The 72,089-nt window shown below is 38.1% G+C and overlaps 1 protein-coding gene across 1 annotated transcript; it reads left to right on the top strand.

Annotated features, from left to right (window-relative positions):
• The first annotated feature begins 47,161 nt into the window (after positions 1-47,161).
• On the top strand, positions 47,162-47,810 carry LOC121979596 (LOB domain-containing protein 12-like). Its single transcript, XM_042531591.1, has 2 exons — positions 47,162-47,343; positions 47,454-47,810. The coding sequence occupies exons 1-2, from the start codon at positions 47,188-47,190 to the stop codon at positions 47,808-47,810; spliced, it is 513 nt and encodes a 170-aa protein (XP_042387525.1). The 5' UTR covers positions 47,162-47,187.
• The last annotated feature ends 24,279 nt before the right edge of the window (positions 47,811-72,089 follow it).

Here is a 72,089-nt window from a genome sequence, read left to right as displayed (position 1 = left end):
TCACCTGCAGTAGGAGTAGTTCCCCGATATTGATCTTCTCTTTTTGTTTGGTTTCGGAACTTGCTATTGTATTTGGATTTACTGCCGTGAACCTGAATTGATTTCCTTTGCTTTTAGTTGTAACCTGCCTAAGGATTTCGATATTTCTGTGAGGATTGATGGGTTAAAGGGTTCTGCCGTGAGGTTGAAAGGAAGAAGATGGAGAAGGAAAATTAAGGGAGAAGTGTGATGGGCATTTAGCTCCTTTTTGGTAACCTGCCGTGCCTCAAAAAAAAAAAAATTTCGGGAGGAATTGTATGCTGTGATCTTATGGATTAGGCCAATGGGCAGAAACGATTTACATGTTTAATAGCAGTAATTAGTTTTCCTTGCTGCAGGTATCACAATTCAATTTGTTGGACTGGGAAAAAAATGAAAGAATTAATTAGATTGGCATGTGGCAATTGTTTTTCTTCTTCACTGCTGTAGCACGTGATAGGAGGAATAATTGTCGTAGTAATTGGTTCTTTTTGTCTTCTTGATGTGGTATCGATCATGAAAAGATTTAGTTTCGTTTGAGCTTATAGCTTAATAAGTATGCACTGCCGGGTGATTTAGAAATTCTGTTTTTATCACTTAGCAAGCATGAACAACCTCTTAATTATGGAGTTCAGCTTTTATAATAAAGCTTACAATTTGCCCTGCCATGGAACAAAATTGTCCAGTACATTAAGCTTGCAGATTTCTAGTTCTTTATGTTATTAAATGTGCATGAGTAGCATTTCTTCAAAGCAATCAGTTTCTAGTTTCTTTTTTTTATAGCATGCAGATTTTGATAAGTATTGCATGCAGAACCTCAATCTTAGAACAGATTTTTACTAAGCTTAATATGCAGATTTTTATTAAGCATTAGTGTGCAGATTTTTATTAATCATTAGTGTGCAGATTTTTATTAAGTATTAGTGCAGATTTCTGTTGAGCATTAATATTGCAGAATTTTTATTAGTTCAGTATGTAGATTTTTGGTTTAAGCATTTCAAAGTTAGAATTTGCTTAAACATTTCAGTTTCTTTTAAAAGAAGTATTCTTTTAGAAGTATTAACAAGTATAAGAAAGCTAAAGAAAAGAAAGAAAAGGCCAAGGCCTTAAGTAGATCCTAAAGTCAAGACTTTAGGGATTTTGGCACATAAGGTGCTTAAATAAATGCCAAGGCATTTTATTATAAGAAGTATTTAAAGATAAAAAGTATTTTACTTTTAAAGGGCATGTACCGGACACAAGGTCCAAGGGATGGGCTCCAAGTTGCCCCTAGGCACAAGGCCTAGAAGTATCTTAGTAGTTTCGGGATTAGCTACCTCGATTCTTATTAAGAATGCGCGCAAAGTGGTACAATGCCGGGCCCAAAAGAAGTTTATTATTATTTTGAAGTATTAAAGTATAAGTTTTGAAATAAATGAAACAAGATTCAAATATGTTTAGAATTAGAAAGTTTAGTTCTTGATGTTTGAAGCATTCAGTAGTAGTTTTATTTGTTTCTTGCTACTAGATTATTCATCATGTTTAGTTTTATTTGCTTTCAGCATGCTGTTATAGTTTTAGTCTTATGAGCACGTTTAGTTTTACATGTTTAGAAGTTTTACATGTTTAGTAGTTTTACATGTTTAGAAGTTTTACATGTTTAGTAGTTTTACATGTTTAGTAGCTTTACATGTTTAGTAGCTTTACATGTTTAGTATGCTTCTTTTATAGTTTCATTCTTATGAGCATGATTAGCTATACATGTTTAGTATTTCAGTTAGCATGATTTCCTTTACTATATATGAGCATGAGTAGTTTTATATGTTAGCATTCAGTTTTAGCATGTTTTTATTTATATACATGCATATCGAGTTTTTGTGAGTAGATAGCGCTCACTAAGCTTTATGCTTATAGACTGCACTTCCTCCTACTGCAGATAAAGGGAAGGAAAAGATTTAGCAAGGAAGGCGACAAGGTGGTGGTGATGAAGGTGTGTGATGGCTGGACTATGGAGAGATCCAGAATGAGCTGGCAAATTGCCAAGACTTTTCTGTTTAGTTATTTTAGTTCTCTTTTAATGCTATGATGAAGTTGAGATTGTAATTGAGTCTATTCCGCACTTGTAGTTTGGTATGTCTTATCGTTGGAGTTCTATTTGTTTACTATTGCTAGAATAGTTTCCTTTTAGTTATTGTGATATTATTACTGCGTGGTTGTGAAGTATTTATACCAGCCGCATGTGGCTGATGGTTTATTATTTGTTTGTATTATGGGAAATGATCACCGGTACAGGGGAGGCTCTGCCGAAATTTTTCGGTAGGGTTTTCCTAGAGATTTTTAATAAACCGGTTAAGTAGAGTTAGTAGATAAGTAACGGTCACTCTTAGAGAGTAGTAGTAGTAGTAAGAAGGGTGGTCGTTACAGTTGGTATCAGAGCAGGTCCCATTCTCCAGCATCACACACATCAGCATCATCCTTGCCGTCTTCAAGTAAGAAAGTATTTAAATTCTTTCTTTATTCTGCTTTCCTTATTATTAACTGCAGTATAGAGTATTCGTTTTTAAGTGCATAAGTAAGATAGAAGATTTTGTTTTCCCTTTTCTCTATTCATATATATAAGTATGATTAGAAGGGTTAGAGAAGCTATCAAGACTTTTCCCCTGCATAATTGGATGTCAAGAAGAGGACATCCCCGTACCGTTTATACTGAGAACCAAGATCAGGAGAAAGAAGAGCCCAGAACCCCTGGGCCTATTTTCCCTGAAGTTGTTGCTCAACTTCAGAGACAAGTAGCGAACAGCAGCAAGTGATTGCCAATTTAATGGCCAATCAGAAGCTAGCTCCTCCCACTCCCCCAATCATTAATGTGGATACCCCAGTGGTGACTGAAGTCCCATCAGCTGCCCTGGAAGTCGCCACAGCATCTAAAAGACAAGAAGCATATCTCATCCAGTGGCTGAAACCGAAGCACGACTGAGCCCTGGGATGCCCAGGCTTGGTTCAAGACATTTGAGAGCACAATGGAGCTTCTTGACTGACCAGAAGTCGAGAAGGTTGATACCATTAAGTGTGCCTCTTTCTGCCTATCTGGAGATGCTTGTATGTAGTGGGAGCGAGTTAAGAGTAAGAGAGCAGTCAACCAGATGAACTGGGTTGACTTTGAGATAGAGTTTTACTAAGAGTTCTTTCGCCAACGGATCACCAATAAACATTATGAGGAGTTTATAAAATTTAGACCAGGTGACCTACCAGTAGAAGAAGCGGTTAAAAGATTTAACAGGCTAGTTCACCTTTGCCTAGAGTTAGTAAATACAGTGAAAGAACAGGTCAGACTGATGCTGCTAACGCTGTGACCAGAAATAACACCTAATGTGATGTAGTGAAACTCACCGACCATAGATTGGTGAAGAGCTAGTCAGCAGGGCATTAGTGAGCACTATCTGAACAGCAATAAGGCACAACAAACACAACACAAGCCAATCAAGATCGAAGGCAAGACAGTGGGGAAATAGAGACCCCAGTCAAGTAATCAGAACTGAAGGACAAAGATAACAAGAAAGACCCAAGCAGGAAGATGTTCGGGTAGTTTGTGAGTATCCAGAGGTATTCCCAGAAGAGCTACCTGGACTATCTCCCAACAGAGAAGTGGAGCCAATTTCAAAAGCTCCGTACCGAATTTCTCAAGCAGAGCTAAACGAGTTACAAGAACAATTTCAGGAGCTACTTGGCAAGGGTTACATCCGCCCTAGTCATTCACTTTGGGGAGCTCCTGTGTTGTTCGTTAAGAAGAAAGACGGATCCATACTAATGTGCATATATTTTAGAGCGCTGAGCAAAGTAGCAGTTAGGGACAAGTACCCTCATTCCAGAATAGATGATCTATATGATCAGCTAAAAAGGGCAATAGTGTTCTCAAAGATAGACCTGCGCTCTGGGTACCATCAGCTAAAAGTGAAGGAAAGAGACATAGCCAGAATGACTTTCAGGACCAGATACGGACACTACGAGTTCGTAGTCATGCCTTTTGGTGTGACTAATGCACCTGCAGTTTTCATGGACCTGATGAACAGAGTGTTTAGAGAATACCTTGATAAATTTGTCATTGTGTTCATCGATGACATTCTAATCTATTCCAGAACCCCAGAGGATAGTCCTGCAGACCCTACAGCAGAAACAGCTTTATGCTAAGTTCTCAAAGTGCGGATTCTGGTTAGATCAGGTGGCATTTCTAGGCCACATAATTTCTAAAGAAAGTATCCAAGTGGATCCAGCCAAAATAGAAGCAGTCAACAACTGGAGTAGACCCAAGAATGCCAGGGAGATCAGAAGCTTCCTTGGTTTAGCTGGGTATTACCGGAAATTCGTGGAAGACTTTTCCGAATAGCCTCTCCACTTACGACCCTCACGAAAGAACAAGAAGTTTGAATGGTCGGATAAATGTGAGCAGAGTTTCCAAGAGTTGAAGAAGAGACTGACTAGTACAAAGTGACAAGAGTTTTGACATCTAAAGTGATGCTTCCAAGATGGGTCTAGGGGCCGCATACATGTGAGAAGGAAAATTATAGCTTATGCTTCCAAGAAGCTAATAAAGTGAGATGCACTAAGCGGAAAATCCGATCGATGTCCACCACCATCATTAGCCTTGCCCGCAAAGAGGAGTTATCGATTTGAAACTTGAAATTATTTATGGGCAATTCTCTGCATTGACCTTAGAGTCAACCCTAGTCGAGGATATCCAGAGAAAGCAAAGTGAAGATCCTGATATCCAAAAGATCAAGCAAGGGATACAGGAAGAAGGAAATTCGGAGTTTCGAGTATCAGACAGTGGAATTCTTTATCAGGGGAGTCGCCTTTGTGTTCCCAATGATGAAGAGCTGAGAAAGAAAATTTTGGAAGAAGCTCATAGTACACCTTATTCCATGCCTCCCGGTTCTACCAAGATGTATCAAGACGTGAAACAAAGATTCCGGTGGTCCGGACTCAAAAGAGATGTAGCTAAATATGTCAGTACCTGCCTGACATGTCAGAGGGTCAAAGCAGAACACCAGAGACCGGGAGGAGTTCTACAACCTCTTCCAATACCAGAGTGGAAGTGGGAAGACATATCCATGGACTTTATAGTAGGTCTCCCAAGAACCACAAATGGATATGATGCGATATGGGTGATAGTGGACAGATTGACCAAGTCTGCTCATTTTCTAGCCATCAAGGTGTCCCACTCTATAGAGCAGTTGACACAGTTGCATGTTAAAGAGGTGATCAGACTTCACGGAGTTCCTAAATCTATTGTTTCTGATAGATGGGCGCTTCACCTCTCACGTTTGGGAGTGTGTTCAGAATGCACTAGACACCAAACTCAAGTTCATCCACAGACTGATGGACAGACAGAGCGAGTAAATCAGATTCTAGAAGATATGCTCAAAGCTTGTGCATTAGATTTCAAGGGAAGTTGGTGCAAGTATCCGTGCTTAGCTGAGTTTGCCTACAACAACATCTATCAGGCCACCATCAAGATGGCTCCTTATGAGGCATTGTATGGCGGAAGTGAGATCACCCATTTCTGGCAAGAAGCGGTGAAAGAAGAGATGGAAATGGGCGGGCATTGAGAGGTGATAGATGACACTACTCGTGCTATTCAAGATCGGACAGAATTGAGACTGCAGAGTAGCCAGAAGAGTTATCTTGACACACGCGAAGTGGCCTTGAATTCAAGTAGATTGGGTCTTTTTCAAGGTCGCTCTATGAGGGAGTGATGAGATTTGGCAAGAAGGGCAAATTAAGTCCTCGTTATGTAGGGGCTTACCTGATCACAGAAAGGATTTGGAAAGTAGCTTACAAGTTGGATTTACCACAAGACATGTCAGCAATACACCATGTGTTTCATGTCTCCATGTTAAATAAGTGCCTCCACGACCCTAGCCAAGTGATTGAGCCTCGATACAAGTTCAAGAGGATCTTAGTTATGAGAGTAGACCTGCGAATAGTGATGATGGACAGAGTCAAGAGACTAAGAAATAAAGAAGTGCCACTAGTGAAGGTTATCTGGTAGAACCAAGCACGAGGAAGTCACTTGGGAGGCGGGAGGACAAGATGAGAGTAAGTATCCAGAGATATTCTAAGTTCGAGGACGAACTTTTTATAAGGTATGGGGAATTGTAACGACCCAATTTTCCTTATTTCAAGTTCTAAAAGTCCATAAAAATATTTGGAAATACTTTTAAAATATTCTAGAGATTTTTAGGAATTTTTAGAGTATTTTTACGTAATTTTTGGAGGTCGTTTAGTAGGGTTACAAAAAGAAAGAAGTTTTAAAAAAAAACGTTGAAGGTGAGATTCGAACCCACGACCTCGGGTCGGACTGACCCAAGCAAAACCGACCTAACCAGCTGGGCTACACGGTTTTGTTAACCTTATATGGTGAGAATTAAGTTTATAGCATAGTCAACAAATAAAATAAAAGAGAAGAAAAATAAGTTTGTAGAAGCAAGGGTTCGAACCCAGCTCCTCGGCCCAAGCAGAAACCGGCCCAACCAGCTGAGCTACGCGGGTTTTGTTAACCAGGTATGTAGCGAAATATATTTAAGCTATAGTTGGAACGTTTAAAATAAATTGGAATTAAAAGTGCGCGGCTGAGGGTTCGAAGCCGAGACCTGTGGCTTCGAGCAAAACCCAACTGACCAGCTGCGCTAGCGGTCGGTGTTAATCAAATATGCAGCGACATATATATAATCTATAGTTATAATCGAAACCCTAGTTTTAAAAGGATCTAATTCCTTTTCTCCCGAGCCAAAAACCCTTTTCTTCTTCTCACGCGACGGCGCGACTCTTCTGCTCGGGCGAAACAGAGCCGTGTTAGGGTTTCGTCTCCGGCGCTTGAAAAAGGGCTCTCTCCAGCCGGTCTTCACCCAACTGTGATCTTCTCGTCGTGGAGAGCACGAGGACCTGAAGGAGACGCCGAGACCTTCACCTATCCGAAACCTTAGCAGCCATCTTCTCGGTTGTAAGTCCAAGGAAACAAGTGAGTTGCTTCTCACCTGCAGTAGGAGTAGTTCCCCGATATTGATCTTCTCTTTTTGTTTGGTTTCGGAACTTGCTATTGTATTCGGATTTACTGCCGTGAACCTGAATTGATTTCCTTTGCTTTTAGTTGTAACCTGCCTAAGGATTTCGATATTTCTGTGAGGATTGATGGGTTAAAGGGTTCTGCCGTGAGGTTGAAAGGAAGAAGATGGAGAAGGAAAATTAAGGGAGAAGTGTGATGGGCATTTAGCTCCTTTTTGGTAACCTGCCGTGCCTCAAAAAAAAAAAAAATTTCGGGAGGAATTGTATGCTGTGATCTTATGGATTAGGCCAATGGGCAGAAACGATTTACATGTTTAATAGCAGTAATTAGTTTTCCTTGCTGCAGGTATCACAATTCAATTTGTTGGACTGGGAAAAAAATGAAAGAATTAATTAGATTGGCATGTGGCAATTGTTTTTCTTCTTCACTGCTGTAGCACGTGATAGGAGGAATAATTGTCGTAGTAATTGGTTCTTTTTGTCTTCTTGATGTGGTATCGATCATGAAAAGATTTAGTTTCGTTTGAGCTTATAGCTTAATAAGTATGCACTGCCGGGTGATTTAGAAATTCTGTTTTTATCACTTAGCAAGCATGAACAACCTCTTAATTATGGAGTTCAGCTTTTATAATAAAGCTTACAATTTGCCCTGCCATGGAACAAAATTGTCCAGTACATTAAGCTTGCAGATTTCTAGTTCTTTATGTTATTAAATGTGCATGAGTAGCATTTCTTCAAAGCAATCAGTTTCTAGTTTCTTTTTTTATAGCATGCAGATTTTTAATAAGCAGATTTTCATAAGTACTGCTTGCAGATTTTGATAAGTATTGCATGCAGAACCTCAATCTTAGAACAGATTTTTACTAAGCTTAATATGCAGATTTTTATTAAGCATTAGTGTGCAGATTTTTATTAATCATTAGTGTGCAGATTTTTATTAAGTATTAGTGCAGATTTCTGTTGAGCATTAATATTGCAGAATTTTTATTAGTTCAGTATGCAGATTTTTGGTTTAAGCATTTCAAAGTTAGAATTTGCTTAAACATTTCAGTTTCTTTTAAAAGAAGTATTCTTTTAGAAGTATTAACAAGTATAAGAAAGCTAAAGAAAAGAAAGAAAAGGCCAAGGCCTTAAGTAGATCCTAAAGTCAAGACTTTAGGGATTTTGGCACATAAGGTGCTTAAATAAATGCCAAGGCATTTTATTATAAGAAGTATTTAAAGATAAAAAGTATTTTACTTTTAAAGGGCATGTACCGGACACAAGGTCCAAGGGATGGGCTCCAAGTTGCCCCTAGGCACAAGGCCTAGAAGTATCTTAGTAGTTTCGGGATTAGCTACCTCGATTCTTATTAAGAATGCGCGCAAAGTGGTACAATGCCGGGCCCAAAAGAAGTTTATTATTATTTTGAAGTATTAAAGTATAAGTTTTGAAATAAATGAAACAAGATTCAAATATGTTTAGAATTAGAAAGTTTAGTTCTTGATGTTTGAAGCATTCAGTAGTAGTTTTATTTGTTTCTTGCTACTAGATTATTCATCATGTTTAGTTTTATTTGCTTTCAGCATGCTGTTATAGTTTTAGTCTTATGAGCACGTTTAGTTTTACATGTTTAGAAGTTTTACATGTTTAGTAGTTTTACATGTTTAGAAGTTTTACATGTTTAGTAGTTTTACATGTTTAGTAGCTTTACATGTTTAGTAGCTTTACATGTTTAGTATGCTTCTTTTATAGTTTTATGAGCATGATTAGCTATACATGTTTAGTATTTCAGTTAGCATGATTTCCTTTACTATATATGAGCATGAGTAGTTTTATATGTTAGCATTCAGTTTTAGCATGTTTTTATTTATATACATGCATATCGAGTTTTTGTGAGTAGATAGCGCTCACTAAGCTTTATGCTTATAGACTGCACTTCCTCCTACTGCAGATAAAGGGAAGGAAAAGATTTAGCAAGGAAGGCGACAAGGTGGTGGTGATGAAGGTGTGTGATGGCTGGACTATGGAGAGATCCAGAATGAGCTGGCAAATTGCCAAGACTTTTCTGTTTAGTTATTTTAGTTCTCTTTTAATGCTATGATGAAGTTGAGATTGTAATTGAGTCTATTCCGCACTTGTAGTTTGGTATGTCTTATCGTTGGAGTTCTATTTGTTTATATTGCTAGAATAGTTTCCTTTTAGTTATTGTGATATTATTACTGCGTGGTTGTGAAGTATTTATACCAGCCGCATGTGGCTGATGGTTTATTATTTGTTTGTATTATGGGAAATGATCACCGGTACAGGGGAGACTCTGCCGAAATTTTTCGGTAGGGTTTTCCTAGAGATTTTTAATAAACCGGTTAAGTAGAGTTAGTAGATAAGTAACGGTCACTCTTAGAGAGTAGTAGTAGTAGTAAGAAGGGTGGTCGTTACAGTTGGTATCAGAGCAGGTCCCATTCTCCAGCATCACACACATCAGCATCATCCTTGCCGTCTTCAAGTAAGAAAGTATTTAAATTCTTTCTTTATTCTGCTTTCCTTATTATTAACTGCAGTATAGAGTATTCGTTTTTAAGTGCATAAGTAAGATAGAAGATTTTGTTTTCCCTTTTCTCTATTCATATATATAAGTATGATTAGAAGGGTTAGAGAAGCTATCAAGACTTTTCCCCTGCATAATTGGATGTCAAGAAGAGGACATCCCCGTACCGTTTATACTGAGAACCAAGATCAGGAGAAAGAAGAGCCCAGAACCCCTGGGCCTATTTTCCCTGAAGTTGTTGCTCAACTTCAGAGACAAGTAGCGAACAGCAGCAAGTGATTGCCAATTTAATGGCCAATCGAGCTAGCTCCTCCCTCCCATCATTAATGTGGATACCTGGTGGTAGAAGTCCCATCCACAGAGTCGCCACAAGATCTAAAGACAAGAAGCGTATCTCGTCCGGTGGTCAGAAACGAGCTTCTCAGAACGCAGTGAGCCTGGGATGCCGGGCTTGGTTGAAGACATTTGAGATGGAGCTTCTTGGAGCTGACGAGTCGAGAAGGTTGATACCATTAAGTGTGCCTCTTGCCTATCTGGAGATGCTTGTATGTAGTGGGAGCGAGTTAAGAGTAAGAGAGCGATCGCACGGATGAACTGGGTTGACTTTGAGATAGAGTTTTACTAAGAGTTCTTTCGCAACGGATCACCAATAAACATTATGAGGAGTTTATAAAATTTAGACAGGTGACCTACCCGTGAAGAAGCGGTTAAAAGATTTAACAGGCTAGTTCACCTTTGCCTAGAGTTAGTAAATACGGTGAAAGAACAGGTCAGACTGAGACCAGAAATAACACCTAATGTGATGTAGTGAAACTCACCGACCATAGATTGGTGAAGAGCTAGTCGTGAGGGCATTAGTGAGCACTTATCGAGCAATGAATAAGGCACAACAAACACAACACAGGCGATCAAGATCGGCAGGCGAGGTGGGAAATAGAGACCCCGGTAATCGTAGTCAAGGACAAAGATAACAAGAAAGACCCAGAGGAAGATGTTGTTGGTTCATGAGGATTTCCGGAAGAGCTACCGGACTATCTCCCAGAGAAGTGGAGCCAATTTCAAAAGCTCGTGCACGAATTTCTCAAGCGAGCTAAGCGAGTTACAGAACAATTTCGGGAGCTACTTGGCAAGGTTACATCCGCCTAGTCATTCACTTTGGGAGCTCTGTGTTGTTCGTTAAGAAGAAGACGGATCCATACTAATGTATTATATTTTAAAGTACCGAGCAAAGTTAGGACAAGTACCCTCGTTCCGAATAGATGATCTATATGATCGGCTAAAAAAGCAATAGTGTTCTCAAAGATGAGACTGCACGGGTACCATCGGCTAAAAGTGAAGGAAAGAGCATAGCGAGAATGACTTTCGGGACCGAGATCACGGATACTACGAGTTCGTGGTCATGCCTTTTGGTGTGACTACTACATTTATGGACACGATGAGCAGAGTGTTTAGAGAATACCTTGATAAATTTGTCATTGTGTTCATCGATGACATTCTAATCTATTCGAACCCCGGAGGAGCATGACACGCCTTGAGAATAGTCCTGCGGACCTCTACGAAAGTGACTTTATCTAAGTTCTCAAGTGCAGTCGGATTGGTTAGATCGGTCGCATTTCTAGGCCACATAATTTCTAAAGAAAGTATCCAAGTGGATCAAATAGAAGCGGTCCAGGAGTAGACCCGAGAATGCCGGGAGATCGAGCTTCCTTGGTTTAGTGGTACTACAGGAATCGTGGAAGACTTTTCGAATAGCCTCTCCACTTACTGACCCTCACGGAAAGAACAAAGTTTGAATGGTCGGGATAAATGTGAGCGAGTTTCGAGTTGAAGAAGAGCGTACTCCCGTTCGCGGTCCAGTAAAGTGACAAGAGTTTGACATCTAAGTGATGCTTCCAAGATGGGTCTAGGAGCCATGCAAGAAGGAAAAAATTATAGCTTATGCTTCCAAGCAAAGCTAATAAAGTGGCGATGCACTAAGCGGAAAATCCTGCATCGTCCACGATGTCCCTGTCATCATTAGCCTTGCCACAAAGGAGTTATCGATTCGAACTTGAAATTATTTATGGGCAATTCTCTGCATTGACCTTAGAGTCAACCCTACTCGAGGATATCCGGAGAAAGCAAAGTGAAGATCACGATATCGAAAGATCAGCGAGGATACAGGGAAGAAGGAAATGAGTTTAGGTGTCGAAGAGTAATTCTTTATCGGGATTCCCTGATGAAGAGATGAGAAAGAAAATTTTGGAAGAAGCTTAGACACCTTATTCCATGCATCCCGGTTACCAAGATGTATCAAGGCGTGAAACAAAGATTACGGTGTCGGACTCGAGATGTAGCTAAATATGTAGATCACACACGCGAGTCAGCAGAACACGAGGCCGGAGGAGTTCTGACCTCTTCAATACGAGTGGAAGTAGGAAGACATATCCATGGACTTTATAGTAGGTCTCCCAAGAACCACAAATGGATATGATGCGATATGGGTGATAGTGGACAGATTGACCAAGTCATCAGGGTGTCTCGCTCTATAGAGCGGTTGACACAGTGTATGTTAAAGAGGTGATCGTACTTCACGGAGTTCCTAAATCTATTGTTTACGATAGAGCGCTTCACCTCTCACTTTTGAGTGTGTTACACACGAAACTCGAGTTCGTAAGACTTTCCATCCCGGTGATGGACGGGAGTAAATCATTCTGAAGATATGCTCTTGCTCATTTCGAAGGAAGTTGCCACAACATCTATCGTGCCACCATCAAGATGGCTCCTTATGAGGCATTGTATGGCAAGTGCATCACCCATTTCTTGGCAAGCGGTGAAAGAAGAGATGGAAATGGGCGGGCATTCTGATAGATGACACTACTCGAACTATTGAAGATCGAGAATCAGGTGGAGCGGAGTAGCAGAGTTATCTTGACATGTAGGCAGCCAATTCAAGTAGGGATTCGGTCTTTTCAGTCGCTCTATGAGGGAGTGATGAGATTTGAGCAAATTAAGTCCTCGTTATGTGGGCTTACCGATCACGAAAGGATTTGGAAAGTAGCTTATGTTGGATTTACCACAAGACATTCGTGATACACAAATGTGTTTCATGTCTCATGTTAAATAAGTGCCTCCACCTAGCAGTGATTGAGCCTCGGCATCGGATCCAAGAGGATCTTAGTTATGAGAGTAGACCTGGATAGTATAAGAGACTAAGAAATAAAGAAGTGCCACTAGTGAAGGTTATCCGAGAAGAACGAGGAAGTCACTTGGGAGCGGGAGGAAAGTATGAGACAGATATCCAGAGATATTCTAAGTTCGAGGAAGAAATTGTAACGACACAATTTTCCTTATTTCAAGTTCTAAAAGTCCATAAAAATATTTGGAAATACTTTTAAAATATTCTAGAGATTTTTAGGAATTTTTAGAGTATTTTTACGTAATTTTTTGGAGGTCGTTTAGTAGGGTTACAAAAAGAAAGAAGTTTTAAAAAAAAACGTTGAAGGTGAGATTCGAACCCACGACCTCGGGTCGGACTGACCCAAGCAAAACCGACCTAACCAGCTGGGCTACACGGTTTTTGTTAACCTTATATGGAGAGAAATAGATTTAAGCTATAGTCGGAACAAATAAAATAAAAGAGAAGAAAAATAAGTTTGTAGAAGCAAGGGTTCGAACCCAGCTCCTCGGCCCAAGCAGAAACCGGCCCAACCAGCTGAGCTATGCGGGTTTTCGAAGCCAAGACCTGTGGCTTCGAGCAAAACCCAACTGACCAGCTGCGCTAGCGGTCGGTGTTAATCAAATATGCAGCGACATATATATAATCTATAGTTATAATCGAAACCCTAGTTTTAAAAGGATCTAATTCCTTTTCTCCCGAGCCGAAAACCCTTTTCTTCTTCTCACGCGACGGCGCGACTCTTCTGCTCGGGCGAAACAGAGCCGTGTTAGGGTTTCGTCTCCGGCGCTTGAAAAAGGGCTCTCTCCGGCCGGTCTTCACCCAACTGTGATCTTCTCGTCGTGGAGAGCACGAGGACCTGAAGGAGACGCCGAGACCTTCACCTATCCGAAACCTTAGCAGCCATCTTCTCGGTTGTAAGTCCAAGGAAACAAGTGAGTTGCTTCTCACCTGCAGTAGGAGTAGTTCCCCGATATTGATCTTCTCTTTTTGTTTGGTTTCGGAACTTGCTATTGTATTCGGATTTACTGCCGTGAACCTGAATTGATTTCCTTTGCTTTTAGTTGTAACCTGCCTAAGGATTTCGATATTTCTGTGAGGATTGATGGGTTAAAGGGTTCTGCCGTGAGGTTGAAAGGAAGAAGATGGAGAAGGAAAATTAAGGGAGAAGTGTGATGGGCATTTAGCTCCTTTTTGGTAACCTGCCGTGCCTCAAAAAAAAAAAAAATTCCGGGAGGAATTGTATGCTGTGATCTTATGGATTAGGGCAATGGGCAGAAACGATTTACATGTTTAATAGCAGTAATTAGTTTTCCTTGCTGCAGGTATCACAATTCAATTTGTTGGACTGGGAAAAAAATGAAAGAATTAATTAGATTGGCATGTGGCAATTGTTTTTCTTCTTCACTGCTGTAGCACGTGATAGGAGGAATAATTGTCGTAGTAATTGGTTCTTTTTGTCTTCTTGATGTGGTATCGATCATGAAAAGATTTAGTTTCGTTTGAGCTTATAGCTTAATAAGTATGCACTGCCGGGTGATTTAGAAATTCTGTTTTTATCACTTAGCAAGCATGAACAACCTCTTAATTATGGAGTTCAGCTTTTATAATAAAGCTTACAATTTGCCCTGCCATGGAACAAAATTGTCCAGTACATTAAGCTTGCAGATTTCTAGTTCTTTATGTTATTAAATGTGCATGAGTAGCATTTCTTCAAAGCAATCAGTTTCTAGTTTCTTTTTTTATAGCATGCAGATTTTTAATAAGCAGATTTTCATAAGTACTGCTTGCAGATTTTGATAAGTATTGCATGCAGAACCTCAATCTTAGAACAGATTTTTACTAAGCTTAATATGCAGATTTTTATTAAGCATTAGTGTGCAGATTTTTATTAATCATTAGTGTGCAGATTTTTATTAAGTATTAGTGCAGATTTCTGTTGAGCATTAATATTGCAGAATTTTTATTAGTTCAGTATGTAGATTTTTGGTTTAAGCATTTCAAAGTTAGAATTTGCTTAAACATTTCAGTTTCTTTTAAAAGAAGTATTCTTTTAGAAGTATTAACAAGTATAAGAAAGCTAAAGAAAAGAAAGAAAAGGCCAAGGCCTTAAGTAGATCCTAAAGTCAAGACTTTAGGGATTTTGGCACACAAGGTGCTTAAATAAATGCCAAGGCATTTTATTATAAGAAGTATTTAAAGATAAAAAGTATTTTACTTTTAAAGGGCATGTACCGGACACAAGGTCCAAGGGATGGGCTCCAAGTTGCCCCTAGGCACAAGGCCTAGAAGTATCTTAGTAGTTTCGGGATTAGCTACCTCGATTCTTATTAAGAATGCGCGCAAAGTGGTACAATGCCGGGCCCAAAAGAAGTTTATTATTATTTTGAAGTATTAAAGTATAAGTTTTGAAATAAATGAAACAAGCTTCAAATATGTTTAGAATTAGAAAGTTTAGTTCTTGATGTTTGAAGCATTCAGTAGTAGTTTTATTTGTTTCTTGCTATTAGATTATTCAGCATGTTTAGTTTTATTTGCTTTCAGCATGCTGTTATAGTTTTAGTCTTATGAGCATGTTTAGTTTTACATGTTTTGTTTAGTTACATGTTTAGAAGTTTTACATGTTTAGTAGTTTTACATGTTTAGAAGTTTTACATGTTTAGTAGTTTTACATGTTTAGTAGCTTTACATGTTTAGTAGCTTTACATGTTTAGTATGCTTCTTTTATAGTTTCATTCTTATGAGCATGATTAGCTATACATGTTTAGTATTTCAGTTAGCATGATTCCTTTACTATATATGAGCGTGAGTAGTTTTATATGTTAGCATTCGGTTTTAGCATGTTTTTATTTATATACATGCATATCGAGTTTTTGTGAGTAGATAGTGCTCCTACTGCAGATAAAGGGAAGGAAAAGATTTAGCAAGGAAGGCGACAAGGTGGTGGTGATGAAGGTGTGTGATGGCTGGACTATGGAGAGATCCAGAATGAGCTGGCAAATTGCCAAGACTTTTCTGTTTAGTTATTTTAGTTCTCTTTTAATGCTATGATGAAGTTGAGATTGTAATTGAGTCTATTCCGCACTTGTAGTTTGGTATGTCTTATCGTTGGAGTTCTATTTGTTTACTATTGCTAGAATAGTTTCCTTTTAGTTATTGTGATATTATTACTGCGTGGTTGTGAAGTATTTATACCAGCCGCATGTGGCTGATGGTTTATTATTTGTTTGTATTATGGGAAATGATCACCGGTACAGGGGAGGCTCTGCCGAAATTTTTCGGTAGGGTTTTCCTAGAGATTTTTAATAAACCGGTTAAGTAGAGTTAGTAGATAAGTAACGGTCACTCTTAGAGAGTAGTAGTAGTAGTAAGAAGGGTGGTCGTTACAGTTAATCTCCCTGTGTTTAAGATATCGTATGTCCATTAATTAAATGAGTTACTGATATCTCAATTAATTAACATCTAGCTCCAAGAGTAGTATCATTCAACCTTATTATCATGTCGGACTAAGTCCATCTGCAGGGTTTACATGATAATCCTTATGAGCTCCTCAAGGGGGCATCATCAACCTAAATAAATAGGACACAATTTCCTTTTATAATCAACAACACACCATATAAATGGTACTATCTCCCAACTCATTGGGCCTATTAATTTAACGAATAAATCTCACCCATTGCTTGTTATTATATCGCGATTAAGAGAACTCACATCCATAATAACAGAGGTTCTGCTCTTTTATGCAGTCAGTATAAATCGAACAACCTCAAATGACCCTGCTCAATACACACATAGTGTACTAGTGTAATTTTATAGTCAAGACAGATTAATATCAAATTACATTACAATCGTTCCAATGGTTTGCCCCTATCCATCTTGGTCGTGAGCTACTATTTATAATTTATAAGGAACTGATAACATGATCTTCTGTGTGGCACCACACACCATGTTATCTACAATATAAATTAAATGGACAACTGCATTAACATATAAATATAAATGAATACTCATTTAAAAATATAAAGTGATTCTCATTTAAAAATATAAATGTTCATACAAAATGCTAGGCTTTTAGTATACATTCTAACAATCTCCCACTTATACTAAAAGACTATGCTGTCGAAGATGTTGCCATACATCTGATTCTCATCCCCTCAAGATGCCCATCTAAAGCTCTCGTTGGAAGGACCTTAGTGAAAGGATCTGCCAGGTTATCTGCTGATGCAATCTTGGCGACAACAACTTCTCCTCGCTTTACGATGTCTCGTATCAGGTGGTATTTGTGCTGAATGTGTTTACTTACCTTATGAGCTCGTGGTTCCTTCGAGTTTTCTACTGCACCACTATTATCACAATAAATTGTGATAATTTTGGGCAAACCAGGAATCACATCTAAGTCCATCAAGAAGTTTCTGAGTCATACAGTTTCTTTGGCTGCCTCAAAGGCTGCCACATACTCAGCTTCCATGGTGGAGTCCGAAACGTTTTTCTGCTTAGTACTCCTCCATGTTATGGCTCCACCTCCCAAAGTAAATACATACCCTGATGTTGACTTGCTATTGTCCCTATCTAATTGGAAATCCAAATTCGTTTAACTCACAGGGAGCAAATCATCTGTCTGGTAAACCAGCATATAATCTCTAGTCCTTCTCAAGTACTTCAATATATGCTTTATGGAAATCCAATGTCCCTATCCTGGATTACTTTGATATCTGCTATTCATGCCCACGGTAAAACAGATATCCGGTCTCGTACATAACATACATTAGGCTTCCTACAGCCGAAGCATAAGGAATTACCTTCATGTCCTCTATTTCCTTTGATGTTTTAGGAAACATCTCTTTAGATAAAGGTACTCCATGCCGAAAAGGTAGAAAACCTTTCTTGGAGTTTTGCATGCTAAAACGAGCTAGAATAGTATCGATGTATGAAGCTTAGGATAAGCACAACATTCTTTTCTTGTGATCCCTTATTACTTTGATCCCAAGAATATGTCCACATTCTCCCAACTACTTCATATCAAATTGCTTGGACAACCATACTCTTATGTCTGACAACACTTTGACATTGTTGCTAATCAGCAAAATGTCATCTACATATAGTACAAGAAATACCACCACGTTTCCATCACTATTCTTGTGTACACAAGGCTCATCCAGATACTGAATAAATCCATAAGACTGGATCACTTCATTAAGTCGGATGTTCCAAGATCTTGAAGCTTGCTTCAGTCCATAGATAGACCGATTGAGCTTACATATAAGATGCTCTTTTCCCTTCACAATGAATCCCTCTGGTTGCATCATATGGATATTTTCTTTAAGACTTCCATTAAGGAAAGTTGTCTTGACATCCATTTTCCAAATCTCATAATCTATATGAGCGACAACAGATAGAAGAATCCGGATAAACTTAAGCATGGCTACCGGCGAAAAGGTTTCCTCATAATCGATTCCCTCTTTCTGAGTATACCCTTTTGTAACAAGCCTTGCTTTGAAGGTTTCCACCTTCCCGTATATCCCTTTTTTTCTTTTGTAGACCCATTTACATCTAATGGCTTTTACACCATTTGGTGGTTCTACAAGCTCCCAGACTTGATTAGAATATATAGATTCTATTTCAGAGTTCATTGCACTTTGTCAAGATGCTGCATCTTTATCTTGGAGTGCTTCATCATATGTCCAGGGATCAGGTTCATGTTCACCAAGGATCAAGTCCAAAGACTCTCCCAAAAACATGAATCTATCAGGTTGCCGAACAACCCTCCCACTACGACGAGGCATTACCTGTAATTGTGCATCATTTGTAACACGTGTTGTAGTTACTTGTGGTATCTCATCTTGTACCGTTGGTACTAAATTAGACGTGTCCTCTCTTATTTCCTCAAGAACAATATTACTCATGGGCTTGTGGTTCATTACATAATCCTCTTCTAAAAATCGAGCATTGGTGCTAGCAATAACCTTATGATCTTTAGGACTATAAAACAAACCACCTTTCATTCCTTTAGGATAACCCACAAACAAGCGAACTTCTGTACGTGATTCCAACTTATCAGCGTCTCCCTTCAGCACATGTGCTGGACTACCCCAAATCTGAATGTGTTTCAAACTAGGCTTATGCCTGTTCCACAATTCTGTGGGAGTAGAGGGTACTGACTTGGAAGGTACCAAGTTCAGAATGTACACCGCCGTTTCCAGAGCATATCCCCAAAATGAATTTGGTAATTCTGAATAACTCATCATTGATCTAACTATTTCCATAGGAGTCCTATTTCTTCGTTCCGCCACACCATTCTATTGGGGTGTACCAGGTGCAGACAATTGGCATTGAATCCCGACCTTTGATAAGTAATTCCTAAACTCTCCTAAGAGGTACTCTCCACCACGATCTGACCATAGTGTCTTAATACTTTTACCATGACATTTCTCCACATTAGCCTTATACTCTTTGAACTAATCAAAGCACTCAAACTTGTGGCACATCAAGTAAATGTACCTATATCTCGAATAGTCATCTATAAAAGAGACAAATATTTGAAACCACCTCTCATCTGGATAGTCATAGGTCTACACAAATCAGAATAAACCAATTCCAACACTTCTTTGGCTCTATACCCCTTTGCCTTAAAAGGTCTTTTGGTCATTTTCTCTTCCAAGTAAGATTCGCAGGTTGGAAAGTTTTCCACTACCAATGAACCCAAAGGTCCATCGGCTATTAACCTTTGAATCCTACTTAAGTTAATATGACCTAGCCTTAGATGACAAAGATATGTTTGGTTCATTTCCGAAGGATGCTTTCTCTTATTAGAATTAGAAGATGTGTTATTAATTTCCATTTGTTGCATCGTGAGAGTTATTGGATTAAGAGTGTACAAATTGTCAACCAACATACCAGAATAGATAACCACCCTATTTTTCTTGACAACTACTTTGTCATCAAAAGAAACATAATAGCCATCCATAAATAATTTAGAAACTAAAATTAAGTTCTTTCTAAAACATGGTACGTAAAGACAATTTCTCAAAATCAATATTTTATTCCTATCAAAAGATAAATAAACATCTCCCACTACAACAGCCGCCACTCTCGTAGCATTGCCCATGTAGACGGTGATTTCCCCTTCATGTAGTCGTCGAGTTTCCTGGAACCCCTGCAATGAATTACAGACATGATCAGTGGCTCCCGTATCTACACACCAGGTATTGGTAGATAACACCGCTAAATTTGTTTCAACAACTAATGAATAAGATACACCTTTATTGTTCTCCTACCTGCGAGGATAGTCCATCTTATTCAAATGAGCGATCATCTTGAGGATATGATCCCTTACAAGTGTCCCCTCAGTCATGGTGGTCATCATTAAGTGTCTCATGGCCTCCTACCTGGCAGCCCGATTCTGATGTCTAAAGAGTTCCTTGAGATTGAGCATCATGTCATAGGCAGTGGGTAAGGCCTGATGCTGATGTTGCAACACATTTGACATAGAAGCCAAAATGTAACACCGCGCCATCTCATCTGCCTTGACCCATTTCCTATGTCTCTCTATCTCCTCTTCACTAGAATCCTTATCAAGCACGCTAGGATAGACCTCAAGAAGTACGAACTTGTATCCTTCAGCAGTTAAGACAATGTCCAAGTTTCATTTCCAATCAATATAATTGAGACCAGTAAGTTTGTTTTCTTTTAAAATAACAGCAAGAGGATTGAAAGCTATTTTGAAATCCTGAGAATCACAAAATAAGATATTTGGTCAAAACTGTAGAATTTAAAATAATATTGATCCCTCAAACAATATAATTTAAATTCACCAACACCTTAAAACACCGTGAATTTAGTATGCCACGATAATGTGGACGTATACTAATTCACATTTGTAAGAGGAGGTTTTACACATTAATTTTATTATTTTGTCAACCTAACTTTATGATAAATAAAATTAATAGTTGGTTTGTCTTCGGTCACACAAATAATAGTAGTGACTCCAATGGAGAGGATACTATTAAATGCGCCTAAAGTGTATACCATTACTTGATGCTTAGTCCATTAATTAGGACTGTGCCCCTTCAGATGGAGAAGATCACACATACCTAATTAATTTCCTATAATCATTCATAAAGGAAGTTTGATTTAGTGATCCACAAACAAACTCATCCGATGTAGAGGAAGACACTTAAAGCCAAAGCGCAAGTTTGATTGCATCACTTATAAACCAGTAATGGAGACCGTGGAATTTAAATAAATAAACCCTCTCCCACTTAGTTATTTAAATGAGGAATTTTAACATGCACACATATCACCCATGCACACAAAAGCATACACATCACAACACATAAAGGCAATAAATATGAAAAAATAATTTTCCAACTATTATGGCCTCATCCATAGCTGTCCTCCGTATATCGCTAACCCTAGCCATCGCCAACCCTAGCCATCGGCCCTAGGGTTTATGTCGTTGCATCCTTCTTGCTTCCTCTTCTGCTATGCCTCCGGTCCTCAAGGTAGCACCACGCATAGCAAGGAGACGAGCCACAACAAAATAAAATTTTACATTTATCGATCCTATATTCCACGAAGGAATGCACATGTAATCTAGATCAAAATGTAAAATAAACTAATACAGGTCCTGCTGTATTTAATAATTATAATCATGCACACATAAAATACCCTCGACATGCCCGAGGGTTCAAATCACATACAAACACAATAGGCCATAATAGTTGGAACTAAAATATCTACAACCACAGAGTTAATCTATTTTCCATATCCTACTATTATCCTACCTAAATTATATATGATCAGTGCATAATTTAACTGAAAATTAAACACACAGAGGCAGAAACCTTGCTTTGATACCACTTGAAGGGCGCTGGAATTCTGTTCTGTGTAGATCCTCTGTACAAAAATTTGTACAAGGACAGAACTATTCCTAGCAAACCATTTGCTTGATCATACATGTGTTTGATCAATCAAGCAAGTTCTTGATTGATCAAAACACACCTTGATAGAAGCACAATATCGTAGCCTCTTGTGTTGGTATTTCAGGATCCATACAAAGAAAACAAAACTAGTTACGCTGTAGAATAAATAACTAGTTGTACCTTTCTTCGTAGACAAAGACCTCTCGATCTTCTGTTGTATTCCTCTCCTTTTCTTGGACGTCGTGTGGGCGACAATCTACCAAGACAAGCCACATGAACCCTTTTTTGTTTCCAAGCTGCCTACCACCAAAAGATGCAAAGAAAAGGGATGCCTCCTCCTTCTTCTTCTCATCCAAACCATCAGCCACCTAGGGTGGTTCTTTTCTTCTTCTTCTTCTTCTCCTCCAAGCTCTGACCACCAAATGAGATATGCGTCGACCCTAGAGGGAGGAAAGGGAGGAAGAGATGAGAAGGTGGAGCACCGTCCCTAGGAGGAAGAGAGGAGGTCGACGCCGGCTCTAGGGGAAAAGAAAAGAGAGAAAAGAAGAGATGAGGTGTCAGCCACAAGCAAGGGAAAACAACTCAAGAGAGATTAGGTTATAGTGGCATGGCCTCTACCCTTTTCATAACCTTTGGCACTAGATAAAAGAGGAGAAATATTAACAGAATTTTTGTGTAGAAAAAATCTCTAGGAAAGAATTAACATAATTCTTTTTAGAAAAATTTCTTAGAAAAGAATTAATATAATTCTTTTTAGAAAATTTCTAAGAAAGAATCAACATAATTCTTTTTAGAAAAATCTCTAATTCTGTTGAGAAAAAATCTCCCCCTTTTTTTCTTTCTTTCTTTTCTTTTCTCTTCCTTTTCTTTTCTTTTTCTTTTGGTTTGGTCGGCCCCTTGCTTGGGAACCAAGCAAGGCTTGGCTGGCCCCTTTCTTGGGTAGGAAACAAAATCAAACGAGTGAATGCGAGGCTATTTAGAGGCTACAACAGGGACTGAGAGGAGGAATTGGTTTTGGCCTTCTGATGGACTTGAGCTTCCTGTGTTCGACCCGAATACCCAACTCAGGTTCATCAATAATAAATGATATCACTAAAGATTTATTATTGAACTACCGTACTAATCCCATATTACAATATGGGATCCTTCTTATCATGACTGTGTTAATCTCCCTGTGTTTAAGATATCATATGTCCATTAATTAAATGAGTTACTGACAACTCAATTAATTAACATCTAGCTCCAAGAGTAGTACCACTCAACCTTATTATCATGTCGGACTAAGTCCACCTGCAGGGTTTACATGATAATCCTAATGAGCTCCTCAAGGGGGCATCATCAACCTAAATAAATAGGACACAGTTTCCTTTTATAATCAACAACACACCATATAAATGGTACTATCTCCCAACTCATTGGGCCTATTGATTTAACAAATAAATCTCACCCATTGATAAGTCAAAGAAATAAATACTAAGTATACGTGCTTGTTATTATATCGGGATTAAGAGAATGCACATCTATAATAACAGAGGTTCTGTTCTTTTATGTAGTCAGTATAAATCGAACAACCTCAAATGGTCCTGCTCAATACACACGTAGTGTACTAGTGTAATTTTATAGTCAAGACAGACTAATACCAAATTACACTACAACCATTCCTATTATTTGTCCCTATTCATCTTGGTCGTGAGCTGCTATTTATAATTTATAAGGAACAAATAACATGATCTTCTGTGTGGCACCGATGTTATCTACAATATAAATTAAATGGACAACTGCATTTACATATAAATATAAAATGTAACATTTTGACCAAAGTGATTCGCATTTCAAAATATAAATGTTCATACAAAATGCTAGGCTTTTAGTATACATTCTGACATGGGGAGTTGCATGTCGACCACTAAATGGTTGAAAAAGAAAGTGATATGGTTGTCGGGAGGAAGGTGAGGACAATCAGTCGAAGAAGAAAGATGAATGCAATAAGTATAAGGGATCTCATATCTAGAGTAGAGGTAGGCTCGATTAAAGGCATCAAAGCTTGAAGAAGTAGAGGTATACTAAGGGGAAAAAGACTCTTAGGCCAAAGCAGAACAAAACTTAAACAGAGGATGAGTAACTTACTAGGTTTCGAGGATTCAAGAAAGAAGGAATACAGAGGAACAAGGGTCGTCGAAGAAAATAAAGGAAAGGAGGAAGGTCACCAGAGACAATAAACCAGAGAAAAGGAAGCACGTAGTGTAAAGAACCCACAACATTTAGGGTTTTATAGAGAGGAATTTCATCATCACCATTAGATTGAAATGACCCACTTAAGGAGGATTGTTGATTTATAAAATTGACTGTGCTAGTGCATTATACGAGGTGGTCAACGATAGTAAGCATTGTAGATAATGAGTGGTGGAACCACATGGAATGCACCCATAAATGGGCATTTATAAGGGACGTGACAAGCGAAATATTTTATGGAAAAAAATATCTTTTTGCATGTCCTCAGTACTAGCCCTAGTAGAGTGCAAATCATTTTTGAGAAAAGAACATGAGTCTTGAAAATCACCAAGTATAGAAGGTGAGAGAATGAGACTAAAACTCGACTGCAGTCAGTCATCTACATCTCATTCGACTAGACTTGAAGGGAGACTAGTGATGTTAGGACCCTTGGTGCCCGGCTAGAGGGGGGGGGGGGTGAATATCCCCTGCACAAATTAAGCAAACACAACCTTTCTCAAAATTATAACTTAATTAAAAGAACACTTGCATAAGACTAATAAAGAAACTAAAAGGAAAGAGGCACTGAGAATTTACTTAGTTACAACTGAGGAGGTTGTTAATCCAAGGCAGATGAAAAAGCACACTAAAAATCTTCTCTAGGTGGAGAAGCCTCTTAGAGCATTCAAAGTTCATAAAACAAAGCTAAACTCAGACAAACTCAAGCACAAGTGTTGTTACTCTGTAATTCTTATTGTCCTTAGCTTTTGGGAGAAGGGTTGCTTATATAGCCCTACTTGAGGCACCTGGAATAGTTCCAGGCATCTGGAATGGGGTAGAAATCTATCCCCAATGCAACGTTTAAATGCCACATTGATCTGAATAAAAATCCGGTTCCAAGTGCCCAGAATGGTTTCGGACGCCCCGACCTGCTTCGGGCACCCCGGACTAGTCCGAGCGCCCCGAGCATCAGAAGTCAGCCTTTTATTGACTTTTGGTTTGGGCCTCATTTTTCGGTTCCGCTCGCCTCAGTCCGGGTTTACCGCTCGCTTGGGTGATTTTGGCCATCCAGAATAGGGCTCACCCAAACCCAACTTCTAGCCTTCTCGAGCAAACTTCCGCTCCGGCTTCTCATCCCTTGGAATCGCTACTTGCTTCCTTCTTGTTTGCTAGCGTACTCTTCCACAACTTTTCATCCATCGGACAGCTACATCTTTTTCTCCTTGAGCAATCTTCTGCTCCGGCTTCTCTTCCCTCAGAAACACTGCACGCTCTCTTCTCGTCTGTTGGTGTACTCTTCCATAGCACCTCATCCCTCAGAGCACCGAGCCCATCACCTCTCTCCCGTGTCGTCCTTCTCACTAGCTGCGTCTTTCGCTCAACTTCCTATGCTCCTAAGTTCCTGCACACTTAGACACAGGGTTAAACACAATAGGACCTAACCTAACTTATTTGATCATATCAAAACTACCTTGGGGTACCAACAATTTCCCCTTTTTTGATGTGAGCAACCCAAGTTAAGTTAGGGTAACTAACATAAAGTAAAAGAAATAAAGTTTACAATAAAGTACAAAAAGTAAAAAAATTAAGCTACCTCCCCCTAGACTTAATCTTCCCTTCTCCCCCTTTAATCACATTAAAAAATGGGGTACCTAAAAAAATCTAAGGGTAGCTTTTCAAAAATAAGAAAGTTTTTAGTTTTTTTAAAAAAAGTCTAATTTTCCAAAAATTTTGAAAAACTTATCAAGTTTTTGAAAACTTTGAAAAAAAATTGAAAATAATTTTGGTATCACTTAAAAAATTTGTAACGAAATAATTTTTGAAACTTTAACTTTTTCAAAAAAAAAATTCTAAGTAAAAAAGTGTTTGAGTAACTATTTAAAGCATTAATTACAATTAAATGCTTTATCAGCTAGTAAATTAAACATTTTATTTCATTAATTGGCTTCCAGGCAATGGCGAGGCACTAGGCCTTCTTGGTTATTGGAGCAACAACCACTTTCTAGACAAAGTCTTTTAAGGAAATTAAACATTTAATCTACTATCTGAAAGCCCTAATTTTAAAGTTTTAATCCAAGAATGATTTTGGAACCCAATATAGGTTCCTTCTAACTAGATTGATTAAAAATATTTTAGTAATATATTTTTGAGAAATTTTTCTAATTTGTCCCTTGTGGTAATTAAGGTACCAATTTAGACCATTAAATTTTCTAATACTTGTATTATATGAGCATGTATGATTTTTTAAGTTCTTTATTTCTTTTTCAAATGATCATTTTTCAATTTTATTTTGTCAAATTCTTCTAATGGACAAGATTTGGCTAGAATTAATTTTAACTCTTGGTTTTCTTTTTCTAGCTTACAACAATTTAACAAACTTGAATAATTTATCGGGAGGCAAAGATCGTGCCTAACTTACCTTGTGATCCCATCATCCATAGTTCCCCCATAACTGCTACTTTCTTCTGATGTAGCTCCCCCTTCATCGATGCTTTCAATGCTCATTTCGTACAAGCTGGCTTCGTATTTGTTTTCTTGATGGCTTACCAGTAACGCAAGTCCGAAGAAAGCCTTAATCTCTGATTCGGATGACATTTCATCCCACGTAGCCTTTAGCATTTTGTACTTATTAGATTGGACAAGCTTCTTGTTCTTGCCCTTATCCTTGTTCTTCAACATAGGGCAATTGTCTTTAACATACCCTTCTTCATTGCAGTGGTAGCATTTAATTTTTCTTTTCTTTCTGCCCTATAGATGGTTAGTTTTTCTAAATTTAAATAATTTTTTAAATCACCTTACCATCATTCCATTTCATCATCGTTGAGAGAGGATTCTTAATCTTGTTCATCCATTTTTGCCTTAAAGGCAATGTTTTGCTTTGACTCCTTTGAATCTACACATCTTGTTTCATGGATTTCAAAAGTTGAAAATAACTCTTCTATGGTGTCATATTCTAAATCCTTAGAGATATAGTAGGCATCTACTAATGATGCTCATTTTGTATTTCTAGGGAATGCATTAAAAGCATACCTTAGTGAATCCCGGTTGCTTACCTTTTCTCTGAGATTCGAAAGTCCGATGATGAGCTCCTTGATCCTCGAGTGAAGATGTGTTATAGTTTCATCTTCTTCTAATCAGAGGTTGTTGATCTGGTTGCAATGTAAGTCCGGTCTCACAAGTTTCACCTCCGAGGTTCCTTCGTGAAGTTCTAGGAATTTTTCCCAGAGATCCTTGGTGGACTTGTAAGCTTTGATCCGGTTGACTTCTTATGGCGGTAGGACACTCAGCAGATGAAACTCTGTCTTGTCGTTTGCCATGAAGTCGACTTGTTCCTTCTTCACCCAGTGATACTTTTCCTTGCCCTCTAGTGCTTCAAAACCAAATTCCATTATTAATAATAAATCAAATTTTATTTTGAAAAATACCTCCATTCTCTTTTTCCAGCTCACAAACTCCCCCTCAAACTTTGGTGGGTAGATGTTTGGTCCGACCATCTCGTGTGTTTCGTTTAGCGGTTAGTCCTCCTGAAGCGTCCTTGCTTTGATACTACTTGCTAGGACTCTATGATTCTTGTTGTCCTTAGCTTCTGGGAGCAAGGCTACTTATATAGCCCTACTCGGAGCGCTTGGAATGGTTCCAGGCACCTGGAATGGGATAGAAATTTATCCCCAATGCAACGTTCAAATGCCACGTTAATTTGGATAAAAATCGAATTTCGGGCGCCCGAAATGGTTCTGGGGGCCTCGGATTGGTCCGGGCGCCCCGACCTACTTTGGGCGCTCCAGACTGGTCTAGTCACCCTGGACTAATCCGACACCTCGGGCATCAGAAGTCAGCCTTTTGCTGACTTTTGGTCCGGGCCTCCTTCTTCGATTCCGCTCACCTCGGTCTGAGTCTTTTGCTCACTTGGGTGATTTCGGCCATCCGGAATAAGGGTCACCTGAATCCAATTTCTTACTTTCTTGAGCAACCTTCCACTTCAGCTTCTCATCCCTCGGAATATCTACTTGCTTCCTTCTCGTCCGTCAGTGTACTCTTCCACATCTTTTCGTCCCTCGGTCAGCTGCATCTTTTACTCCTCGAGCAATCTTCCGCTCAGGCTTCTCATCCCTCAGAAACACCGCACACTCCCTTCTCATCCGTTGGTGTATTCTTCCACAGCACCTCGTCCCTAAGACGCACCGAGCCCGTCGGCTCTCTCCCATGTCGTTCTTCTTGGTAGCTACGTCTTTTGCTCAACTTCCTATGCTTCTAAGTTTTTGCACACTTAGATATAGAGTTAAACACAACGGGACCTAACCTAACTTGTTTGATTACATCAAAACTATCTTGGGGTACCAACAAGTGATACGGGTTATATCGAGTGAATCTAGAAGATGACATGGTAGTCAAAGTCAAGGTGATGTGGCTGTCAAAGTCAGGATAGAGGGACATTCCACACTTGGTCCTGTTGATCACCCAGCCTCAAAATTCTTGGATCCTGCTTGCGTGGCTCTAAAGCATGGAGTTCGGATAAGGATAGTCGATATACATTCGGTCGAGTATAAGGACTCTAGGGTTTTACTTTGAAACTAAAGAAATAATGCGCTTAGTCAGTAAATAGTTGGTCGGGTTTAAAGGAGCCTGGTCAGATGAAAGGTTGTCCGGACTCTAGACATTTGAGCCTCACAAAAATCTTAATACATGATTAGCCGGATAAAGGCAGGTCAAACATAAGGCTTTGTGTATGACAAACCAGACAAGACAACGTCCAGCTGGGATAAAAGACACTTATCTTCACAAATATCTTAATATACAATTGGCCATATGAAGGCCGGTTGAACATAAGGCTTCCTGTGTATGCCCAACTAGGCAAAGTCTAGTCGGGCTCAAAGATACTTAGCCTTATAAAGATTTTAATATACAATCGACCGGATAAAGGCTGGTTGAACATAAGGTTCTCTATGTACCCCCGGCTGGGCAAAGTCTAACCAGGTCAAAGACACTCAGCCTCATAAATATCTTAATATACGATTGGCCAAATAAAGGTCGGTCGAACATGAGGCTCTATTTATACGCCCGACTGGGCAAAATTCAGCCTGGCTCAAAGACACATAGCCTCACAAAGATCTTAATATGCAATTGCTTGGATAAATGCTGGTCGAACATAAGGCTCTCTGTGTACGCCCAATCGAGCAAAGTTTGGCTGGGCTTAAAGACACTTAGCCTCACAAATATCTAAATATATGATCGACCGGATAAAGACCGGTCGAACATAAATCTCTCTATGTACGCCCCGCCGGGCAAAGTTGTTGGATCGAGAAGCGCTAAAGGGGGGGGTGAATAGCGCTTGTGTCCTGCCCGTTATCCGCGTGGAGGTGCCTCAATCAACCACTGAGGGTGGCTCAAACCAAGTGTCCAAGGCGCTTCAACTGTCTCTAAGGGCGCCTCTAGGCCCGCTGCGCAGCCAGCCCACCTTTGCACCCGAGGCGCCTCAAGTTCCATGATAGTGCCTCGGGTATTGTTCATCCGAGGCTAATCTTGCTCCTTTATCCCTACACAACATATTAGTCCACAACACAACCACATATCCTGCAAAACAAAGTTATCATATATAATAAACAAAATAATATGAAAGTTTTGACAGTCTCCGGACTATCCGGTTCTGAATTCAGATTTCCAACCAGAAACCCTAGGTCAAACCGACGCCTACTGTCCCCTCTTCCGAGGAAGACATCCTCACCTACTCCACTTAGGAGAGCATACCTGATGCCAGTCCGGTCCTCCAGACCAACTGGACTTTTCGCCTAGGGTTACCACCCCCTAGGGTTTTCCGCCACCTAGGGTTACCTCCCCCTAGGACCTAAGGTTACCACCTCCTTAGGATTTCTTCCACCTAGGGTTACTACCCCCTAAGACCTAAGGTTGTCGCACCTTAGGGTTTTTCACCACCTAGGGTTACCACCCCTAGGACCTAAGGTTGCCGCCCCTTAGGGTTTTCCTCCACCTAGGGTTACCACCCCCAGGACCTAAGGTTACTACCCCTTAGGGTTTTCCACCTGCCTAACCACAGTTAGGACTTTCCTATAAACTCATTCAATATATCAGATACCAAATAACCTTAACTTTGAATCCCTTTGCTATTATCAAAACTTGGGTTCGATCGTCGGATGCTTCCCGCACCAACAATCTCCCCCTTTTTGATTATGGCAACTAAAATTCAAAGTTAAGTGAAAAGACACAATAAAGATAACAGTGCAAGTATAAAAATAGCACAAGCATAAAAAGCTCCCCCTTAATAGAGGCTTACAAAAACTCCCCCTTAATAAATGCTCCCCTTGAATTTAATAATTTTGAATTTTCTTTTTCTTTGAATTTGCTTATATTCACCCCCTTTGCCATATATCAAAATAAACAATAAGGTAAAGAAAAGTTGAGTATAGGCCTTAGCTTGTTTCGAGAAATAAAAGATATTAACTTTGATAAACACTTAACTTTTTAGAATAAATTTTCTTGTAAAACATTTAGCTGAGTTAAATCAAAAGAACAATTTTTTTTTCTTTAGAAATTGCTTAAAAAACTAAGAGAAAATTGACTTGAAGGGTAACTTAGCTAGTTTTGAGAAAAATATGAAGGCTTAGTTAGATTAGAAAAGCTTTTTGAAGGATACTTAGCTAAATTTGAAAAACTTTTCAAAAAGATACTTAGTTGAATTTGAATAGCTTTTTGAAAAGTACTTAGTTAACTTTCAAAAATATGTGAAAGCAAAGAGAAATACTTAATTAAATCTTTAGTTTTTAAAGAAGGGAGTTTGATAGGAACTACCACACTTAGCTTTAAATAGGAAATTTTCTTGTAAGATTTTTTAGCCAAGTGAGATCAAAGTCTCAAAAATTAATTTTAGAAATAAATTTAGCTAACGGAAAGTCTTGAATTTGAAAGGTGACTTAGCTAAAGTTAGTAAAAATAGATGATAAAGCTTTAAGGTATTTAAAATAAGATTTTGACAAAAAAAAAAGTTTTTTTTTTATTTCTAAAATTAACTCTTTTAGGGTATCAAAAAGTTGATATAGCTTAAATTTTAAAAATAATTTATTTAAATAATTTTAGTTAAGGCCACCCTAAAAAAAAAATTCAAAAAGTCCTATAGTTCAAGCATGAGTAACACAAATACTTAGCCTCTTTATCTAAATGTCTAACCATTAGCTACTGGTTGTTTACCTAGAGGGTAATAGTTTTCACTTGGTTAGTCAAGTTAAGTTAGTGATCCAGTTATATTTGACTAATTCTAGATAACTTAACTTGATTAATGTAAGTTAGGTGTTTATAGCCCAGGCTTATGTCAATGCACAGACATAAGTATTCTTAAGTCTAGGCAGTAAGTACCCTATGCATCTCACACCATTCTAAGTGTTTTCAAACACAATCAAGTTATCCTAGTGTGCTTGTGAGATGTTCTGGCTGAAACTAGGGGTACATGATTTCTACGGGTAAAATCCTAGGCTAAACTAGTTTTTTGACAAAGCTAACAAAATTTGGAATTTTTAAAAATTATTTTTCCTAGTATTTTAAAACCAAAATAAACAACAGACTAATTTAAAAAGCATAGTAAAAAGAAGTATGCCCTATTCTACTAAGCACATCCTTATTTGTCTTCTAAGTGCACTGAACTCAAGTTTAGGTAAGGGCATTGTGAATATGTCAGCCAGGTTTGATTTTGACTCAACATAGTTAAGTACAATATCACCCTTAGGTACGTGATCCCTTACAAAATGATCTTTTACTTCTATATGTTTAGTGCTTGGGCGGTGAATTGGGTTCTTGGTTAGATTAATTGAACTTATGTTATCAATTGAAATTTTAGTATTATGATATTCTAGTTAATTTATTAAATTAATTATTAACTTGATTTAATTAACTGATAATGTTAAGTTAATTATTAAGTTGTTAATTGAGCTAATTTAATTGTATTTAGTTAAATTATTAATTAAGTTTATTTATTTAAATTGATTAAGTTAATTAAGTTTAATTATTTAAATTATTAATTAAGTTAATTAAGTTTATTTATTAAAATTGATTAAGTTAATTAAGTTTTTTTATTTAAATTATTAATTAAGTTAATTAAGTTTATTTATTAAAATTATTAATTAAGTTAATTAAATTGATTAAATTATTAATTAAATTATTTTAAGATTTAGTTAAATTGAACTAAGTCCAACCTAGATCCATCTCACCCAATTCTAAGTTATCAATCAGGGAACCTTAAGTAGTTTTGTGAGATGGTTATCTTTAATTTAGAATATTTCTAAGGATTAATTTACATTTGAGTTAGACTTAGATTTTCCAATTGGTTAGTTAAAAACACATTTCGAAGATTGGCTCCCAGGCTATGGCGAGACACTTGGCCTTCTTGGGTATGGGATCATCCACCACTTCTAGACAGAGCCTTTCAAAGAAAATATATATTTAATTTCCCTTTTGAAACCCCTAGGTTTAACTAAACAAGTGTAAATTACGCCTAGGTCCTTAATCTATCCTAATCTAAACATGCTTATTACAAGGAAAAAATAAACAAGCATCGAGCAATTTTATCTATTTATTAAGATAGTTTTTCTATTGGCTCCCCCTGAATCATAGCCTTGATATGGTCTATCAAGGTAATGTACTTGATCTTTGGGGACCAATATTGACCAAGTCTAACTTGATTGACCAAGTTGGACTTAGATACTCATGCTTGGACTATCTTTCTATTTGGTCTATTAACAAACGATAAATAAGACTGATATTTCCTTTTAGTTCTAAATCCTAGTCCGGATCGATTGTATACGGCTTTCTGATTTCCAAGAATCAAGTCAAGATTCTTGGAACCTAGTGTAAATCATTCCAATGTAGTCTTCAAATCCTTGACTTGAATTTTCAGGCTGGAATTCTCTTCCTCAAGCTTTTGAACTTGAGTTGAGGTTCCGGTCTGAATAGGGTCAGCCAGGGATTCAAATTAGTCATTTATTTAAGGAATGTTACTTCTTTTAGAAGTGACTTGATCCGAACATTGGACTTAGCTAATTTATGCATTAAGTAATTAATTAAATTATATAATCGATGTGTACTTACAGGGAGGTTAGGCCCTTCGAAAATGGATACAAATCCGTGGCTTCTCTCGGACTCAGCTTCCGATTCGTCCTAGCTTCTGGATTCGTTGAGTAGGTCCTAGGCCGTTATTCCAAGAAAACTCGTCTGCTCGAGTTCTTCATTGTCTAACTCTTCAAAAGAGGACTCATCCCAGGTCGCCTTCAGTGCATTCTTTCTTCTTGGATTCTTCGCGTCTTTCTGGTTCGGGCTGTTGACCTTGATGTGCCCCTTTTGGTTACATCCGTAGCATGCCACCTCGACTTTTAGCTTTGAGTTTGGTTGGGTCTCCTTGGACCGGATCACTTTTCTAACATCCTTCTTGTTGAAGCCCTTCTTCTTTCTATAGAGCTTCCTCGCCAGGTTGACAAGTTTGATCATGAGCTCGTCATCATCGTCGTCCGAATCTGGTTCTTCTTCTTACTCCGGTTCGGTTCTGTGCTTTGTCTTAGCTTCCCGGGTTCTGCTTGTACCTGCAACCAAAGCTATACCCTTCTTGGCCGGACATGAGTTAATCTATTCATGTCATTCTAATTCTTCAAATAATTCATCTAACTTAATTGAAGAAAGATCTTTAGAAACCTTGTAAGCATCTACCATGGATGCCCATAAGGTATTCCTCAGAAAAGCGTTTAGAGAGTACTTGATTATATCTCTATTTTCTACCTTCTGTTCGATTGCATGTAGACCGTTGAGGAGATCTTGAATGCAGGTGTGCAACTAGCTCGCTGTTTCACTTTCCTGCAATTTTATATTATATAGCTTATTAAGAATTAAATATCTCTTTCTTACCTTGGTGTCGAATGTTCCTTTATGAAGCTCGATTAGCTTCTCCCATAGTTCTTTGGCGTTCGTGAACAGGCCAATGCGGTTCAACTACTCCTTCGTCAGTCCGCATTGGAGGGTGCAGGTCACCTTGGCATTTGCTTCTATCTTTTTGATAAGATTCGCGTCCTAGTTCTCGTACGGTAGTGGCTTGCCAGCGCCGTCAGTTGGTATTTCCAGCCTGGTTTTGGCGATCATCTAGACTTCAAAATGAGTCTTGAGATACGCCTCCATCCGGCCCTTCTAATAACCGAAGTCATCTCCGGTGAAGAGCGGTGGATGAGCGGTGTTATAACCTTCTTGAAGAGCCATAAAGACTTGTGATAAAACTTGCACACAAAGTAAACAAAAAACTTATCCCAGGAATAGATCCTGGATTAGTAGTGCAGTTTAAAAAAAGAATAAAAGACAATCTCGAGTGGTGTTGCACCGACTTCGAGACAAGAATCCGATTACGAAAAAAAACTAGATCGGAAGACGGCAAGAATACTGATTTCGATCAACTCCGAAAAACTTAAAAAATACCATGAAAAATTTACTTGACTGGTGGTTGCACCAAATCGAAGCAACCCTACTTTGATACCAATTGTTGGATCGAGAAGCGCTAGAGGGGGGGGGGGGGGGGGGAAAAAGCGATCATGTCTTTCACTTGACCAATCAAAAACATAACGAGTAATACAGCAGAACAAAATAGAAAACAATCGCGAACACAAGTTATTTACTTGGTTCGGAGCCTAGGGAGACTCCTACTCCAAGCCCCACACTCATTGAGCGTTTACATTGGGCAACAACTATAATAGCCTTAAAGTGTTTATAAATGAAGTACAATCGACAGTAGTAAAATATACCAACGACAAACTAGAAATAGCAGTCTCGAAGCTCCAAGTCATCTGCGTCAGGTTGAGGCTTTCTCGGAACATTTCTTTGATCAGCAACATGAAGAAGATCACTTGGAATTTGTTGTTGTTAGCTGCTAGTCGAAGAAGCCTTAAATAGGCTATTGATGGCGCCTCCAAGTCCTCATGGAGGCACCTCAAAGGTGAAGTTTTATCCCGATTTGAGTGCTGCAATGAGTCTTCGCTGCATGCCCATTATCCACCTGGAGGCGCCTCAATCAACCACTGAGGGTGCCTCCAACCAAGCGTCCAGGGCGCCTCAGCTATCTCTGAGGGCCCGCTGCACAGCCAGCCCACCTTTGCACCCGAGGCGCCTCAAGCTCCATGAGGGCGCCTTAGGTACTATTCATCCGAAGCTAATCTTGCTCCTTTGTCCCTACACAACATGTTAGTCCACAACACAACCACATAACATGCAAAAAAAAGTTAGCACATATAATAAACATAATAATATGAAAGTTTTGACAGTCTCTAGACTGTCCGGTTATAACTTTGAATTTTTGATCGAAAACCCTAGGTCAAACCGATACCTACTGTTCCCTCTTTCAGGGAACACATCCTCACCTACTCCACTCAGGAGAAAATACCTGATGTCAGTCCTGTCCTCTAGAACAACTGGACATTTCATCTAGGGTTACCACCCCCTAGGGTTTTTCGCCACCTAGAGTTACCTCCCCCTAGGACCTAAGGTTACTCCCCCTTAGGATTTCCTCCACCTAGGGTTACCACCCCCTAGGACCTAAGGTTGCCGCCCCTTAGGGTTTTTCACCACCTAGGGTTACCACCCCCTAGGACCTAACGTTGTCACCCCCTAGGACCTAACGTTGTCACCCCTTAGGGTTTTCCTCCACCTAGGGTTACCACCCCCTAGGACCTAAGGCTACCGCCCCTTAGGGTTTTCCAGTTGCCTAACTGCAGTTAGGACTTTCCTGTAAACTCATTCAACATATCAGATAACAAATAACCTTAACATTGAATCCCTTTGTCATTATCAAAACTTGGGTTCGATCGTCGAATACTTCCCGCACCAACAAAAGTTTGGCTGGGCTCAAAGACATTTAGCTTCACAAAGATCTTAATGTACGATATGCCGGATAAAGTCCCGTCAAACATAAGGCTCTCTATATATGCCCACTCGGGCAAAGTCCAATCAAGCTCAAAGACACTTAGTCTCACAAAGATTTTAATATATGATCGGCCAAATAAAGGCTAGTTGAACAGAAGGTTCTATGTGTATACTCAGCTAGATAAAGACAGGAGGGATTAAAGACAGACACTTAGCCTTATAAATCTCTTTAAACTAGATCGACCGGATAAAGGTTGGTCAAACAAAAAGTTCTATGTGTACACCCGATTGGTCAAAGACCAAGCGGGCTTAAAGAAGCTTATCCTTAAAAAATTCTACATATATGGTCGACTGGGCAAAGGTTGGCCGAGTTTAAGTTACATGATGTTATATTGTTCCTAAAATAGAGACTCTAAGATACCTAATTTATCATATGGTTTCTTGAATAGATCTTTGGCATGCTATGGGTATCATACTAGTCTTTGAATAGATCTTTGTAGTATTTAGCACATGACAGAGTAAATTGATACCAATGCAAGTTAAAGGTGCTTCATTGTTGGAGTGTATACTGAAAGCCTAAGCTTTGTAAACATTCATTATGAATAAAGAATCACATTTGGTCTAATTATCTACATTTGTTTGTAGTTGTTCATTTAATTTATATTGTAGATAACATAGTATGTGGTGTCACATACAGAAGATGATGTTATCAGTACCTTATAAATTATAAACAGTAGCTCACGACCAGAATGGAAAGGAACAAACCATTAGAAGGTCGTAGTGTAATTAGGTATTAGTTTATCTTGACTATATAATTACACTAGTACACTCAGAGTGTATTGAGTAGGACCATTTGAGGTCGTTCCTTTTATACTGACTTTATAAAGGAACAAAGACCTCAGTTATTATGGAAGTGTGTGCTCTTAATCCTAATATAATAACAAGCACATATGTTTGATATTTATTTCTTTAATTTATCAATGGGTGAGATTTAGTTCGATGAATCAATAAACCCGATAAATTGGGAAATGGTATCACTTATAGTGTGTGTTGTTGATTATAGAAGGAAACTGTGTCCTAGAGATACTAGATTGATAATGTCCTCAAGAGGAGCTCATAAAGATTGTCATGTTAAACCCTGCAGGTGGACTTAGTCCGACATGATAATAAGGTTGAGTGGTACTACTCTTGGACTTAGATATTAATTAAATGAGTTGTCAGTAACTCACTTAATTAGTGGACATTCGATATCTTAAACACAGGGAGACTAACACACTCATAATAAGAAGGAGCCCAAAAATGTAATTTGGGATTGGTGCGGTAGTTCAATGATAGTTCTCTAGTGGAATGAATTATCATTGATAAAATTAAGTTGTGTGTTCGGGGCGAACGGGATGCTTAATTTTATCGGAGACTAAAACCAATTCCTCCTCTCGGTCCCTATCGTAGCCTCTTATTTATAGAGTTCTATACCCACCTATACCCACCTTCTATACCCACCAATAAGGGGGCCGGCCAAGCTAGCTTGGGAACCAAGCTAGGGCCGGCCTAGGTATATTATTGGGTGGCCGGCCCTAGCTTGAACCCAAGCTAGTAGGGTCGGCCAAAATAAATTTAAAAAGAAATTTAATTTTAATTTTTATTATAATGTGGAAGATATAATTTAAAGAGAATTAGAATTAAAATATCTCTCTTGTAAAAGATTTACAAAAGATTAAAGAAAGAGATTAGATCTCTTTCCTTATTTGTAGATTGGAGAGATGTTTTATTTTCTCTTTAAAATTATTCACATGTTAATAAAATTAAAATTATAGATATTTCCTTTTATTAACCATGAAGAGATTTTAAAGAGAAATTTTATTTTTTAAAATTTCCGGAAACAAATTAGGAAGTTTTAATTGTTGATTAAAACTTGTCCTCTTTTGTTTTCCAATGATATGGCCGGCCACTTGAAATTGATTTGGGAAATTTTATTTTATTTCTCTCAATTAAATCAAGTCAAGGAAATTAAGGAAAATTTATTGTAATTAAATTTCCTAATTTGCCTAGGCCAAGGAATATAAAAGAAGGGGTGAGGGTGCCTTCATGGGACACAACCTCTATTGTTTTCTCTCCCTTTTTCCTTGGTGTTGTGGCCAGCCATTACCCTCTCCCTCTCTTCCTCTTGTGGTGGCCGAATACTTCATCTCTCTTGGAGTTCTTGTGGTGGCCGGATATTACTTGGAGAAGAAGAAGAAGAAGGAGAGAAAGTTAGCATCTCTTGGAGCTTGGTTAGTATTTTGATTTTCTTCTTTGGTAAAGTTCTTCCTTTGTGGCCGAACCTTGCTTGGAGGAGAAGAAGGTGGTTGGTGGTTTCTCATCTTGGAAGATCGTTGCCCACACAACGTCCGAGGTTAGAAGAGGAATACGGTAGAAGATCAAGAGGTTTTTTCTACAAGGTATAACTAGTAATTTCTATTTCCGCATCATGCTAGTTATTTATGGAAATAATACCAAATACAAGAGGCTTACGTTCTAGTATTTCGAATATGGTTTTTCGAAGTTGTGTTCTTTTGTTTCTTTCTTTTCCTTGTGATTTGATTGTTCTCTTTGGTTAACCTAAAGTTATTTTAGGAAATTAAATATTAGCTTTCTATTAAAGGTTTTGTCTAGTCGGTGGTGGTTGCTCCCATATCCAAGAAGGCCATGTGCCTCGCCACGTCAGTACTGGGAACCTTTTATGGAAATTAATATTTAATGGAATTAATAACTTAAGGAGACTTGGGTCGAACGTGTTAAGTTCCGCAGGAGATCCAAGTCAAAACCTAAAAGAACAAATAGATTAAGTTTTGGATCAAACGTGTTAAGTTCCGCAGGCGATCCAAAATTTAATTTAAAAGAACACATGGTAGCTAGGAAAAGGTTCAGACCTTTGTACAAAATTTTTGTACAGTGGAACCTATAGGTTTTCCGAGTAGCAACCAACATTCATTTCATAAGGTTTACTATAAATGCCCTGCTAAATAAAAGATCAGCCTGAAATAGATTCAATAAAAGACATTCCAATTAAGCGACTGGTTTAAAGACCGACCGAGATATATTTAGCAGACAAGCAGCAGACAACATTCTGATAGGATGTCAAAGTTGTCAAAGAATATTCATTGGGGATTTCCTCACTAATTGATATGTTACAAGAGTATATCTCAACAACCTCATCAAAGGACTAATGCATAAGTGACAAAAGAGATACATTTGTTGATAGAACAAAAGATTCCTTGGACTATCATTGTCAATTACTCAGATTGTACTCTTTCTATCATCTAACAAACTCTGACACAAGGGGTCACCTCATGATCATGAAGGTTATGAGAGGTAGTATATAAAGGGGGGATCCTCTCCAATGGCAAGATATGCAATTTGCATCATCTAGACCTTACTCTGACGCATATCCTCTACTGTTATTCTTCTTCTTTTCCCACTCACCAGAAAGTGTACTGACTTAACCATCGAAGGGCCTTGTCATGGATCCCTTCCCTGACAACAAATCATTTGACTATGTACAGGATCGGAGGAATATTTCATTCTAAGCTAAAGAAGTCTTCTGCCTATCAACAAATCATCCACTAGAGCCAGTGCGATATCTCGCTAGCCTTCAAACAGGATCAATCACTATAAGAATGTTTATGACACTCATATAACGATCCATGAAATATTTTTATAGCGGGTCAATTCAATACATATTCTCTAATATATACTCATGTGTTAACTTTATATTTTATATTCATGACTTATGAGATTATTTATCAATTGATCTACATGTTAATCTCAATGCATTAATATTGTCCTTATATATTAATATTTGACTAGAAATAGTTTAAAGTAGTATTCTATATATATTTACAGCTTTCCACTATCAATTTAACTAATTGATATGTTGTAGACTAAAACCTACTATCCTAGGACATTATTATATTTATTCATCTAGCATAGATTTGAAGTAGATATAATAACCATAACATTATATTTTATTGATAAATATAATATGATATGTCCTAAGTCAATCAACTCTTGATTGGCTCTTAGGACTTACACTAATACTAAGTTGTTATATATTTTCTTCCCATTTATATAGATCGCTTCACTCGCATCTCTTATGAAGTTTTTCTCTCAAACCTGTAAGTACTCTAAGTGAGTTTTGATGTGATCAACCAGATTAAGTTATGTCCTATTGTGTTTGATCTTTGTGTTTAAGTGTGCAGGAACTTAAAATACAAGAAGTCGAGCGGAAGACTTAGCTAACGAGAATGATGACATAAAAAGTGAGTTAACGGGTTTGATGCATCTGAGGGATGAGGTGCTGCGGAAGAGTACACCAGCGGATGAGAAGGATGCGCGTGGCGCTTCCAAGGGATGAGAAGCTGCAAGTGGAAGACTACTTGAGGAGAAGGCTAGAGTTAGGTTTAGGGTGAGCTCAACTTTGGATGGTTGGAGGATCACCGGTGCAACTAGAGAAGAAGATAGATGAGTCAGCACGAAGCTGACTCATCAGGGCACCCAGACTACCTTGGCACCAGCCAGGCGCCCTTTCAGGACATTACAGCATATATCACTTTTGGATCCACGTCAATAATAGTTCGGTCGCCCAGAACGATCTAGACACCCAAGAAGAGATAACATTTTTGTTAGTGTAGGGTGCACCAGAATCGAACTTGAGTTTTGATATTGTCAAAGGTTCAAGTTAAGTCATGTTGTGATCTAATAAGTTGACTAAGTGTACAGGATGTTTTCTCAATTGAAAAAGACTTAACAGATTGTGGAAGCCAGGCAAAAGTCCATGTTGGTCGAGAGGACCCAACACTTGGCAGGGAAGCTTGATAAGTCTGGAGGACTATAGATCGATGGAAAGTCATGGTGAGCCGATCTGATGCTAAGACGTAAAGTCCAAACAGATTTAGAGAACCAATGTTTGATAGGTAGGGTGAGGTAAGCAACTAGAGAGAAGCGATAGTGAGGTCGTGTTTCATAAAGGAACAAACCCTAGGTCACTAATCCAACTAAAGAAACCATGAAGGTTTTCAAGTTGAGATCAAGATAGTGTTACTGTCAAATGCTACTCATGCATCATATAACTATGCTAACATTTATTTTGCAGGGATATATATACTGTTTAACTCTATTTTATAGGAGTCAATCGACTCAGACCAAAGATCAGACTAGAGCAGAATAAAATGAGGGTTGATCAAAGCCTGATTAGTCGATCGAACCAGTAGATCGGTCAACCAAACCTTGATGATATGACACTAAGCATACATCAGATCAAGCCAAAGCAAAGAAGGAAGGTAGTCTGATCGGTCGACCAAACCCGACGATTAGTTGACCAAACAATCACCTCATCAATGGTGAATTAAGTGTGAATCTTGGTGAACAGGGAAAGTTCACTATTCAGTCGACTTAACAAGGTAATCGGTCAACTGAACCATTAATGCTCATAAATGTGCGAAGATCAAATCTGAGCAAAGAAGGAAAGGCACGAGTTCGGTCGACCGATAGGAGGTTTAGTCAACCGAATGGATCAGTCGATAGAACTATTTATCTTTCGACTGATCAAGACTTATATAAGCAGAGCTCAAGGTTCGAGGTAAGGTATCGATTTTCAAGTCAACATTGTGCCAAGCTCTTGTTCATTCTACTACTATGTGCTTCACCTTCACAAAGCAAGCTACTCCATCCAAAAGTGTTGACCAAACTTCAGCTTTTATCTAGTATCGGAATAACTTTTGTTTAAGCTTGCATTATTTTAATTTCCAAAAGACAATAGTCATATTGTATCTTACCGTCTTCATATTGTATGCATTGTTTCTTCCGAAGATTTCAAAATGAAGAGTTTTAGTGGATTATCCAATGGTGCGATCAAGGATCACTGGTTTTGGAGTAGGAGTCGACCTAGGCTCCGAACCAAGTAACCGAACCGAGTTATTTATTTTTTGCTGCACTACTCTTGTTTCAACGATTCAAACAAAAAATTAACGTGCGATATTCACCCCCCTCCCCCCTTTTATCGCATCTTTCGATCTTTCAATTTTATCCCCACACCATTGTGTAGCCATTGCACAGTGGATAAACCGCCACACTGGAGGCACCCAGATCCCCATCCAGGTGCTCGGAGATGCCACATCACAAAAATAGTTATTTTGACTAGTGTACTATAAATAGAGCTCTGGTCTTCTTATTTCAGTACAGAACTTCACAATGAACACTGTACTATTAATTTATTACTCTATAGTTTCTTTTTTGAGCTTTCAATGTTTATAAGAGGCTACTCTGATTTCACCAAAGGAGTCATTTTGTGAGCTTACTTTGCCTTGGATTATCAACCTCCCTGTTTGTGAACCAAATAACTCTTCTGCCTCTTATTCTTTAATTTATATTTATTTCTCTAACTACTTAACTTGTGTTCGTCTTTGCTAAACAAGAAAGCAAAAGAAAGTTTTAAAATTATTTATAGGGTAATTCACCTCCTCTTGTCGGTCATATGGGACCTACAGTTGGTATCAGAGCAAGGACATTTCAGAAGGACTAACCGCCGGCTAAAACAATAAGAAATGACCGAATCTAGCATCTATCCACCAGTGTTCAAGGGGAAGTTCGCTTTTTGGAAGAGACACATGGAGATATTTTTCAAAAGAGACTTCGATATTTTATTAACAATTAAATTTGGTTTTAAAGTGCTCAAAAGTAAAGAGGAAAAGAACTTGAAGAACATTATTGGACTAATAAGCAAAGGGAAGAATTTTTGGCAAATGGTAAGGTTGAGTTCATCTTGTGGGTATGCTACCTACTCAAGAACTCGGAAGAATTGACCCCTACAAATATGCAAAAGAACTTTATAAAATGTTCTTGGAACTCCATGAAGAATCAAGAAAAGAAGAATCTGACTCTTCGATGGATATCGCTTCGTCATCTGACTCTTCGATGGGCATAATCTCGTCGGAGGAGGAATCTGAGATCGAAGAGATTACCGACATAGTACTAATAGTCGAATACCTACTTGAAGATGAAGCCACTTTCGAGGAGAGCATTGATGATGGGGGAGCATTTATCAACGAATGCGATATGATAAGTCAGGTATGTAAGCTTCCTCCAAGTCAATTGTTTGAGTGTATTAAAATACTAAGTAGATCTTTGTGTAAAACTAGATCCAAATATCTAAAATCAAAGGAAGAATTTGAATGCCTACAAGAAAATCTTAACAAACTTAAGAATGAAAAGGAAAAATTAAAAGATCAACAAGAAAAATTGAAAAGGAACTATGCATGATCAAATGTGAATTCAAGAAATTTTCAAGAACTAAATTGGTATTTTAGATTTTAAAAGAGCCAAATTAGAAAATTTTCTAAAAATTATATACCACAAAAACTTCTAATAAATCTTGTAGGAAGAACTTATTGTGGGTTTCAAAACATGTTTAAATTGATTAAAATTTATTTTTTATTAAACAATGATAATATATATTAGTATAAAATTTTTTGGAATTTTTAACTTTTATATATTTTTGAATGAATTTTTAATTTAAAACATAATTTAAATTTAAAATTTCTTCAGGTACTAATTTTGAAAGTTTTTTTATTTTTGAAGAATTATTGTTGTATAATGAATATTGATAAAAAAAAATAGCCAGATTTTTAGACATTGAAAACTATTTTTAAATTTCATTTTATTGAAAATGACTCAATCTAGTTTAATTTTTTTCAGTTAACCTAAAAATATTTTATACTTGAAATATTTATTATGGTTTCAAATTATGATGATTATTTTTTACAAAAGACTTTAAAATAATTTTTAAATTATTTTTGTAAATCTGATTTTTAATTCTTAGAAATTTGAATATTCAAAAAATAATTCTTAAAAAAATTTCTCATATTTGGGTATTATTTAATCACCCTTAGAATTTTTTTTAGATTTTTTTCGAGATTTACCCCCTATTTTTTATGTGGTTAGAGGGAGAGAAAAATTTAGGGGATTAAAGTGGAGTCAATTATTTGCAATATCTTAGTTATACTAAATTACGTTATTCTTGTCAATTTATTTTTCAAAAAAATTGTATGTTTATTTTACTCTAACTTTAATTTGAGTTGATTCACATCAAAAAAGAAGAGATTGTAAGTACCCTGGTTGAGTTTTGATGTGATCAATCAGGTTAAATTAGGTCATATTATATTCGATCATTGTGTCTAAGTGTACAAGAACTTAGGAATACAAGATGTTGAGTGGAAGACGCAACTAACAAGAATGATGGAACAAGAAGGAAGTTGACGGGCTCGGTGCATCCAAGAGACGAGATGCTGTGGAAGAGTATATCGAAGGACAAGAAAGATGTGTGCGGCGCTTGCAAGGGACGAGAAGATGGATGGAAGACTGCTCGAGGAGAAGGCCGAAGTTGGGTTTAGGGTGAGTTAAACTCTGGATGGCTAGAGGATCTCTAGAGCAACTAGAGACGAAGCTGGATGAGTCAACATGAAGCTGACTTGTCTGGGCGCCTGGACAAAATCCAAGAGCCTGGACGTCTATGCGCCCGAAATAGTCTGGGTGCCTAGACCGCATTGGCACTAGCTAGCCGCCCTTTCAGGCTATTGCAGCGTAGATCACTTTTGGGTCCACATCAGCAACGATCCAAGCGCCCGAACTAGTCCAGGTGCTCGAACCGGTCCAGGCACCAGGGAGGGGATAAAATTTTATCCTCGAGTCATTACGTAGTCATTGCACAATGGATAAATCGGCACATTGGAGGCGCCCAGATCCCCATCCAGGCGCCCGGAGATGCCATATCATTAAAACAACTATTTTAACCAGTAGACTATAAATAAAGCTTTGGTCCTCTTAGTTCAGTACACGACTTCACAACGAACATTGTACTATCAATTTCTTTCTTTATAGTTTCTTTTCTAAGATTTCAATATATGTAAGAGGCTATCCTTCACCGAATGAGTCATTTAGTAATCTTACTTTACCTTGGATTAGCAACTTCCATGGTTGTAAACCAAGTAACTTTTCTACTTCTTATTCTTTAATTTATTTTTATTTTTCTAATTAATTAACTTGTGTTCGTCTTTGCTAAATAAGAAAGCAAAATAAAGTTTTAAAATTCCTTATAAGGCAATTTACTCTCCTCTTATCGATCATACGAGACCTACAAAATCTTGAGGTACTCTTACATCAAGTTGCATTCCTCAAATGTTTTGAATTCTTGACTCTTTCTCATGACATCCTTCATGTCTTTGCTTACACAGTCCAATACTTCAACCGACATGCTTCAATACTCCTCATTCTTTGATCTCTCAGATATGTCATCCTTCACTAGTCTATAGGGGTAGTCTAGCCATTGAGTCATCAAACATCTTGGTCATGCTAAGTCAACTTGTATGTACTGTAAATCCTATGCAACTTATCACACAAGTTATACACAACTACAAATTTAACTTAAACTCTTTACTTAAGTTATCAAAATACTTTAACTGTCTTAAAAATCCAAAGGGATTCTTCTAAATATTCAAAAGTTTAACTATGAATATATCATGTGGCATAAAAAAAGTAATCCAGTCACCCAAGGTGATCTTGTATCACTAGTCCCACATCAAAATATAGGCATGTAAATTAAGGTATGCAACGGTCTTAGCTTCTAGGTGGATGAAAATTTTTTTCTTATGGGCAATGAATCCTACGAGAATCGATCTCTCATTCTAATGTGATAAATCATCATCCGAGTACCAATTGCATTACGCCCTTAGGAGCAACTATGAATATATGATGACTCTATTAGGAGGAGCTTAACCATATAGGTCTCATATTGAATAGAGCATAACCTCAATCCAATATAGTAGGAAATAGAGATGACAATAGGGTGAGGCGGGAGCGAGTTTGTCATCCTCATCCCCACCTCGTCCTCTTTTTTTCGGGTTCGGAGATTCCCCGAACCCGAACTCACGGGGATTAAATCCTGATCCCCGTCCCATCCCCAAATTTAATTATTATTATTATTATTATTATTATTATTAATGATAATATTAATATTAATATCAATATTATTAATAATAATATTATTAATATTTTCAAAAATTTTAATATTAATATTAACACTATTATTAATATTTTTAAAAAACTTATTAATAATAATAATAATAATAATATTCGAGGCGGGTTCAGAGATGGGGATAGTATTCCCATACCCGCCGTAAACTCGTCATATCCTCGAAAAAATTGAGGATCCCTATCCCCATTTCGAATTTTCCCCGTGGGGCCTCGAATCCGCGGGGAAAATTATCATCCCTAGTAGAAAAATCACCTCATAATCAAAATTAAAATAAATAAATAAATAAATAATATGGGTAAATGTTCATGAGATAAGTTTCTCTTACTAACTAACATGCGTTAAAAACAATAATTTTAAATATTTAAATAATTATTTTCTTAGTCTTTATTTTCGTTGTATTATTTTGTAAGATCATGCAATCGACAGATAACCAGGCTTAACGGATGTTATACGTTAGACCTCTAGATCAGAATGTAATTTACAAGTAAGACATCTCAAGAGCAATGGCAATAGACTCATTTATTACATCTGCCGTATTCTAGATTCAGTATTACATATGAGTCAATATGCTGCATATCTGAAATTTCATAACATAAACAGATAGGTAGCCATATGTATATCTCGCATGAATTTGAATCCAAAAAAGATTTGACTATTGATGACTAAAATTAAAGTTATCGTTGTTTGATGCTTAGAAATTAAATGGTCATGAACAAATTTGAATCAATGGCAAAATATTCATCTTCTTGGTCATTGTATAGTCTCGTTAATTTATGACATGCTATGGTAGCTTGAGCAGCTATAATTCATGATCTTCATAACCTAGCAATTATCAACCTGAGCTTCTGTTGCCCTTTGGGCTAAGATCGAGTGAAGAATCTAAACTTTCTGCCAAGATTCAAATGATGGTTCTAGCTGGATTATAGATATATATATATATATATATATATATATATATATATAGACACCTAAGTTTTCTTTAGGTCACTGTGGCAGTGCAGTTGCGGAGACATTCATGGGTAAATAGCAATTAAAGCATGCATATTGTTTGTAATGCCATCACATGGTCACGTGTTTTGAGGTACAGGCACAGACACTGCAACATTTGATTTAAAATGCGATTGATGAAACTCGACTCAAGGTTTGAGTTGGAGCTAAGATTCCTAATGATGAATTCCACGATGTTATCAGGCTTTGTTTCTTCTCTGAGTCAACGATAAAGCTCATTTTTCATTTCTTCCCTCTACTAAAACCACTCCCTGTTACTGCTTTAAATAGCCACGCTCTCATTCATCGGCCTTACTGCGCGCTCTTGCCACACTTAGCTGTCTTCCCCTCTTTAATTAGGAAGGTAATGGGTGGCAACTCACCTTGCGCCTCATGCAAGCTGCTGAGGAGGCGCTGCACCAAGGACTGTATCTTTGCTCCCTATTTCCCCTCCGACGATCCCCACAAGTTTGCGATCGTCCACAAAGTGTTCGGTGCTAGCAACGTTAGCAAGATGCTGCAGGTCCCCGACTAACTCACTCCTGTACTTGGGGTTCAATTCTCAGGGAACTTTAATTGCACCTCGCATATGATAATTTCGCTTAGCTTCTTCCTTGTTTCTGAATCAAACAGGAGCTTCCGGCTCATCAAAGGGCAGACGCAGTGAGCAGCCTTGTGTATGAGGCCACTGCGAGGATGAGGGATCCAGTGTATGGGTGTGTTGGGGCCATCTCTTACCTGCAGAATCAGGTGTCGCAGCTGCAGATGCAGCTTGCAGTGGCGCAAACTGAGATCCTCTGTATCCAAATGCAGCAAGAGCCACCCACCTTGGCCAGCGACCAACAGATGGTGGACGCCGATCATAACAATCCTTTTGTTGTTAACGACAATCTTGGTGCCGTGCCTCAGATGATGAACTTTGGCTCCTCCTCCTCATCCTCCGGCAACATTGCGCAGGATCCTCTTAAGAGAGAATTTCTTTGGGCATAATACATATGATCACTGGTCTCGTGTGTCAATTTAGTTATGAAAAGGACTTGTTAGCTAGATATAAACTTTTATTGATCTTTTCCTGCTATTTTAATCTCTTTAATTCATCCAAACAAGTGAGTTAAATCTTGAAGGAATAAATCAAAAAGAAAAATCTCATTATAATTGCTAACTAAATTAGTTGTCACATTAATTAACTTATATATGTCAATGCGGAATAAATAAATCATGAATAATTATTAGTTATTGAAATAATGACTAATACACAAAGAAGAAGATATTTATCTCAATGAATTTCAAATTTTAAATTATATATATATATATAACATTCAAGAGTTCCATGTGCAGGCACTCGTTAACACGTATTGTTAATATGTAAAGCAAGATCTAAGGTGGCTTTATCCTTAAGCCATTATTTTATGGGTATTGGTGCGGACATGCAGGTGTTGAGTCATATGAGACAAAGCCCATTAATTGTTTGAAGCATGACATAAAAAGACAAGGGAAGCTTCATTACTGTCAAATCAATATTGAGTGATTTTAAGTAACTAGATACATAATGGTCCTGAGGAAGAGTTTTACATAGGCGTTTAAAATTTTGGTCGCTGTCATAATGTGGATAATTTTTTCTTTGTTGTCATTCCCTAGATGTTGACATGAAGGAAGACATCGTTTGGAAACTTATACAAGTTAAACAGTGCGCAGAGGAACACAAAAACTAGAGAGAAGAGGGTTTTTTTTTTTCGTACGATATCAATGACCTAAATAAAACATAAAATACATGTATGACAAATTATATAATGGTTTTTTCTGTTAATTGAGATTAATTCATAACACATTTCTATTCCTATCAATTCTAATTGATTTGCTGGGCTACATGCGCTTGCCAATTCAACAGGAGCTGACTAAAATTTAATTTAATTGCTAATAATTAAAATCTATGCTTTGTTACACAGATTTCATGAAAATATCCATGAACTAATTGTAGGATCGTTGCAGTGGGAGAGGGATGAATGCTACTTATGACTTTCATGTTCGTTTTAAAACTCAAGAATAAGGGAGTGGAATAAAGATAGAAAGAAAGAAACAATACTAACAGGACCAGATTTACTTGGTTCGGAGTCTATGACGATCCCTATTCCAAGACCCACATATAAGAGTACTTTCAGTGGACAAATACTAATCAATCCAAAAATTACAAGAATAATTACAATTTTAGTGCAAGTGTTTAATAAAACCAATAACAACGACTTGGAGAATCAGATCTTTAATATAGTCGTCGTTAAAGCAACTTTTGGGTATCATAGAGACCTTTTTCGGAGCAGTACACAGAATTAGAAGATCTTCATAATATTATGTCTAAGGTACTGGTTGAATCTGTTGGTAATATATTTAAAGCAATATAAACAGTATTATATTTGCACAAAAAATAGCATGTAATAGACAGATAAATAAAGAAGTCGGGTTTAGAATATAGTTATCCAGTTGAAGCGTCGGCACGCCGACTGTCCTTAGAGAATTTATTGCCACCTCACGATGCAAAGGCTCCTCGGCAAAATTCCCCCAAGATCCGACAACCGCTTGTCTTGTCTGTAGGTGCACTCCAAAATGGATGCGACACTCGGACCCAACCTCAGATCGCCGAAAGACCAAGCCTCAGGACACAACAAAGGCGCAGAAAGACTCGAACTCGAAAAGAAAAACAGAGGAGGTGCTGTGCAGAATGTATCGCACAGAGAAGGGAGAAGAAGGAAGATTGAGTGAAGAATAGAGGCACTGCTTGTCCCCTTTTATTCACTCTGAGGAGGTACGAAGCACTGCTTCGCTAGCGAGGAAACGCGTCCGCGTCTCCTCACGCGCGGTGTCGCGTCCGCGTCTCCTCTCGCGCGGTGTTGCGTCCATTCCTTACGCGGAACAAAAACTAAACTCTGGTAGCAAAAACAGACCGGGCCGCCCGTGAGCGCAAGGCCCATGGGCTGGGGATTTGCACCCCCCCTGCGCGCGTTAATCGCGTACGTGACGCCCGGTTTATGGATTTTCGGCTCGAACCCCCCAAATCCACTCGATTTGGGCTTGGCCCGCGCATGCGTGTAGGTCCCCTTATCATTGCTAAGCAAGGATGGAAGGACTTCCTATATAAGCCCTTCCAAGCTTCTCCACTTAGCAATGTGGGACTAAAAACACTACCAAACAATGTTTTGAATTTAATACAAAATTCAACAATCCCCCACAAATTCAAATCATTTCGGTTTAAAAGATAAAATATGTCCTGAGGCTAGGTTGCAATGAGCTTTTAGTGAAAATACCTTCCAGTTTGAATTTTCACCTGAGTACACCAATCTTATTCACATAGGTTTGAAGTGAACTAGGTCTTGAACTTAAACTTTTTTTTATATGTGAAGTCAATTGGTAACAACTCATCACGGGCGATGGTTGAATCCTTTTGGGTTGGTGCATTACGGCCATGCCACCGAATCTTGTTTCATAAGTGCTAAGGGGAGTTGCCTAGACCCCCCACACTACGGCCACACAGTTACACTTACATAGGTGAGTTCTCCAAGGATGTACTGCAAGCATCCTGTCATTAAGACCTTGAACTCATTAAGAGCTCCTAAGCTCATCCTTACTAGCAGTCAAGCATCTATCCAAGGAAGAGACTATGAGATTACATCTCAATCAATTTGATGCTTACGTTTCACCCTTATAGCTTGTTTGTACCACATTGAACCTACATTTTGGGATCTCCAATCAGATAGGTTGGGTTGCCGCTATAGATGAAACCAGGACAGGCCTTAGTCCCATTCCCTTACTGGATCTCTTGATTTTCTTAGAATCAAGTCCTTTAGTGAGTGGGTCAACAATATTATCTTTTGAACTTACAAAGTCCAATGACACCACTCCAAGAGACACTAGCTCACGAATAGACTTTAATCTTATTCGTACATGTCTCTTCTGTTTCTGGTTATACTTGGAGCTTCTAATCTGAGCTATTGTTGTTTGATTATCACAGTGTATTGAAATAGAAGGTATTGGCTTCATTATCAAGGGAATTTCAGAAAGAAGACCCTTAAGCCAATCAGCTTCAGTTACTGTGGTATCCAAAGCACACAATTCTGCCTCAGATATAGACCGGGTTATAATCGTCTATTTAACAGACCTCCAAGCAACTGCACCGCCTCTAAGTGTAAAGGCATAACCAGTAACGCCTTTACACTCAGCAGTGTCAGCTATCCAACTAGCATCACTATATCCCTCCAGGACTGCAGGGAATCTCCCGTACCACAAGCCCAAGGATATAGTGCCTTTCAGATATCTGAGTACTCTGTCTAATGCATCCCAATGCGTTCTGTCTGGACAGCTGGTAAACCTGCTCAATTTCGATATAGCAAAAGAAATATCAGGTCTAGAACAATTAGCTAAATACATTAGACTACCTATTATTTGTGAGTATCTTAATTGAGACACTGCCACACCACTATTATTCTTGTGGAGAGTTTTTGAAGGGTCATATGGTGTGACAACAGATTTAACTTGGCTATAGCCATATTTCTCTAATACTCTCTCAACATAGAGTGACTGAGAAATTGCTATTCCATCAATTGATCGAGTCAACTTTAGCCCTAAAATCATATCAGCACAACCCATATCCTTCATATCAAACTTACCACTTAAGAGGGTCTTAGTCTCATTTATAATAGAAAGGTTAGTTCCAAATAGTAGAATATCATCTACATATTGTTAGGATCGTCGTACTCGGCTAAAGAGGGGGGTGTGAATAGCCGACCTAAATTCTTCGCGTTTCTTTCTACAAGTTGACGTTAGCGCAGCGGAAAATAAAACAAAGAAAGAAAGACAAGAAGATCAAACCTCAAGCACAGCGATGTAACGAGGTTCGGAGATGAAACTCCTACTCCTCGGTGTGTCTGTAAGGTGGACGAATCCTCTCAATCCGTCGGTGGATGAGACCCCGGAAAACCGACTAATAATCACTCCTTCTGGGTGGAGAAACCTCGCCACAATGTCTTGCAACAGCAAGATAAACAGGAGTACAAGAATACAGCAAGAAACTAAGTACAATACAAAAATGTAATAACCCTAGCTTACCTTCTTGTCGACTGGATGAAGCAGCAACTTCACGGGAATCCAACCATAGCACCAACTGTCCAGTTGAAGTCCCAGCCGAGGGAAGCTCACGCGAAGCTTCAGCGAAGAAGAGCTCAACAAAGCTCAAGCAGAAATACTTCAGCAGTCAGTAGGAAGAAGAGGAAGAAGTAATCAGACTGTAGTGCCTCTCGATCCTTTTATAACCTCTGATATCCTGAGCCAACCTGCGAACCTGCAAGTCAAAAAGGCCAGAACACAGAAGCCCGAAATAGCCTAGCCGTTGACTCACAACGGCTAGGCCTGGACCGATCAGGCTCCACCCTGATCGGTCCAGAGCCTATCTGATCGGTCATGGGGACCGATCAGGCCCTAGCCTGATCGGTCCCCAGACCGATCAGCTGTTCCTTCCCGAGCCTGTTGCCTCCTTCTGATCGACCTTCTGATCGGTCTCCAGACCGATCAGATAACACACAGAAGCTCACTGTGTGGTTACTGATCGGTCACCAGACCGATAACTCGTATCGCTGGATAGGTCACCAGACCGATCCAGGTTTAGAGCTCCAGCCCTAAACCCTAAATGGTCCTGAGAACGAGCTACCGAGCCCTCTCTTGACCTAGTCTGGAGAACGAGCTACCGAGCTCTCTCTTGACCTAGTCTGGAGAACGAGCTACCGAGCTCTCTCCGACTTCGTCCGGTCCAGAGAACGAGCTACCGAGCCCTCTCTGACCACAGTCCGGAGAACGAGCTACCGAGCCCTCTCCGACTTTTCGTGCCATCTCCGTACTTGGACTTTTCCCGTGCCAAGCTCCCTGCTTGGACTTTTCACCAGATGTCTGGTCAACCTTGACCCATCTGGATTCCCCTTGCATGGTTTCACTCACCAGGACTTTCCAACTGCCTGGCTTCACTTACCAGGACTTTCACAACTGCCTGGCTTCACTCACCAGGACTTTCCCACTGCATGGCTTCACTCACCAGGACTTTCACAACTGTCTGGCTTCACTCACCAGGACTTTCTCCAACTGCCTGGCTTCACTCACCAGGACTTTCACTTTCACCTAGCTTCACTCACTAGGACTTTCTCCAACTGCCTGGCTTCACTCACCAGGATTTCCCGACCGCCTGGCTTCACTCACCAGGACTTTCCGAACTGCCTAACATCCCATTTAGGACTTCCCAGTCAAGTATCCGGTCAACCTTGACCTACTCGACTCTTCTTCATTCAACCTGATCAGACCCTGATCAGTATCTCTCCGCATGGACAACTGCACCTTCATTGTCCATGTCTACATGTCTTTCTGTATTGTCAAACATCGAAACCATGACCAAGGTTTACGCTTGGTCAACTAGGTCAACCTTGACCTACTGGAAATTGCACCAACACATATAAGCATAGGATAATACAATTATCACCTTTCATTTTAGCATATACACATGTATCAGAGTCATTCACTTCAAAGCCAAATGATAGCATAGCTCTATCAAATTTTTCGTGCCACTACTTTGGGGCTTGCTTCAAACCATAAAGAGATTTGACTAACCTACAAACTTTGTTCTCATTTCCAGAAACTACATATCTCTCAGGTTGATCCATATATATCTCTTCTTCAAGATCTCCATTAAGGAATGTCGTTTTAACATCCATTTGATGGATCTCAAGATGATATATGGACGCCAATGCTATTAATACTCGGATTGTAGTAATTCTTGTAACAGGAGAATAAGTGTCAAAATAATCAATCCCTTCTTTCTCTTTGAATCCCTTAGCAACTAGGCGGGCTTTGAATTTATCTACTGACCCATCAGGTTTTAGTTTTCTTTTAAACACCCATTTACATCCTATAGTGTTACACCCAGGAGGTAAATCTACTAACTCCCAAGTAGCATTAGAGATAATAGAGTCCATTTCACTTTTAATGGCCTCTTTCCAGTACTTAGCTTCAGGAGAAGCCATAGCATCTCTATATGTCACAGGGTCACCTTCTATATTATAGGTGATAAAGTCCTGGCCTAAATCCGTAGACACACGTTGCCTCTTGCTCCTTCTCGGTTCTGTACACTCATTAGATTCATCTAGTCTAGAATGACTTGAGGAAGGTGTACCCACTACGGATATTGGGACCTCTACAGAAGAAGGCTCATTTCTAGTAGGAATACTAGATTTAGGTGTTCTCGTCTTCATAGGAAATATATCCTCAAAAAATGTAGCATCGTGAAGTTTTACAATAGTATTTGCATCTATTCCAGGAATTTCTGATTTAATAATCAGGAACCTATATGCAATACTATTTTGAGCATAACCCAAGAAGATACCATCTACGGTCTTTGGACCAAGTTTTTTCCTTCTGTGTTCAGGTACTAGTACCTTTGCCAGGCACCCCCACACTTTAAGGTATTTCAAACTTGTCCTTCGGCCTTTCCAAAGCTCATATGGGGTTTTATCCCTTGACTTCATTGGGACTCTATTTAGCACATGGCATGCAGTGTATAGAGCCTCCCCCCACATAAAGTTGGGTAACCCAGAACTGCCTAACATGGAATTAATCATATCTTCAAGGGTTCGATTTTTTCGTTCTGCTATATCGTTGGATTGAGGACTATATGGAGCAGTTACCTCATGGATTATACCTGTATCTTGACAAAATTTTTGAAACAGGTTCGAGGTAAATTCTCCACCCCTATCAGACCTTAACCTCTTAATAGTTTTATCGGTTTGATTCTCAGCTTCAGATTTAAAAATCATAAATTTATCTAAAGCTTCATCCTTGGTTTTTAGCAAATAAACATAACAATAACGAGAGTGGTCATCAATGAAGGTAATGAAATACCTTTTATGATCTCTCGTTATTACACCGTTAAACTCACAACAGTCAGTATGAATCAATTCTAAAATATCAGAATTTCTATCAACTGATTTGAAGGGTTTACGGGGTTGTTTATATTGCACACGAATTTCACATTTTTTCTTATCATTTATAGCATGCTTAGGGATCATGTCAAGATTCATCATCCTTTTTACAGTATTAAAATTGACATGTCCTAATCTGTCATGCCATATATCATAAGACTTAATGTTATATGAACAACCAATATTAGAAGTTTTATTTAAAGTAGCATTTTCTACATTGAGTTTAAATAAACCTTCATTAAGGTAACCTTTTCCAATAAAGGTTCCTAAATGTAATATTACAACTTTATTACATTTGAAGTTCAACTCATAACCAACACGAACTAACTTTGATCCGCTAATCAAATTCTGACGGACCGCTGGAACATAATGCACCTCATGCAGTGACAGGACTTTTCCAGAGGTGAACCTCAGGTCAACTTGTCTTATCCCAAACACCCTGGCTGCAGAATGGTTCCCCATGGTCACGGAAGTGCCTTCAATTACCTGATAAGTAAGGAAGGCTGAGCGATCAGCACAACAGTGTACATTAGCACCTGTATCAACTAACCATTCATTGGGTTGATAGATCAAGTTTCGTTCGGGTTTGAAAGTAACAAACCTATCGCTGGTGTCGTCACTAGCAGTCACGACATTTACTTGTGCCTTGGACGTATTGCTTTGGTTTTTCTCCTTGTCCTTTCGCTTAGGGCAGAATTTGGCATAATGTCCAACTTGTCCACATGCCCAGCAAGGCTTAGGTTTGGTTCCAGTTTTCTTTTGAACCTTTGGGTTGGGTTTCATCTTGTTTTTCATTTTCTGATTTTTGAATTTCTTCTTGTCAGATGAGACTACTACATTCGCCTTTGGAATAAAATCCATAGGCATTCTTGTATCATCATTTTTATGTTGCTTCCGATGTTCTTCTTCGATATTTAAGGCAATCATTAAATCTTCTAGAGAGATTTTACCTCTCCGATGTTTAAGAGTCATACCAAAATCTTCCCAACTCGGAGGCAATTTTTCGATGATAGACAAGACCTGAAATTTTTCGGGTAATGGCATATCTCCTTCAGCAAGACCATGAATTTGAACTTGGAATTCATGTGTCTGCTCAACCACAAATTTGCCTTCAACCATTTTGAAGTTCAGGAATTTTGCCACAGTATACTTTTCTAAACAAGAATCTTCGGAGTTGTATTTTTTATCCAAAGATTTCCACGGCTCTCTAGCTGAAGAGATTGAGCAGTATAATAGTGCGTCTGAGAGGGCAGACAGGATTCTCCCATGGCAGAGATAATCCCTTTGCTTAAACCTCTCTAAGGCAGCACTACGGGCAGGTTCCTCTTCATTAGGTGAAGGAGGGTCTGTTTCTATAACGGAGAATAACCCTAGCGTAGTAAGCCAAAATTTCATCCGTTGTTGCCAACGTCTGAAGTTTTGCCCGTAAAATTTCTCGGGTCTAGCACTAGCCTCATCAGATCCTATTACCCTATCATTCATCATGTCTATTGATACAGGCAATAAATTCTCTAAGAATGTTGGTAATATATTTAAAGCAATATAAACAGTATTATATTTGCACAAAAAATAACATGCAATATACAGATAAATAAAAAAGTCGGGTTTAGAATATAGTTATCCAGTTGAAGCGTCGGCACGCCGACTGTCCTTAGAGAATTTATTGTCGCCTCACGATGCAAAGGCTCCCCAGTAAAATTCCCCCAAGATCCGACAACCGCTTGTCTTGTCCGTAGGTGCACTCCAAAACGGACGCGACACTCGGACCCAACCTCAGATCGCCGAAAGACCAAGCCTTAGGACACAACAAAGGCGCAGAAAGACTCGAACTCGAAAAGAAAAACAGAGGAGGTGCTGTGCAGAATGTATCGCACAGAGAAGGGAGAAGAAAGAAGATTGAGTGAAGAATAGAGGCACTGCTTGTCCCCTTTTATTTTCTGAGGAGGTACGAAGCACTGCTTCGCTAGCGAGGAAACGCGTTCGCGTCTCCTCATGCGCGGTGTCGCGTCCGCGTCTCTCTCGCGTGGTGTTGGGTCCGTTCCTTACGCGGAACAAAAACTAAACTCTGGTTTGGTTCGAACCAACCGAACCGGAAACCAAACTGGTTTGGTTCAGACTGAACCAAACTAGCAAAAACAGACCGGGCTGCCCGTGAGCACAAGGCCCAGGGCTGGGGATTTGCACCACCCCCCAGTGCGCGTTAATCGCTTACGTGACGCCCGGTTTATGGATTTCCGGCTCGAACCCCCCAAATCCACTCGATTTGGGCTTGGCCCGCGCATGCGTGTAGGTCCCCTTATCATTGCTAAGCAAGGATGGAAGGGCTTCCTATATAAGCCCTTCCAAGCTTCTCCACTTAGCAATGTGGGACTAAAAACACTACCAAAAAATGCTTTGAATTTAATACAAAATTCAACAGAATCCTTCTTTTATATCCCACTCCGGGTGCCTAGAACCTTCTCCGGACGCCCCCACGGGACTAACATGGTATGCTCTTGTCGAAACTCGATTTGGAAAAACTTATCAACCTTCGGGCGCCCAGATCACCCTTGAGTGCCTGGACCATGACATAGCCCAACCAACTGGAGTGCACCATCTCACCGTTGAAGGTGCCTGATCGGTTCCATTCTGGGCACCCCGAACCACTCTCGGGTGCCTGGACCACTTGCGAGTGCTTGGAGCCCTCTCGGGCGCCCATACCACTTTTTCCAGCAACTCTTTTCCTGTGAAAAAGAGTTAGTCCAGGCAAGTTTTCCTACAAAAAAGAGCTAGTCCAAGCAATAAACTATATAAAGTATGATTTTGACCACCTCTAGACTATCCAGTCCTGACTTTAAGTTTCGTTGAAACTCTAGGTCGGATCGACACCTACTGTTCCCTCTTCGAGGAACGTGCCCTCAGTTACTCCTCTTAGGAGAGTTTACCTCTTGCCAGACCGGTCTTCCAAACCATCTAGACTTTTGCTCAACGTCAGAGATTTCAGGACTTTATGCTTAACGTTTGATCCACGACCTGTCAAGTCTTCCACTTGATGTCCACGACCCCCAGGATTTTCATCTAGAGTCCTCGTCTCTATAATTTTAACCAAAGTCCTCGACCCGCCAAGACTTTGCTCAGTCTCGTAGACCAAGATTTCATTACCTAACTGCAGTTAGGACTTTCCACCTATCTAGCCTCAACTAGGATTTTTCCTTTGCCTAAGATCACTTAGGATTTTCTTGGAAATTCAGTCACACTTGTTATATTATAAGACAACTTAACTTTTAACCCCTTTGCCTCTATCAAAACATAGGTTCGATCGGTCCCTGCACCTACAATCTCTCCCTTTTTTATTATAACAATTTGGTTCAAAAGTTAAGTAAAACAATATAGCAGTTCAAGGAAAAAATATAGTAATTTAATACTAAATCAATTTAAACAAAAAACTTATAAGTTCGAGTGTTACAGTAAATTTTAAAGGAAAGATTAAGAAAATAATTTTTTCAATTTAGCTCCCATTTAATTTATCACTCCTTCTTAACTTTCTCCCCTCCGTAACTTTTGATTAAAAACTCCCCCTTTGCCATTTATCAAATATAATTTAGGGAGAAAGAATAATTTCTTAATTTGAAAATTAAATATTTTCCATTTTTTCAAAATTAAACTTGAAAAAACTTATTCTTTGAAAAATAATTTGAAACAAACTCTCTTTTTAAAATAGTAGAATTTTACTTTGAAAGAATTTGAGAAGGACTAAAACATTTTTAAGTAGGAAGTTTAACTAGAGTACTTAGTTTTTTTTTTAAAAAAAAACTTACTTGAAGAAGCTAATTAGGTCTCAAATGAACTATCTTTTAAAAATACTTAGTATTTTCAAAAAAGCTTCGAAAAATAACTTAGCTTTTAAATACACAAGAGTTTAAAGTGAAATTAGTTTTGTTTTTTTTTAATTTGTAAGAAAAAACTTAGTTCTTAAAAGACTTAACTTTTGAAAAACCTCTCTCTCTCTCTCTTTTTTTTAAAATAGGCAAGACTAACAATATAACTCTAGGGTCTAAGCATGAGTAACAAAAATATATCTATTTTCGTAATTTTCCTTCTCACCCTTTCTAAGTTATCAAACATATTAAAATTATGAGTTTGTGTGAGATGAAGTTAATTTTTTGAAGTTGATTTTTAAGTTTGAGAATATTATCTCATAATTTGAAAAATATTTAATTTTGAATTTTAAATACTATTTAAATTTTAATATTTAAGTTTCAATTTTGAAAAAATTTAAGTTTGAAAATTGAAAATATTTAAGATTAAATTTTGATATATTTAAGTAAAAAAAATTAAGTTTGAATTTTAAATTTGAATTTAAAAAATATTTAAGTTTGAATTAAAAAATATTTAAATTTTAATTTAAAATATGAATTAAAAAAATATTTAAGTTTGAATTTTGAAACTTTTAATCAAGATTTGAAAATAATTAAGATTTAAAAATTAATTTGCATTGAAAATAAGTAAGATTTTAAAATTAATTAACATTTGAAAATAAGTAAGATTTTGAAATTAATTAAAATTTAAAAATTAATTATGATTTGAAAATAAGTTCTGAAGATTTAATTAAGTTTAATTTGATTCGGTTTAAGTTTGGTTTATTTTGATTAAATTTAAATTTAGTTAGGTTTGATTAACTAATTTTAAATTTAAATACATCTCATCATTTTTCTAGATTGTCAATCATAAAACTTTATCTGTTTTGTGAGATGGTTAATTTTATCTCCAATTTAGATAAAATTCTAAGGATTGATTTATATTTGAGTTAGACTAAGGTTTAATAATTAGTTAATTAAACATCCATTTCAATAATTGGCTTTCAGATTATGGCGAGACATTAGACCTTCTTGGTTATTAGAGCAACAACCACTTTTAGACAAAATTTTTTAAAGAAATTAAATATTTAATTTTCTTTCATAAAATCCTTAGTCTAACTAATCAAGTGTCGATCAAGCCTAATTCCTTATCTATCCTAATCTAAGCATTAATAAGAAAAAGCAATAAATCAAGCATTAATCAGGTTTATCTAATGAAAATAATTTTTCTATTGGCTCCCCCTAGATCATAGCCTCGATGATGTCTATCAAGCTAGTGAATTTGATCCTTAGGAATCTAATATTAATCAAGTCCAACTTGATTAACCAAGTTATACTTGGGGACCCATGCTTGGATTAGGTTCTTAGTTGATTGATTCGCTAAAAATAAGTAAGATTTAAATCGATGTCTAGCCTTGTACCCAAGTCCGCTTCAATTTATTAATAGTTCTAAAGCATGAAAAATACATAAATACAAAAACTATAAAACTCATAGTGATCTCCAGTAGTAGATCTCAATCTTTGCTTTTCGTACAAAACAAAAAAACTCATAGTGATGCTCATAGAAGAAGATCGGAGAAGATATCGAGAATAACTTGCCATAGGAAAAACAATCATGAACGAATCAGAAAGCTCTTCATGATTTCACAAACTAAATCCCAAGCCTAAGATGTTCTTATTCTCTACAAGACACAGTCTTGGCAACATTCCGATAACACTTCTGTTGTGCTTCGATCTCATCTACGTACACAACGCAGTAACCTTTCCCTGATGCATGCACCCCTCTTTCTCTCTTACACCAATTGCCTTGGATGCTCTTTTATAGAGGAAGATGACTCGCCCTTTAACTAATGGAGGAAGGTGAAAGGGTTGGAAGATGAAGGGGAAGGGCACCCTGTCACCTTCTTAACACCAACATCTCCTACTCGTCCAAGTTAATCCCTAAAGGTCATCTAGTCATAAGACCATGTAAGTCACATAGACTATATTATAATCAAGTCATAAAGAATAGAGCAAAACACTAGTTAGTCACAGACCAAATAAGAACATCCAATCCATACTTTAGGGAAAATGATTCATGCAACAGCAAGCACACTGAGCAATTATTGCTAAGAAGATTATTATGCCTTATATAGCTACTTTATAGAATGAATCAGAGATATTCTCATAATGGCACATAGCCTCTCTCTTGGCGGTACATATATGTTATCTAGAAAATATCCAATCTCTCAATGACACACAACTATTATTTTATAGATATCCATGTGTTACTATTTACCTAGATTAAATAATCTTCATTTACATCAATATGAACATATCTGATCCCTCATAATGACTATTATGTCAAGAGCATATTCCATATTCAATATTCACAATCATTTCTATACTTAACAGAAATGGGTAGACCAGTGAATAACATAAAAAAAATATAAATCTATTTAATCTTCCTTTTTAGCTAGAATATATTCATTCTAATCAGTCATTTTCCTAGTTATGCTCTATAGACCGAATCATCCATAGCCAATAGGAAACATGCTAAAGTAGCGAACACTAATTATAACTTCAAGTAGACAGCTAAATGACCACTTAGAGTAAAATTAAGATTAACTTATAATCTCAAGGGTCTCACATAGTATTGAAGCAGGTGTAACGACCCGACCCATTGGTCTCTTGGGCGGCCCTTACGGCGGCCCACTGGCAGCCTTTTATGTCGTCGGCCCATTTGGCAACCTCTCATGTCATCGACCGACGACCCTTGGTCGTGTCGTTACTCACTAGGACTTTCCACCCCTGGCCAGTGGATTTTTTCCTCCCCAGGATTCGAACTCTAGACCTCCAGACTTAAGTACTAGAGTTTATGAATCCTAGTAGTCAAGTGCGCTCACTTGGCTACCAGGATTCATAAACTCTAGTACTTAAGCCTAGAGGTCTAGAGTTCAAATCCTAGGGGAGGCAAAAATCCACTGGCCAGGGGTGGAAAGTCCTAGTGAGTAACGGCACGGCCAAGGGTCGTCGGTCAACGACATGAGAGGTCGCCAAATGGACCGACGACATAAGGGGTCGCCAGTGGGCCACCGCAAGGGCCGCCCAAGAGGCCAAAGGGCCGGGTCGTTACAATAAAAAGGCGCCTTTTATTGTAACGACCCAACCCATTTGGCAGCTCATTTGGTGACCCTCGGGTCGTCGACCGTCGACCGTCGACCGTGCCGTTACTCACTAGGACTTTCCACCCCTAGCAAGTGGATTTTTGCCTCCCCCAGGATTCGAACTCTAGACCTCTAGGCTTAAGTACTAGAGTTTATGAATCCTAGTAGCCAAGTGAGAGGCTGCTCACTTGGCTACCAGGATTCATAAACTCTACTACTTAGCCTGGAGGTCTTGAGTTCGAATCCTGGGGAAGGAAAAAATCCACTGCCAGGGGTGGAAAGTCCTAGTGAGTAACGACACGGCCAAGGGTCATCGGTCGACGACATGAGAGGTCGCCAAATGAGCTGACGACATAAGGGCCGTCAGTGGGCAGCCGCAAGGACCGCCCAAGAGGCCAAAGGGCCGGGTCGTTACAATAAAAACAAAAATCCAAGCCGAGATTCGAACCCACGACCTCCGACCCCAACAAAGTCTTAAGCGAATCCGGCTGACCAAGTGTGCCGCTCACTTGGCTACTAGGATTCATAAACTCTACTACTTAGCCTAGAGGTCTATAGTTCGAATCCTGGGGAAGGCAAAAATCCACTGCCAGGGGTGGAAAGTCCTAGTGGGTAACGACACGACCAAAGAGTCGTCGGTCGACGCATGAGAGGTCGCTAAATGGGCCGACGACATAAGGGTCACCAGTTGGGCCGCCACAAGGGCGCCCAAGAGGCCGAAGGGCCAAGTCGTTACAATAAAAAGACGCCTTTTTATTGTAACAACTCGGCCATTTGGCCTCTTGGGCAGCCCACTGGCGGCCCTTATGTCATCGGCCCATTTGGCGACCTCTAATGTCGTCAACCGATGACCCTTTGGTCGTGTCGTTACTCACTAGGACTTTCCACCCCTGGCAGTGGATTTTTACCTTCCCCTGGATTCGAACTCTAGACCTCTAGGCTTAAGTACTAGAGTTTATGAGCTCTTACTTGGCTACCAGGATTCATAAACTCTAGTACTTAAGCCAGGAGGTCTATAGTTTGAATCCTGGGGAAGGCAAAAATTCACTGTCAAGGGTGGAAAGTCCTAGTGAGTAACGGCACGACCAAAAGGTCGTCGACGACGACATTAGAGGTCGCCAAATGGACCAATGACATAAGGGCCGCTAGTGGGCCGTCGCAAGGGCCGCCTAAGAGGCCAAAGGGCCGAGTCGTTACTGCAGGGATCCATTCTCCTACTATCCTTCTTATCGCCATAGCACATGTGGTATGAATCACATGTTACGATATTATTCTCTTTACTAAAAAGAGCATATATTTTTCTTAATTTTTACATTGTATAAATTTCAATTTAGACATACCAAATATCTAATCCTGAATTCAACATATGAATTCCAATATAGTCTTAAGCGAATTCAATAAATGATGGGTACATTTACTCTGATCATTACATAAATGATCTCATTTTGACATAATTATCAAGGCAACCTTAACTTATAGATATGTCTCTATTTACAACTACATAAGTTGTCCCATAAGTAACAGTCTTACCTCTATTTACACTTAACAAATAGAGATGATTGTGTTGGGATATGCCCGATGCGGTTGTCTGCTAGAACACATTTCATAAACATGCTCAATAGAAAATAAAATAATAATAATAATTCCTAATTATTATATCACACACATCACGCGTATACAAGGATACAACATCTCAAATATTATCACATAATTAAAATTTTATGAGAATTAAATTTATACTAGGTATACCTTACGGATGACCTGTAATGAGAAGGGCATCAATCGTAGTGACGTTGTCGAACGTCACCTCTATTCGTATCTACGTCGATCTCCTCAAGACAACTCCTTGAGTATAAGCCTCTCATTTAGAAGTTTCTGGCCACGAGTGAAGAAGAGGGATTAAGAGGAAGAAGAAGAGAAGCACACAAGGAAGAGTTTTTCTCCCTTGTGGTGGTCACAGCTCTTGTTGACGATGGGAGAGAGAGGAGAGGGAGAGGAGGATTGGGTTTCCAAAAGACAATCAATAAAATAATGAAACTTGTGTCTACTTGTATCCTAATTACATCTATATATTATCCTCATTAATGAGTTGGATTAGAAAGCCCAAATCCAATCTATTATCTCTTAACTAAAAATTAGCCCATTAGCCCATTGGTTTGGTTCACAACTAAACCAAATTGGTTCATGACTAATTCATGATTAAACCAAATATAGTTCAACTCTACCATAAGAGATGTAGCCCATCTGCACTTCCATCATGACAAATATTTTTATATTTATCTTATGTATGGTCCAACCAAACATTTATATCTTGATCTAAGAATCCTATTCTTTAACTTGTTTTACATCTTTTAGAGACTTGTAGTGCGTGTGACCCAATAGGTTTCTGATTTATCTTAGCTGCACATAATTTACTACTTAATTATAGAACGATCATGAGTGGCACCTTGTAGTACATCATGATCCCCAATTAGTTGGAAAATCATAGTTAATCTTAGAACTAATTCTAAACCCTTCAGCAGATACAGTAAGTCGTGCCATGTTCCTTTCACTCATCTTATACCCACTTAGTTTAGGACATGTTCTATGTGTCAATCCCCAATGGACTGACTACATCATACCTAGCCTAAGTAATACTTCCTCGTTCTATTGATTCAAATTACTTATATATTTGTATAAGAGTCTCGTACTCTTAACATGTGATGCTTTAACCAAAGACTTTGAATAATAATTATAACGAGTGGTCATAGGGTATACGTCTCCTCGCAAGGAGCGATGAATCATTTGTGGGCTATGCAAACATCTTCGGGCATTTTGACTTACACCCAATCATCGCGGGTCCATACCTCAATGAGGTGCTTGCTTATGATGTCAAAGTATAAGTCTCCATAACCAAGATGACTTGTATACCTCAAGTCGAAGGAAACTTACACTTGAGCTACAGTAAGAGCTTCACAAACAAATCCATATATGTAGATAGCCATATAAAGTCTTACAACGAGCACTCCAATAAACTAGTTACCATAACTAGCATCCACGTTTAACTCTTGACATCCCAATGTCTCAAGCTAGTGAGAAAACAACTTCTTGGCAATTAAGGAGTATAACCCTTGCTAGTCTTATAGAATTGATGATGTCCAAATGTATCAATTCGACGACTAGGGAAATTCCAATACGTTCATAATTACACATGCAGAGATAATCACTAGTTGTGATCTAATCACAATTTCGCTCATGCTAAGAATTATATTGTAGACATTCAGTGAATGAGTTTAAGGCAATCAAACATATAATATGCACTCAAATAGTGAATCTATATTTAATAAAAATCGTAAGGTGATTGGCTTAGGACATCCCTCAAAATCTAATACTTTCACTTGGCCTAATGCCAATCACTACGGTGTCCTAAACTGTAAGAATAAACGTGACTCGCAAACTTACTTTGTGGTAGAATCTTTGTCAAAGGATCCACTAGGTTCCTTTCAATGGGAATTTTCTCGAGTTATATTTTTTACCTACTAACGATCTCCCTTTAATATGAATATGAATCTAGACTGGGACTTGAAATCATCCTTGTCCATCTAGAAATTAGCATCCGTATATGTACGTATGATCACATCACCATCTTCATAAACTAAGAACATATCCTTAGTTCTTTTAAGAATTTAAGGATCATCTTGACAGTCGTCCAATGATCTAATCCTGAATCTAATTGGTATTTGCTCATAACACTCGGAGCATATGATACATTAGGCCTTGTACATAGTATAGACTACATGATAGATCCTATTGTGGATACATAAGGTATCTTATCTATACACATAGAATTCAAAAGGTGAATTCCATGCCTCATTAGTATGAAATCTTTTTTGGATTTAAACATGCTAAATCGTTTTAGCACTCTGTCTATATATGTCAACTGTGAACGACCAAGCAACATTTTTTTATCTATTTCTATAGATTTTCATCCCGAGGATGTAAGTTGCTTCTTCCATATCTTTCATGGAGAATATTTTGGACAACCAAACTTTAACTAACTATAAAATTGGCACATCATTTCCTATGAGCAATATGTCATTAACATATAATATTAGGAATATGACCACACTTCTACTAATCTTTTGATACACACAAGGTTCATTTAGATTTTGTGAGAAATCAAATTCTTTGATCACATTATTAAAATGGATATTCCAACTCCTGGATGCTTGCTTCAGTCCATAAATAGACCGTTGAAGCTTGTATACTTTATTTCTGTTAATAGATGTGAAACCTTTGGGTTGTGTTATATACATGTCCTCAAGCATATTTCTATTAAGGAAAGCTTTTTCACATCCATTTGTCATATCTCATAATCATGATGAGCTGATATGGCCAAGAGTATTTGAATGGATTTAAGCATATCTACAGGTGAGAAAGTTTCATCATAGTCAATACCTTACCTTTGAGGATAGCCTTTTGCTACCAACCATGCCAGGTAATTACATTACCACCCATGTCAGTTTCTTTTTGAAAATCCACTTGCACCCTATAGGTATTATACTTTCAGGTGGGTCCACCAAATTCCAAATTTAGTTTTCATACATGGAATACATTTCTAATTTCATGGCTATAAGCCACTTGTCCTTTTTGAACAATTCAGAGCCTCTTTGTAATTAGTAGGTTCCTCATCTTCAATGAGTAACACATCATTCGATTCTTTTACAAGAGATTCATATCTCTTATGAATATTGCGTGTCCTACCTGATCTACAAGGATGTTGTGTCATCATTGGTTGTGTTTCTTGACTAGACATCTCGTTAGTGTTTATTGAAGTCTCTTGAATTTTATCAAGTTCAACCATACTGCCACTTTCTTCTTGTAAGAGAAATTCTTTCTTTAGGAGGGTAGCATGCTTTAAAACAAACTCCTTTTGTTCCAAGGGGTGATAGAATGGGTAATCCTTAGTTTCCTTAGGATATCCAATAAATAAACACTTATCAGACTTAACATCCAACTTATCTGATATAGTCCTCTTCACATAAGCAGGACATCCCTATATCTTCAAATAAGATATGAGGGGTTTCTTATGTTAGAGTAGGTGCCCTGTAAAGTCAACTGTTGATTAGGGATTTATTGACTCTTGTAAATAAACAACCTTTATTTTAATATAATTCAATTTAGTTTAACATTACTTTATCTTTATACCCATGCTATATGCATAGATAAAGTCCTTGAATATACTATAGTGAGATATGGTGGTACATATGATGATCATAATGAAATACATCAATATTTACTGTATATTTTAAATTTGTTCCTAGTCAATTGGGCCGCCTAATAAATAAGGATAAAAGACTGCTTAAGTTAGAGACTAGCATCTGTGATGTAGTATACCATGTTTCATTGGTAAGGACATAGAGATGTTCAAACATACAGATGAATGATCATATGATGAGTTCATCGAACATCCCTTACACAGACTTTCTAAGTGGTTATCATTTATCGAGTGGAAAATTCTTTGGTTGTAGTTGTACACTAGTAGTCCTTATGATCCGAGACAACACTGAGACTTTATATGTTGGGGCTACATTTTGACTCATTTGTTGACTCTATTATGGTCATCAGGAGGTGAGATTGGGTGTAGTCACGAAATATATAGGAGTCAATGTATTGTAGTCAGGGATTCACCACACACCCATAGGTGTGGATATCCTATGTAATATATTATTTTATAGTGAATGAAGTCTCTGATCAAAGCTGTAAGATATATTTTAGGAAAGGAGTTTCCTAATTACACATGTAATATCACTATAAAAAAAAATGTGGAACCGCCACATCAGCGGCCCCCCTAGAGCCGGTCCTACGGATATGGAGGGAGGTAAATGCAGGTACACAGCTGAAAGTGCATAACCGGGACGCTAACACTAGGCAATGACACCCCGAGGATCGAACCCTAGACCTTTCGACCACGAAACCATGCGCCCCCAGCTGTGCTACGCCCTAGGGACATATGCAATATCACTATAAGATATATCACATGGTTATCAAATTAATATACAATCCTTGATGTACCAATGGTTGTAGATTTAACCGGGATATATGTAACACCCATAGGATCCCTAGCAATTTCATATGAATTTGTTTTCCCATGATTAGAATAGGCTTTATGTAGATTTGTTTCAAAAATATTTTAAAAGAAAATAGAACCAAAAAGAGGCATAACCAAGGTTTGAACCTTGAACCTCTTGGTAAGTGGGTGCAAGTGATAACCAGTAGCCCCAGCAGGGGTGTGCTATTAAGAAGAGAAGGGAGATTGTAATTAAGGGTGGTGAAAGTGAAGGCCCCTTCACTTAGAAGGAAAAGTTTGAGTTTCCTTCTTCCTTCCCAATGAGAAGATGGTTTTGCCTTCTTCCTTCATTTTTGCATAAATAAGAGAAAGGAAAGGAAAACTTCATTTTTTTCTCCTTTCTTCCTCCTCCTTCCTTCTTCCACCGAAATTCCCAAGCCATTTTCTTCATTTGCCGAAACCAAGCTAAAGGGGGGTCTTCTTCCTAGGCAAACTTCTCAAACAAGGGTATTGTTCCTTAGCGAAAGGAAGTAAGTATTCCCTCACCTGCAGTACAAATAGCTTCGTATGCTTTATGCTTAAAGGTTACTTGAAAAACCTAGGGGTCTTGCCTTGCAAGTTTCGGCCAAGATAAGGATTTGAGGTTACCTATGGTTGTTAAAAGTTTCATGCTACTTGTTGCTTAAAAAGTTTAGAAACCATCTCCTTTAGGTTTCGGCCAAAAAGAGATGAAAAAGGTTAGCGAAAGTTTTAGACTTAAATTATGTTGCTCATGCTTCCCCATGATGTATGATATTCTATATCTTGTTAGATTAAGTTTCCATATCTTATTTTGCTTGAAAAACCTAGAACCTTACCTTTAGGTTTCGGCCAAAAAGAGATGAAAAAGGTTAGAGAAAGTTTTAGACTTAAATTATGTTGCTCATGCTTCCCCATGATGTATGATATTCTATATATTGTTAGATTAAGTGTCCATACCTTATATTGCTTGAAAAACCTAGAACCTTACCTTTAGGTTTCGGCCAAAAGAAATGAAAAGGGTTAGAGAAAGTTTTAAACTTGAATTATGTTGCTCATGCTTCCCCATGATGTATGATATTCTATATATTGTTAGATTAAGTTTCCATACCTTATATTGCTTGAAAAACCTAGAACCTTACCTTTAGGTTTCGGTCAAAAAGCAATGAAAAGGGTTAGAGAAAGTTTTAGACCTAAATTATGTTGCTTATGCTTCCTCATGATGTATGATCTTCAATATATTGTTAGGTTAAGTTTCCATGCCTTATATTGCTTGAAAATCCTAGAACCTTACCTTTAGGTTTCAGCCAAAGGAAATGAAAAGGGTTAGAGAAAGTTTTTGACCTAAATTATGTTTACTTATGCTTCCTCATGATGAATGACTTTCTATATAATGTTAGTCTAAGTTTCCATGCCTTATGTTACATTAAAAACCTAAAGCCTTACCCTTAGGTTTCGGCCAAAGAAATGAAAAAGTTATAGAAAGTCTTTAGACCTAAATTATGTTTGTTTATGTTTCCTCATGATGTATGATCTTCTTGATAGTGTTAGTTTAAGTTTCCATGCCTTATGTTGCATAAAAAAAAAATTAGAATTATACTTCTAGAGGTTTCGACCAAGATTGAACATTAGGGTTAGAACCTCATCTATGCCTACTAAGAGTCTCATTTGCTATACTATGCATGGTGTAAAAGTTTCATGCTTTAAGTTGTTAGAAGAAAACTAGAATCATGCTTACATGTTTCGGCCAAGACAAGGGATTTAGGTTAAGGATCTACCTTGGGTTCTTAATAGGTCTCACATGTTATGTTATATATTATGAGAACTTAGGCTATTGATTTCATGTTTTATGTTGCTTGGGAATCTATTATTCATGCTCATATGTTTCAGCCAAATCATGAGTTAAGGTTTGTAGGAAGTTCAAAACCCCAATCATGCATGATAATGACTCCTTATGATGTGATATGGATTTTATGTCACCATGTTATATGTTATGTGCACTTATGCCATCATGTTATGTTTTCCTTATGATATGTTATATGTTATGTGCACTTATGCCATCATGTTGTGTTTTCTCTACGATATGCTATATGTTATGTACACTTTATGTTATCATGTTATGTTTATGCAAGACTTATGTATGATGAAAAGCCTAAGAGATGCTTCCCTTAAGTTGGGATTAAGAGCACTCTTCATGATATGACAAGAACATGATATGCTATGATATGACAAGAACATGATATGCCATGATATGATAAGAAACATGATATGCTATTTTACTTTGTATGGCTTGTACTGGGGATGGACTCCTAAGTTGCCCCTAGGTCGATGGTCAAAGAAACGGGCCTAGTAAGGGATGGACTCCTAAGTGCCCCTAGGTCGATGGTCAAGGAAATGGGCGTAGTTCCTAATAGGTTTGAGATTAGCTACCTCGGATCTATTTAGGATGCGCGCAAATTCATGTATGTGGTACAAAGCCAAGCCCTCATGTCGAGATTATGTTTAAGTACTTATATGATATATGTTTTCAAAAGGACATCTTGCATCTACTCATTTCATGATACATGTTTTTAAAAGGACATCTTGCATATACTTATTCATGTTAAATGGTTTCCTTTATGCTTTAGTGAAATGCTTTTGGAAACATGTCTATAATGCCTAGATGATCATGCTATTACTTTATGTATATGCTCTCATATGCTATGTTATGATTTGCTTAAATGAGTATGATACTACTTTATGCTAGCATGCGAATTTTATACCTAGATGACGGTTAAAGGAATACTACTTTATGTTAAATGCATGATTCATGTTTTGTGAGTAGGAAAGAATCTTACTAAGCTTATGTGCTTATAGTTTAATTTCCCTTATACTGCAGATAAAGGAAAAGAATGGTTAAACTAAAAGGGGAGCAGCAGGAAGGGCAAGGATGTGTGTGGCAGTGGCATGGTGGAATAGATCTGCTTTATGCTTATATGTTTTCAAACTTTACATGTGATCCTATTTTACTACATGATGCTTTTGATGGTGCATATTGATTATGAACTTTTGTTTCCATGTTTCATGTTAGTATGCTTTATGATAATGGGCATGTTTCTATGATAACATTAATATGATCATGATTATTAGTTTTTATTTATATGTAGTTTCATCTGCTTGCTTCCGCTACCATATACGCATGTATGTGTGTTTATGTTTTATGTTTCAAGTAACCCTGTCCTTCGTAAGCAGCTGAGGGGCGGGCATTACAATATATGAGATGAAGGGACCGGATTGTACGTTAACCATGATCACTGGTTCTTTGAAGCTCTATTCAGTGATACCTAGGGAATCATGAGGCGGTGCTGCTAGACGCTCTTACCATGATTCATTGGGTGTTAATCAGAATTGGTTCTGACATCCTATAATTAAGGAGTTAATTATAGGATGATGCTATTAAGGATATGCCCGAATAAAAGACAAGTATAGTAATCACAAAGAGTTGTGAACCCACGGCTAGCTGTATCCTTGATCCATTGAGGGTCAAACAAGTATTGGTTTCCCTATTTCCCGTTGAGAAAGTCAAATTCAAGGAGTTGAATATGATGAATAAAGTTTGATATGATCAAACAGTGAGTTGACAAATAAAGTTTGATATGAACAAATGTTAGATTGATTTCCAATCAATAGAAATAAGGAGAGTAGAAGAGTTTCACACAAAGTCTATAAATTAGATTTATATTATTGTAATAATGAGCAAATATATTTGTCATATCAATGATATTGGATTATTGATATGATTACAATCAACTTGTATTATTGGGTTCTAAAAAAATTCTAAAAATTTAATAGATTAAAATGGAAGAGATATTGGACCATGAAAATTCAAGCTAAAGAGAAAATGCAATACATTAAATATTGCATCATGAAATAAATTTAAAAAAAAAGCAAATGGGATTTGGTTTTCAACGTGATATGAAAAGGAAAAGGAAATTTTGCTTTTCTTTTTTCCCTTATCCTCCACTTTCCCACTCACCCATTAATTCCACTAACACATGAATGAACTCCACGTTTGTTTCTTTTCTTTTTGGATAAGAACGAATAGAGATTGGTCTTGGGTGGAATATTGTTCTTCCTTTCCTTGAAACATACGGTAGCATCAATTTTGGTGTGCTGACTGAATTTGGACGGCAAGGGTCTTCGGTAGAGTGTTGAGTTTCTTCTTTGATGAGAGATAC

This window comes from Zingiber officinale, chromosome 5A, assembly GCF_018446385.1.
Source record: "Zingiber officinale cultivar Zhangliang chromosome 5A, Zo_v1.1, whole genome shotgun sequence".
In the NCBI taxonomy this organism is placed as follows: domain Eukaryota; kingdom Viridiplantae; phylum Streptophyta; class Magnoliopsida; order Zingiberales; family Zingiberaceae; genus Zingiber; species Zingiber officinale.
Note: the sequence above shows the minus strand (reverse complement) of the source record. Positions and strands in the feature narration are given on the sequence as shown.

Bases quoted from the DNA above. Each gene is read 5' to 3' on its own strand.
- LOC121979596 (XM_042531591.1), top strand. From the start codon at position 47,188: ATGGGTGGCAACTCACCTTGCGCCTCATGCAAGCTGCTGAGGAGGCGC. The intron at 47,344-47,453 runs GTCCCCGACTAA...TGAATCAAACAG, and splicing joins ACGTTAGCAAGATGCTGCAG to GAGCTTCCGGCTCATCAAAG.